Genomic DNA, 72089 nt, shown 5'->3' on the forward strand with positions numbered 1-72089 from the left:
GAATGTTGAAAAAGAAAAGCAAAGCTGGTGGCATCACAATTCCGGACTTCAAGCTCTATTACAAAGCTGTCATCATCAGGACAGAATGGTACTGGGACAAAAACAGACACATAGATCAATGGAACAGAATAGAGAGCCCAGAAATGGAACCTCAAGTCTATGGTCAACTAATCTTCGACAAAGCAGGAAAGAATGTCCAATGGAAAAAAGACAGTCTCTTCAACAAATGGTGTTGGGAAAATTGGACAGCCACATGCAGAAGAAGGAAACTGGACCATTTCCTTACACCATACACAAAAATAGACTCCAAATGGTTGAAAGACCTAAACGTGAGACAGGAGTCCATCAAAATCCTAAAGGAGAACACAGGCAGCAACCTCTTCGACTTCAGCCACAGTAACTTCTTCCTAGAAACATCACCAAAGGCAAGGGAAGCAAGGGCAAAAATGAACTATTGGGATTTCATCAAAATAAAAAGCTTTTGCATAGCAAAAGAAAGAGTCCACAAAACCAAAAGACAACCGACAGAATGGGAGAAAATATTTGCAAATTACATATCAGATAAAGGGCTAGTTATCCAAAATCTATAAAGAACTTATCAAACTCAACACCCAAAGAACAAATAATCCAATCAAGAAATGGGCAGATGACACGAACAGACATTTTTCCAAAGAAGACATCCAAATGGCCAACAGACACATGAAAATTGTTCAACATTGCTTGGCATCAGGGAAATCCAAATCAAAACCTCAATGAGATACCACCTCACACCAGTCAGAATGGCTAAAATTAACAAGTCAGAAACCGACAGATGTTGGCAGGGATGTGGAGAAAGGGGAACCCTCCTACACTGTTGGTGGGAATGCAAGCTGGTGCAGCCACTCTGGAAAACAGTATGGAGGTTCCTCGAACAGTTGAAAATAGAGCTAGCAATTGCACTACTGGGTATTTACCACAAAGATACAAATGTAGGGATCCGAAGGGGTACGTGCACCCCAATGTTTATAGCAGCAATGTCCACAATAGCCAAACTGTGGAAAAAGCCAAGAAGTCCACCGACAGATGAATGGATAAAGAAGAAGTGGTATATATACACAATGGAATATTATGCAGCCATCAAAAGGAATGAGATCTTGCCATTTGCAATGACATCGATACAACTGGAGGGTGTCATGCTGAGTGAAATAAGTCAATCAGAGAAAGACATGTATCATATGACCTCATTGATATGAGGAATTCTTAATCTCAGGAAACAAACTGAGGGTTGCTGGAGTGGTGGGGGTGTGGGAGGGATGGGGTGGCTGGGTGATAGACATTGGGGAGGGTATGTGCTATGGTGAGCGCTGTGAATTGTGCAAGACTGTTGAATCACAGACCTGTACCTCTGAAACAAATAATGCAATATATGTTAAGAAAAAAAAAAAGAAGAAGAAGATAGCAGGAGGGGAAGAATGAAGGGGAGTAAATCGGAGGGGGAGACGAACCATGAGAGATGATGGACTCTGAAAAACAAACTGAGGGTTCTAGAGGGGAGGGGGATGGGGGATGGGTTAGCCTGGTGATGGGTATTAAAGAGGGCACGTTTTGCGTGGAGCACTGGGTTTTATGCACAAACAATGAATCATGGAACACTACATTAAAAACTAATGATGTAATGTATGGTGATTAACATAAAAATAAAAAATAAAAAAAAAAAACAGAAAAAGAAATGATACATTCCCCATCTCTCTGCTTTCTCTTAAATCATTCCCTCCTTAACCTTTCCCCCCGAACCTGGCTTCTGCCCCTACACCTCACTCACATTGCTCTTGTTGGGTCATCCATTACATCCATGTTGCCAGATCCAGTGGTTATGTTGTTATATCACTTTTACTGTTTTCCTCAGCAATATTTGAAAACTGATCTCTCCCTCCGCCTAATACAATGACATCTCTCATTTCCATTCCACCAGACAGTTTCTTGCTTTTTTCTTACCTTCCTATGAGTTCCTGCTTGTTTTCTTGTTATGGAACTTCTCTGTAATTTACCCTCTAAAGATTTGACTATCTCAGGGTTCTGATCCACTGTTACTTCTCTAGAACTTTTTAGGTAATCCCATTTATAAGTTGAGGACTTCTAAATGTATATCTGTTATTTGGATCTTTAGTGAAAGATTCAAATACTCAGTTACCTATTTAACATTTCTACTTGGTTATTTCATAAATGTCCTCAACCTAATATGTTAAAAAAAGAATTTTTGAATTTGTTCTCCCATCCGTCCTCAACATTTGCCATTCATTCGTAAAAAGCAGTGTAGTCTCCATGCCTACAATAAAAGGGATCTAAAAGGTTTTTGAATCTCTTCTTCTTCAATTCCTTCTCTTTATCTAATTGAGTAATAAGACCTATCAGCTTTACCTATACAATATATAGAATTCATCCATTTAAAGATGTCCTAACTGTATTAGCACCATCCAATTCTGAGCCACTATGATTTCATGTAGAGACCACTTACTACCCTATAACTTATTAGCTGGTCTCCTTCATTGTACTCCTCCCCATTCCAAAAATACTTTATCCATCCATCTTGTAACCAAAGTAAACTTAAATCGATGTATAAATCAATCAGAAAACTCTTTCCCTTAAGAAGTTAGCGGTGATCTTATGCTTTATCTCTATATTCTCTCTCCAAGAGTGGAATGCAAAACTCTGTCTTTTTAACACTTTATAAGTGTTTATAAGAGTTGACTTTAGAAATTCCTCTTTCTATTAGTTTCTGAGAAACCTCTGAATTTCCATTTCCTTTTTGAATCTCATGTGGCTAGCATCACAATATTAAATGGGGTCTGAGTCTTTCCACAGTATTTTTCTTTAAGATTTATTTATTTATTTTAGACAGAGACAGAGACAGAGAGCACATTAGCAAGCGGGAGCTGCAGAGGGAGAGGGAGAGAATCTGAAGCTGACTCCCAGCTGAGCCCAGAGCCCTACAAGGTGGCTTGATCCCATGACCCTGAGACCACTACCTGAGCTGAAATCAAGAGTCAGACACTTAACCATTCATACCCCTCAGATGCTCCCACAGTACTTTTTAAAACAGGACTCCTTTATTTGTAATAAGGAAGTCTAAACAACCTTAGGCTTCATTCAAGTCTTCTGTGTTGAAAGATGTATCCCCAGCAGGAACCCCAAACCTTTGAACTCTATATTACTCTGTTTGTCAATGTTACTTCCTACAAGTGAAATTCCTTAGGCCCATGATTCCTGTCCCCTAGAGGAGGCTTCTTTCTTGTCCCCAAGGTTACTTCTGCTAGAGAATTATTCTTACCTTATGCTTTTAATTACCTTTTTTATTGTTGTTTGGGGAATAATTTGTATACAGTATAGTGCATAGATCTTATAATTCTATAGCTTGATAAAATTTTACATATGAATAGACATGTATAACTACCTCCCCAATCAAGCTAAAGAACTCATCAGTTGATTCTTGAATTAAGCTCTTGATATTTTGGGAGCAAAGTCAGTGCCCTCAGGTCTAGGTGAGAAAGAGTAGATCCCTTTCTATAAGCCTCTCCTTTCCCCAGACAAGTTTTCTAGCTTCTGACCTTTTCAGGCCCTGAGTAAATTGTACTACATCAGAAGCAGCAGAAAGATTTCTGTTCCAACTCCCATCCTGAAGAAGTGGACTAGGTGTCTAGTGTTCTGTTTTCTTTTTCTTTTTTTTCAGATATTCCTCTATATTTTTTCCCCTGAGCATATATAACTTAATAATTTTAATTGCATTTCCATTATGGTTAATGAAGATGAGTAGCCTTTCTTATGTTATGGGCCATGTGGGTTTATTTTTTTGTGAAGTGTCTGTTCAAATCCTTTACCTATTATTATATGGGGTCTTTCACTTTTCTTACTGAGTTGAAGGAGTTTTCTCTAACTTCTGGATACAAGCCCTTCTCAAAGACTTGCATAGCCAATATCTTTATTTTTTGTGTTATGATTAGCACTTGTGGCCCTGTCAATTGATGTTTTCTGATTTATAGGTACCATTTCACAATTTTTTTCTGTATACAGTATCCAAAAGTCTGCCTACAATTCCCAAAGGGCTGTGATGGTCACTTAGCCGTTTTAAATGAGAGACAGAGCACAGTTAATCAGGCTTTGTATTCAAGGAAGCACTCAGATAGGGCAAAAGACCCCCAAGTTCTTTAGTGACACCTATTGCATATTGTCCTAAATCGATATGGCACATAGAAAGAAAGCAATCTTGGGCGTTAAGACCCAAGTTTTACTGCTCCTTTTTCTTCTATAGTGAGTTATATGAATGTGGAAGAATCATTAAAACACTCTGGACTTCACTTTCTTCATATTAAAAATAAAAATTCTAGAAAAATTATTCTCTGATATTAATTTTAACTTCATTTTATGACAAAATTTAGATTGATAAAGTTGATATAAAGATTTATGTTCTAAAGGAGACAACAAAAGAACTACATCTTATTAAGGATAACTGGTTTTATTATGTTATAGGTACATGTATTGATATACATGAGAATCAGTATTGTTTTATGAACACAACACAAGTGGTAGAAATCAGTTTAGAAAACACACCTTTGATTATCCATGGATGAAGCACGGTGTTCTTTCTCAAATTTGCACACCAGATGGTACCCTTGGAGGAGATGCATTTCAGGAGATGAAACTTTGAGGATTCACATTTGAAATGGAAGATTCCCATCCTCACAGATGTTCCCATTCCTACCACCCCCCCCCGCTACCCCCACCGCTCCCCCCCCCCGCCCCGCTCTGGAAAGGTTTCCTTGTACTTAAGGGCTCTTCTAAATTGGTTTTGGATGAACGGGGTGTTAAGCCAGGCTGCTCATTTCCCCCTCCTTCTATTCCTACTAGTTCTACAAATTCCCTTTAAATGCTTGGTTGTTAACTAACAGCCCTTATAATTTTCTAAAATAAAATTCCAATAATCTTTTTATTCAAATTCTGTCAGATTCAGGGCAAAGAACCACAGCCCAGTTATTGAGTCTTTTCTTTCAGAAACATGGGGTGGAGAGCGCCTGGCTGGCTCAGTCCTAAGAGCATGTGACTCTTGATCCTGGGTGGTGAGTTTGAGACTCACATTGGCTCTATTACCTAAATAAATAAATAAATAAATAAATAAATAAATAAATAAATAAATAAACTTTAAAAAAAAGAGTGAGGTGGATACTTTGAAATATCTCTTAAAGCTGTGGAGATTTAGATAGGAAGAGAAGGAAGGTTTGGGTTTGGTTTTGTTTTTTTTTTTTAAGTTATATTTATTTGGGTTAGACAGAGAGAAAGAGCATGAGTAGAAGAGGGTCAGAGGGAGAAGCTGACTCCCTGTTGAGCAGGGATCCCAATACCAGACTCCATCCAGGGACTCCAGGATCATGACTGAGCCAAAGACAATCGCTGAACCAACTGAGCCACCCAGGTGCCGTGGAGGAGAAGGAAGATGGTTGTTTTTTTTTTTTTCAGGAGGAGAAGGAAGTTTAACAAAGCACAAGTATCTTGGATTTTTCTTTTCTTTTTTACTGTAGTGATTATCATATATGTTTGGATAACTCTGAGCTTCAGTTTCCTAACCCATTAATGGGGAATATTTCACCAACCTTTGTGATTTTTACAAGTCTTAAATGAGATAGCAGGGCTCACACATAGTAGTTACTTAAGAAATGCTAGTTTTATTTCCTTTACTATTTTCCAGCTTTTGTTACATTCATTGTTAAGTAATTCACGTACTCAGTACAACCAGATTAAGAGCTAAGATGCTTAAGGTTTTGAAATTAATGCCTGAGTCCTATAAATCCTTAGCTGTGCGACCTTTGACAAGTCTTAGTGTTCTTATTTGCAAAATGAGAACAATAATAGTACATACTTATGATATTTTGGTAAGGATTGAACAAGACAAGCTTATACCGTCCTTTGCACAGTGCATGCCCCATGTAAATGCTTAATAAATGTGGCCATTTGAAACAGCAAAGAAAATGGAAAGGTTGAAATAGATACTTGTATTAAGCTTTAGAAAATCCATAGGAGGGGCGCCTGGGTGGCTCAGTCCTTAGGCATCTACCTTTGGCTCAGGTCATGATCCCAGGGTCCTGGGATCGAGTCCCACATCGGGCTCCCTGCTTGGCGGGAGGCCTGCTTCTCCCTCTCCCACTCCCCCTGCTTGTGTTCCTGCTCTCACAGTCTCTCTCTCTCTGTCAAATAAATAAATAAAATCTTAAAAAAAAAAAAAGAAAATCCATAGGCATTCACGTAAAGGGCCATATCAATATAAGAATGCAGAATTTAACAAAAGACAGTAATGAAACCGCAATGGGGAATTGGTCCATGTTTACAATCACTGTTGTTCAGTTACCTGCTGGGCCTCCTTTTGTGAGAGTTTAAAGATACCATAATGTTCATATGGTCACTGATCTCCAAAGCTCCTCGGGTCACCCCAGCAGTTGCCCCTGTGTCCTACCACCAGCTTCCCACCTCACCCCAATACTATACTGTTCTCAACACACTTCTTGACATGGACTATCCTGTTTAATAATTTCTGCCCTTACCTTATATAAAAGTTAGAAATAGAAGGACAGTTGGCTGTGTAGGGACCAAGGGCAGGCCACCCCAAGATGAAAATCATTGGTATGAAGATTATTTTTGAGTTAAAAAGCAACCAAAACTCAGCTGATTCAGGGAAATCTCATTACCTCCCCTTCAACAGTGTAAGAAAAAATTAGCTAGAGGACTTACTCCATGAAGAGAGTCATCACCAAAGATACCTACATAACTAAGTATGGAAGACACAGAAAAACCTAACAAGGCCTGTTTGATCAAAGTCCTCCATGTCCCATTGTTTGTTTGTTTGTTTGTTTGTTTGTTTTGACAGAGAGAGAGAGAGCACAAGCAGGTTTCCTGCGGAGCAGGGAGCCCAATGCGGGGCTCGATCCCAGGACCCTGGGATCATGACCTGAGCGGAAGGCAGATGCTTAAAGACTGAGCCACCCAGGCGCTCCCCCCATTGTTTCTGAAAGGCTCAAACATTTGTTGACCAAACAGTTACTCTTTTTCATCTTCTGTAAATTGAATTCTGTCCCTTTGAAGTTTCAGATGCCTACTCCCTTCTTCCTAGTTCAGAATGGAATCTATATCTCATTTTGCCTGTGTTTGTAATTCTCATGTCTGTGTAAATTCCCCATGTGTAGAAAATAAAACTTTATTTTCTCCTGTTAATCTGTCTCATACTGATAGAGGACTTTACCACGATTTTGGCCTTAATTTGTACTTTCTAACTGATTAAATTTTTCTTTACAATTTATCTTTTAATTCAGGCAAAGGACCCTTTAGGCAAAGCATCCTGTGATGTGAACAGAAACTACCCCCTCAAATGATAAGGACTTCCCTGATGCCAGCAAGACCCTGTATGACTGACCCCAAGACAATGAATGGCCTCACCTTTCCTGCCCACATGCAGGTCCACCGACCTTTGTCCCACATTTGCCTCATAAACCAAGAAGCAGTTTTAGCACTTTGGAGATAGTTTTTGAGATTTTAGTATGTATCTTCCTAGTGTTGGCCTCACTGAAATAATTCCTTTCTTGTTTTGTCCCCACTCATTTCTTTGTGTTTGGGTTTTATCAGTGGCGAGCATCCGGAAATGATCTGTTCAGGACCCCTGTAGGCAGGTGCTCTTCACCCTTGGGTCCTGGTGACAATCTCAATTTGATTCTTAGTTCAGCTAGAAGGACGTTGAAGGGCAGAAGAAATCTTCCTCCCCAACAGCTGCCGTGTTCCCTCCTTGAGGAGGTAGCTCTGATTCTCCTTGGCCAATACCCCCAACCTCAACACATTGTCTTTATTGCCTTGACTCACATCTTTGTTTCAACTTTCTCCTTGACTCTCTGACCACCTCAACTCCCCACGCACCCATCCCCACCCCACACATACCTTATATACTCGTAGAGGCTCAGTATATGGGAAGTCATCCTCTTTCATCCAGCTGTTAACACCCAAAGAAAGAATTCATAGGTTCTAAGAAATAGCATGTCAGTATCATCATTCCTCATCACTAATGTTTATTGAACATTTCTGGAAGACCAGGATAAGCACTTTATATGGATTATCTTCCTCAAGTCTCACAAAAACGTTATAAGCTAATTACTCCTATTTTTCTTTTATAGACAAAAAGAATGAGGCTTATAGAGATTAACTATTTTGCCCAGATTACACTCTAATAAGTGATGAAGACAGATTTTGAAACCACATCTGACCAGGACACAAATTTAGCCCCTATATTTTGCTCCTTAGAACCAAAGGAGTTTCCTTTTTTAGGTGTATTCATCCAATCAAGCATTTCCATAGTTCATACAAAATAGGTTGGGTTTAGGATTTGTGGTGGGTTTTTTTTTTTGTAATTTTCCATAGACAATTGATAAAATAGCAATTTCTATCCTTAGAACCTCTGTTAACACTCTCAGCACGTGATACATCGCCAGAGAGCATTTTGTTTAGCTCTTTAGGTTCTCTGGGTTTTTTGTTTTTGTTTTTGTTTTTGTTTTTTTTACTAGCCCTTCTAAAGACCTACCAGTCCCTTTCAATGTCTTTCCCTGGAGGATGCCTCCTTGATCCTCCTTTGAGCTCTGCCTATGCATTCTCTGCCTGGGCTCCCCCATTAAACAGCACGTTTTCAGCTAACGGATCTCTATAAAAAGACTCCAAAACAGTCATTCCCAGGCTCAAATTCTTGCCTGAATTCTGGTCTAGCATTCATTCATTCATTCATTCATTCATTCATTCATAAGACATTTATGGACCCCCTATGCTATGCCAAGCCCTGCCCTAGGCATCGGGCAAATAATAAGACAGATACAGTCGACTCTCACCGAACCTCCATCCCAGCTGTACTAGTGTTTTGGTGTTTTTTTAATAATTTTTTATTGTTATGTTAATCACCATACATTACATCATTAGTTTTTGATGTAGTGTTCCATGATTCATTGTTTGTGCATAACACCCAGTGCTCCACGCAGAATGTGCCCTCTTTAATACCCATCACCTCTCTGGTTTTTTTTTTTTAAAGATTTTCAGAATATTTTTAACTGGGATTGTTATGTTGACATTTGTTTCTCATTCCACCTCATCAACTGTTTAGGTTTTAATGCTCAATTTCAAAGAGAGAATAAATGGAGGAGTCAAGTCCTAAGTTCACGGAAATCACTGGAGTTGACATTTCATGTTTGTGCAAGAAAGCCAACTTTTATTTATTTATTTTTTACCTCCCTAATCCTCTTCCATGGAGGTTAGTTTGTCTTAAATTCCCTTCCAAGGTGCTGGGGAAAGTGCCATGCCCCATCAAATGATTCACTGGACCCTCTTTACAATGTCCAACTTCCCCTTTCCAACATTTTTGCTAAGGGAATCTGATGTCATACATTACCTTTACTTATTAATTCTAGTGCCTTTGGGTGCCTGGGTGGCCCAGTTGGTTAAGCGACTGCCTTTGGCTCAGGTCATGATCCTGGAGTCCCGGGATCGAGTCCCACATCGGGCTTCCCGCTCAGCGGGGAGTCTGCTTCTCCCCCTGACCCTCTTCCCTCTCGTGCTTTCTATCTGTCATTCTCTCTCTCTCAAATAAATAAATAAAATCTTTAAAAAAATAAAAAAAGGTAAGTGCCTTTAATTTAATTTAATAATTTAATGGTAAGTGCCTCTTCCTCCTCCTTCCCATCCTCCCCTTCTTCCTCCTCCTCCCGCTTTTTCTTCTTCTTCTTCTTCTTTACCTTCTTAAGCTATCCTGCTGGCTCTCAGCAAAGCCCAGCAAAAGGCATAAGGTCAAGATTGGTAAGTCTGATATAACAGGTATGGTAAAGTTCTGATAAGCAGACATTTTAGCAAGTAGACTGTCTCTCAGTCATTCTGTTTTATTTTAAGATTTTATTCATTTCTTTGAGAGAGAGAGAGAGAGACTGAGAGCAGGGTCAGGGGAAGAGGGACAAGCAGAAGCAGACTCCCTGCGGAGCATGGATCCTGACATGAGGCTCAATCCCAGGACCCGGAGATCATGACCCAAGCCAAAAGCAGACACTTAACTGACTGAGCCACCCAGGTGCCCCTCTCAGTCATTATTTTTGCTTTCCTTTTTCCTAGAGCAAACAGGAACAAGAAGTGTCGGAATTAGATTAATAGCTCAGCCCCAACTCCAAAACAGCTACTGACAAGGAATAATTTACTCAGCAGATAATCTGTTTAACCATGATTTCACTTCATCTTTGTTCTTTAAGTCTCTTGATGCTTCTATCAATTTTATAGAATGTCAATTATTCTAATCACTAGGAAAGACTGAGTTCTGAACTTACTCTCATTGCCTCTCAAGAGTTGTGTTCTGGGCGCCTGGGTGGTTCAGTTGGTTAAGCGACTGCCTTCAGCTCAGGTCATGATCCTGGAGTCCCCGGATCGAGTCCCGCATCGGGCTCCCTGCTCAGCAAGGAGTCTGCTTCTCCCTCTGACCCTCCCCCCTCTCATGCTCTCTCTCTCTCTCTCTCTCTCTCTCATTCTCTCTCTCAAATAAATAAATAAAATCTTTTTAAAAAAGAGTTATATCCTATTACTTTAGTTATATGCTATTGAGATTTTAAGGAGCAATTTGTTTTATTTTGAATAGTATTTCTAATAAGTCATTGAAGTCATCAATCAAAGACAAGAGTTCTTATTGCTATACTTGTGACATTGGTCAAAAAAATAAATTTTTGCAATTTTAATAATTAATTTGATGAAAGAGTTTTTTTTAAATATAATTTTAGAAATCCAGCCATCTTCAATCTTTAGCTTCATTTTTTTTTAAGATTTTATTTATTTATTTGACACAGACAGAGAGGGAGTGATCAGGCAGAGCTGCAGGCAGAGGGAAGGGGAGAAGCAGGCTCCCTGCTGAGCAGAGAGCCTGACATGGGACTTGATCCCAGGACCCTGGAATTATGACCTGAGCCAAAGGTGATGTTTGACTGACTGAGCCACCCAGGCACCCCAATCTAGTAGCTTTAAATTGAAGATGTGTTTATACAGAGGATACAAAAGAAATATGCGATGGAGCTTATTGCCCTCAAGGAAGAGACAATCTTCATTGGCGAGTAAGGCTTGATTATATACTTAGTAAAGTAGTGTATAATGAAGTACTAAATTCAACATTGTACCGCATGACTATCTGATATAAATAAGTGACACACATCCTATGGACCTGGAGTATTGAGGCAATGATTGGGTTGCTAGAATTAAATAAAAAGAGATTTAAAAAGGGCAAGAAGAGATGAGCAAAAATGGAGTATACATGATTGAATGACTCTCCCACAGCTAGGTTTGCAGTTACTCTAATATGTGTGCTATCAGAAGGAATATGTAAAAAGAAGAATTGGATCCGATGGATAATAGCTCTTACAGTATCGTATTTGAACTTCTTAATCCTTGCGAATTCCATTATTTTCAAAACTGGTACTTCGTTTTTTTTTAAGATTTTATTTATTTATTTGACAGAGAGATAGAGAGAGAGCACAAGTAGGCAGAGTGGCAGGCAGAGGGAGAGGGAGAAGCAGGGAACCAGACGTGAGACCCAATCCCAAGACCCCAGGATCATGACCTGAGCCGAAGGCAACCGCTCAACCAACTGAGCCACCCAGGCGCCCCAAAACTGGTACTTCTTTTTAACAGAGAAAGAATATAACACATAATTTAAAAGATAATTTACTTACAAGTTGCCCTCAGGGTGTGTTACAAAGAATTCAACTGAATTTTCAAATTTTATGTTTAGGTTTAGGTCTTGTAACCCATTTTTTTTATTTTTTTTTTTCATGTTCAAAATCGCTTTTATTTTGCTTTCATGCCCTGATAGAGGTTGAACACCTGGTCTTGGGATACCATGTAACTATGATACCCCAGCAGCTGGTTGATTGATTTTTTTTAATTTAATTTAATTTTATTTTATTTTTTAGTTTTATTTTATTTTGTTATGTATCTCTTATTTCAATCCTTAGTAAAAGATTCATATACTCAGTTATTTAGTTGTCATTTTCACTTGGTTATTTCATAGTTCTTCTTGCCTAATATGTTAAAAAATAGAATTTTTGATTTTTGTTCTCCCGTCCTTCATCAACATTTGCCACTCAATATTAGGTAGTAGTGTAGCCTCAATTGTTAAAGTATAAATGATCTAAAAGCTTTTGAATCTTCTTTTTCTTCAATTCCTTCCCTTTATCTAGTTGAGTAATAAGACCTATCAGCTTTATCTATACAACATATAGAATTCATCTTTTTAAAAATATCAGAACTCTAGAGCTGCCTGAGTGATTCAGTCGGTTAAGCGTCTGGTTCTTGGTTTTGGCTCAGGTCATGATTTTGTGAGGTGGAGCCCTGCTACATGCTCTATGTTCAGCAGAAGTCCGCTTGGATATTCTCTCCTTCTGCCCCCTCCCCCCAATAAATAAATAAATCTTTAAAAAAAAAGTCCTAACTTAATTACCACCATCCAAGTTGAGCCGCTATGATTTCTCATAGGGACCACTTACTATACTATAACTTATTAGCTGGTCCCCTTAATTGTACTCTTGCCCATTTCAACACAACTACATAGTACATCCATTGTTCTTATAACCAAAGTAAACCTAAATCTTCATATAAATCAAATTATGTTACATGTGGTTTCAATTCCTTTGATGTCTTCCCATTGCACTTAAACCTAAATTCTCTCTTGTGACTTATAAGGCTTTTTCATGATCTTGCCAGTCACCCCTTGCTCAACATGCTTTGGTCACTCAAATCTCATTGCTCTTCTTCAAACACTTGCTCCTCAGGGTAGGGGCACTTGCAGTGCCATCTTTTGGGGAGATTATTTGTCCTGGATGGCACATGGCTGGATTATATCTGTGATTCAAGTGTCAGTTTGAAATCTCAGTTTCTCAAGTAGGTCTATTCTGACTACCCTCTATAAAGCTCTTCTTCTTCTCCAGTTATTCTCAGTTGTATCAATCATGATTTGTAACTCTGAGTTTGTTTACTTGATGAATATCTGTCTTCCATAATGTTTTCCATGACTGTGCATTACACGAGAGCACAGACTTTGTCACATTTTATCTGTATTTACAGCATATAGGATCATGTATAATGCTCAGATATTCAGTGTATGAGTGGATATGTACTTATTAAACAAGGAATAAAAACAAGAAGGAATTTGCTTGCATTTTCTGTAAACTGTTTGCTTCATTCTCTTAGAGTAAGCTTGAAAAACTCTACTCCCAACACTGGGAATAAAAGAAATAGTACAGGTCTTCCTTCAACCCTGAGTTTTTATCACTGTTGCCTTATTTCTCAGAATTAATATAATCTCAGAAGATAAAACACTTGCTTTGGTTACATCACTTTCATCCTAGATATGCCACTAAGTAGAATTATGTGCAGTAAGAGATTTCTAATATGGCTTCTGTTTCCACCTTAGTATTCTTTGCCTGGCTACTCTTCACAGAGAAATTGAATGTTGAGGTGTTAATGTTTCTAATGTAAGTAGATGATCAAATTTCTCAGGTCCACAACATAAAGACATCAAACATGGAGTTTCCAAGATCTCCCTTAGCTCTCAGGGGTTTTTTTTGTTCCCATGCCTAATAAATTCAAATATATTGGTCTCCCCATAGGTGGGAGGTGGGAGAAGGTATTCTTTAAGACCATATCAAAAAGAATGTAAGCTTCAGTGTATGCATCTAATTTTCTGTTGTTTCTTTAACTTACAAGGCACTCAATATAAATCTTTTTAAATTTATCAATTTAATCAATGTGTATCTTGCACTGTCAGATTTGAGAAGAAAAGTAACATATGAAACTAATGTAGAATTAATTTTTATTTTTGCCAAACTTATTGATGAGAATATTTGCAAACATTTTCTTTTCTACACACAAAATTTATAGCTATTCTGAGCTGGTTAGAAACAGAGTCAATCACTCCAAAATATCCTTTCTGCAACATAAATGATTTGCTTTTGTTGGAATTTCCCAAAGAGATATTTCATAGATAACATATATATAATCCAAATAGTATTCTCCTGGCATGTAGTGATGATCTGTATTGAATCATTATCTCCTTTGATAGTTTTGACACTTTAACATCTCAATACATAAGGTTTTGATTGAAGGTCTCATCTTATAAGGATATCTTGACATTCAATTATGCAGCCATCAAAAAAAATGAAATCTTGCCATTTGCAACAACATGGATGGAACTAGAGGGTATTATGCTAAGGGAAATAAGTCAATCAGAGAAAGATAAGTATCATATGATCTCACTGATATGAGGATTTTGAGAAACAAGACAGAGAATCATACGGGAAGGGAGGGAAAAATGAAACAAGACAAAACAGGAGAGGGAGACAAACCATAAAAGACTCTTAATCTCAGGAAGAAAACTGAGGGTTGCTGGAGTGCAGGGGGGTGGGAGGAATGGGGTGGCTGGTGATGGACATTGAGGAGGGTATGTGCTATGGAGAGCCCTGTGAATTGTGTAAGACTGATGAATCACAGACCTGTACCCCTGAAACAAATAATACATTATATGTTAATTAAAAAAATAAATAAACAAACAAATAAATAAAAGGATATCTTGACATTCGGTGCCTGTTTCCTAGTCCACTAAAAGCAAACGTACACGTGTCTTTTGTGGAGAAATGTACTTCAGTAAGCAATCAATTATTCTTTTTTTTTCAGTTCTATTCTTTTTTCTATTCTTCTATTTCGTTCTATTCTTTTTATTCGTTTTATAGAAACATTCTATATAAACTCTCCTTCTCTCACACTTACAGAGTATCTTTCTTTCATTGATCTATAGTCCTAAAATAATTTTTGAACCTGTTGTGACAATATTTACTTTAATCACAATATATATCTTAACTGTGATTATAATCAGCATTAATTTCTGCCACATTCACAGAATTGCATAACATTTGATTAAGAACTGTCACCATATTGAGCTTTTTCCAAAGACGGAGTCTAGTTGGATGATCTGAGAAAAAAATCTAGGATTGTGGAGATGAGTGAGCTGCTTTTCATAGGGATGCAAATAATAGCTAGATACTATTACAGTTGTTCTGAACTAGTCGTACAATTTTGCATCTAGAGAAATGATTTAGAACTATGAAATACTCTCTCTTCTGACAGTTAATATTAAGATATTAACTTTTATATGTTCCAAAACATGTTAAAAAAAAAACACTCTGAAGGGAAGGAGAGAGAGAGAAGAGAGAGACAGAGAGAAAGAGGCAAAATCAGCTCTACATGAGATTTCCTAGATTACATTATAGATATACTAAATACATTTAAGAGTAATTAACCATATGAAACCAACATTAATGCAAGAACTGAAGACAACTAAGAAACATCATGTCTTGCTTTGTCCTAGTAAATGATAGTTAGCCTTCAGATCTGTTTATGGTGTTAGAAATTTCTCCTGTTTAGGATATACTTTACTTTCCATAGCACCCTTAGGGATGCCTGTCTTAATTTATTGCTCCCCAGAATTAAGATAAATGAATGGCTTGAGGGATAGATTAAAGCTATCAACTCACCGATGATCACAGCTAATTCAGTCTCTGGCATAAAGTAGCTAGAGGTGGCTACGAGAAAGGCCAAACAGTAGGCAATGAAAAGGAGGAGAAAGGAGATGACAGCTTTCATGGCTCCCACGTGGGCTTCTATGCTGAAGTCTCTGCACCCTGTGGCACTGAGTTTCATCTGCCTCGTATGTCTCCAGAGGGAGAGGATCAAGAGGAGAAATGAGATCAGAGACACAGAAAAGGGGAATAGCGTTAACAGGTTGAGGCAAATCTTGATAGAAGCATATTGAGCTTTATTTACTCTGCATCTCACAGTTAAGTTTGTTTTCTTCTTTGTCTTAACACAATACCTGAAATCATCATTCAAATTCTCAGTGACAAAAAAGCTAATAAACACAGAGAGGACCAAGCACCCCAGCAGGATCCTAGGAATCACACTGTCAATTCTCTTCTTCATCCAGAGGAAAAGCGGATGGAAGAAATTCGCAATCTTGAGGAAATAGAAAATGCTGAGACAGGTGGCAAACCAGACACTTAAATGGTTGGTTAGTGTCCAGAAAAAGTCAATGATTCTCATTTGTTTACCGGTAGCATACACGTCTGGATACAGCACCAATATAAAACAATCTAATAGTATTATACATAATAGACAAATTCTGGATATGGCCAGACTTGTGAGGATTAAATCAATGGAGGCGATCTTCCTATTCTTGATCCAACCCATGCAGTTCACCAATCCAATGAATGCATTTCCTAAAATCCCCATTGAAAACTCTCCAGCTGCCATGAGCATTAAGGCAGTCTCCACTTTATCCGGCATGTTAAAATACAGAAATACCCAATTCGTTTCTAGTTGAACTGATATAGTTTGATAGGTACATCTACTTCTTAGATTTTGCTATAATTTTCTTTGCCTCTCTTATTGTAGTCTGTCTTAGGGTAGAGACTGGAGTGAGAAACGAAGACTATAACTATCATCATTAAATCCTAATTAGTCTTGAGAAGCAAATGTGGTTGGCAATCCCTGGCCTGGCCACTGCATGTATCACCTGTATGTAAAACCCGTATCAGCAGGCTTTATTTTTCCACATATGGTTAATTTAGGCTAAGCTGCATTTTAGTATGCAAATTAGACCTGTTCCCTTTCACGGTCCTGCACTGTCTATGTTTTGCAAGGCTTTGTTTTGCAAGTTTTGGATTCATTAATCTGCAACATATACTAGTAACCTCAATAAGGCTGCTAGATTTAACAAATAAAAATACAGGACACCCAGTTAAACTTGAATTTCAAATAAACAATGAATGATTTTTTATTTTTTTAGTGTATGTCCCAAATTGCATGAGATTAGCACTCCCATGAAGTACTAAAATTCAAATTTAATTGAGTGTCCTGTATTTTATCTCACAAATTTAAATTCCAGGGATTTTCTAGCAATTAGAAAACAGGCCAAAATTGAAATTTGTAGAGCAATCTTCATTTTGCTAAATGATAATATTGATTATTGCTAAAAATCCAGAGTTTGGGTTAACGTTGAGAACTATACATTTTCAAGGATTTAAAAAGTTAACACTAAATATAGCTTATTTGGGTCTAAAAAAATATTTTAGCTCATTTGTCTTGTTGTTCAGATGAAGAGTTACATGCACAAGGTCTCTTAAAATAATGCATTGTTTTCTTAGTCCAGTCAACTTAATGGCCATTTAGTTTGTGATGCTATATATGATAAGATGAAGGAGCCCTAATGGAGTATTGATTACCTTTATATTTTCCCTTTACATTTAAAATGTTCTCGAGTGCAGTTGTACATACGAGAGAAGAGATTAAAATCCTGTGTTTTGATCTACTCTCCACCTTCCACCATGCCAAACTGCATCTGAGAATCTAGATCCTTAGCCTTTCTAGACTATCAGGCAAGAGACTGACGATTAAGTTTACCTCACTCTTACAGGCTACTCTTATTTTGAAGTAGCTTCTCTAATTTAGAGTTACTGAGAAACACTTTGCTACATAGTATTTCCATGGAATAATTCTGCTTGCTGATACTTTCTTTGGGAACACATATCTTCCCAACCTTCCGTAAAGGACAAGCCTCCTAAAATGCAACCCTGATTTTTGGACACACTATCTCATTTTGCAGCCATGTTCAGAGACGACTGCTTTCTTCTGATCCTAGAAATGATCCCTGACCCAAGCACATCATTTTCTTCTCCACAGTGCCCTGGTAAATAAAGGGCCTCAGTAACTATTAAATACCTCTACCCAAATAAATTTTTATACATCTTTGTTTTTTGGGTTTTTTGCAGGTAAGTATAGATTTTCTGCATACTTGTATAGCGTGTAAGTTATAGTGCAGCTACTATGGAAACAGGATGAAAGTTCCTCAAAAGATTAAAAATACAGCTACCACATGATCCAGGATCCCCAAACCTGGGTATTTCTCTAAAAGAATTGAAATCAGGATCTCAAAGTGATATTAGCACTCATGTTTATTGCAGATATTAGCACAACAGCTAAATGTAGAAACACTATAATTGCCCATTGACATGTGAATGAATAAAGAGAATGTGTTACATACAGACAATGGAACATCATTCAGTCTTAAAGAGAAGAAAATTTTGCAATATACAAAAACCTGGGTGGACTTGGAGGACATTATGCTAAGTTAAATGAACTAGTTACAAAGGACAAATATTGCCCGATTCCACTTATATAGGTATCTAGAATAGTCAGGTAATAAAAGCAAAGAGTAAAATAGTAGTTGCCAGACCCTGAGGGGAGATAAGAATGCAGAGTTGCTATTCAATGAGTATCAAGTTTCAGTTACTCAAGATGAATAAATTCTAGAGAGATATGCTCTACGATATTGTGCCTATCATTAACAACACTATATTGTACACTTAAAAATTTGTCAAAAGCATAGATCTCATATTGAATGCCCTACTACAATAAAAAAATATAGAAAAGAAAACAGAAATAAAAATTGCAAGAGAGCATTTTGTCACCAGCTTACTACTTTGAACCCTTCCTACTTTGAACCATTTTGAACTTTGGTGGTCAGTGGAGGTACTTCAAACACTGAAGATACAGAAAACTAAACATGGAAGGAAGGACTTCACACTAATGGAGGGAAACTTTCCCAGAAGTACTAAGCTTACAAAACATTTATTTCATCTAAACTTGCAGAAGAATGTAAAGTTCATTCCAGCATAGGATTAACAGGTATTTTGTAGAATATACTAATATAATCCATCAAAAGAATATCAATTCTCCTGTCTTATACAACAAATGGCAACTTAAATGCTAGGATATTAGAAATATAGTTGATGAAGTTTATGTAAGACTATAACTACTGGGACTTCCCAGAGTGAATTTTACATCATCATATGCAGAAAAGTGGATAATCTTCAGGTAATTAATATTTTAGTTATAACAAAACAAAATGAGTAGATTGAAATAGACCAGAATTTGACATAGCCCATCGTAGGACCTGATATGCACAGCCATATCAGAACAGACGAATTTAGACGTTCCAGATCAAGTGTTTCAACACTACTCTAGTGAAGAAGGATTTGATGTTCACAGTAGAACAACAATTTAGTAGTGACTCTTATTTTTTATTATTTTTTGTATTTTACTCTATATGTGTTATGGCATACATTGCTTTTTTAGTGATAGCATGTAGTTATTCCATAATGTATGTTAATTTCTTCCCAATCAATTGCTTTTCTAAAGTCCTGAGTAAAAAGAACCCCTGCAGGTCTTATTAAGAAAGGAGCCTGAGTAGAGCAGTCTGACTGAAATTAATTGCCCCATCCTTTTATCCAGACTGTGAAAAGCACTTAGGAATGTCCGTAGAGAGAGATACTTGAATGGGATCTATTTCCATCCTATTGCTGCCTGAACAGCAAGTTGTTTGTAAGGAAATTTAATTTCAGGGAAATGAATAGGAGGTGCCAGAATAAAGTCAACCAGGAAATATTATCGAGAGCACCTAAAGCATCACTCATCTGGGAGGAGACAGATACATAACTGGGACACTGAACCAGAGATGGGACAAGGGAGATCTGAGTTCCTAGTTAATAAGCCAAATGAGAGTGACCCAACAGAGCCATGAAGGGAGCAAAATATAGGGTCGGCTATGAAAAAATGTCTGATAGGAAAGAAATGAAAAAACAGCGCAGTTCAGTGCTCTTTATCATGGGCCTAACTAAAACCTTAAAGGAACTTAACTAGGCAGTACATGCCTAACATCTGCAGTAAGAAGGCAAAAAGGGAAGTGTGAGCTCTCAAACTCTTGGAGGAAAGGGTACGTGAAGATGAGAATCTGGAGTGTACACAGACAAAAGGGATATATACATTCACGTGCTAATAGGTCTTAAGAACGCTTAAAGATGTTACCCGAAATAAGCAGGGTAACTGGAAAAAATGAGAATGTATTTTTTTTATTAGCAAAGTCCATTTATAAAGCTAAGATTTTACATCATACAGACTGTTGTCTCGTAACTCAGCATCCTGATATATGTCTGCCTCAGCTTGTAATTTCTAATAATTAAAATAAGTGAATGACCAGAAGGATAGAGAATTGCTATAATTTCTCCTAACATCACAGCTAACTTGCTTTCTTTCATAAGATAGTTAAAAGTCGCCAAAAGAGCAGCCCCATAGTATACAAAAAGGAGGAAGAGAAATGAAGTCATAGTTTTCATGGCTCTCACATGGGCCTCTGTGCTGGGGTCTCCACAGCCTGCAACACTGAGTTTCACTTGCTTGATATGTCTCCATAGGGACATAATTAAAAGGAAAAATGAGATCAATGGTACAGTACATGGGACAATTGCCAACAGGTTAAAGAGAGTCAAAGGGTTGAAGTATTGACTTTTACTCACATGGAACATTTCAGTGCAGTTTCTTTTATGATTTATAATTTTATGAAACTCATAATCATAATTTGGTGTTGTTGCTAGTATAAGGCTGATCAAAGAGGAAATGGCCAAACAACCCAGCAGAATCCAGTGAATCACTCTGTCAATTCTCTTTAGCCAGAGAAAAAGCAGATGGGAGAAATTGGCTATCTTGAGCAAATAGAAGACATTGAGGCAGGTGGCAAACCATGTACTTAAGTAGTTGGTGAGTGTCCAGAAGATATTAATGACTGCCTGTAGTTTATCATTTTCATAAAAATCTGGGTAGCATACCATTATGATGCCATTTAGTATCAGTACACAGAGCAAACAAATTCTGGAGATGGCTAGACTGGTGAGGATATAGTCAATTGAGGAGATCTTTTTCTTCTTAATCCAGTCAATCCAGTTTACTAGTCCAATGTATACATTCCCCAACATTCCTATTATGAATTCTCTAGTTATAATGATCACAAAGATGTTGTCTTCCGTACTGAGCATGTTCGTAGGGAGAACACCCTGATCTCTAACATCACTGCAGATGAGCTAATTTACAGACTCTCAGTTGGAGCATGGTAAATAAGTTCTTCAAATCATGGAATAATATTTTCATCTCATCCACTATTTTGACTTTAATATAATTCCAGAAGTACCGAGCTCTCTTTTGAAATAGAATTGCTTCTCCATTCACGAGGACTAAACCAACTGCTTGCTCCAAACAGTTTGACTAGCTTTGAGCCAGGGCAAATTATAATCATCACCCTTTAGTGAGTGATAAGGGAAATGTTTGGTTGAAACTGCTCTCATACAAATTAAAAGAGATTATATTTCATGAATTTGCAACAGGCTTCTTGCTGTTAAGTTCTGTGTCTTTTGACCTGTCAAATTGAATTTCAAATACAGAGCCACAGAAAGCAAACAAAAACATGTATTCCATAAAAATCACAATGTGTAAATGAAAGTCCATTTTCTTCACCATAAATTATAAATTAATCAAAAGTATCCTAGTGGAAATGAATTTTAATTTTGGAAATGATCAGTACAATAAGTTGTAGAAAATTAACTTTCAGTCAGAGGATAATAATTTTGTTTTCATATAAATGGTTAATTAGAGAAAGGTATGACACAAATCTAATTATAAATGACATAGAATTATTAGGCAGGCACATGGCAATATTTACTAAAATTTCTTTCTCTATGGAATTTTTTTTTTAATAGAAGTGAAAGATGCTAGATAAAGATTTGCTATGTTTGGTTTTATTTAATATGGGAAATGCTGTCCATGACAATTCACTTCCTGAAATGTTGTCTCTTGGATAATGAGTCTTTTCATATAAAATTAAGAAAACATACTTTATACTATTTACAATCAATGCCTTTTATAAGATTTATAATCTCGCATTCGACATTGTAGTCATTTCTCTAGATGGGGCAATTTAAGAAATATTTAAGAAAATATTTACTGAATTATATTTCCAGGGAATAGGACTAAGTCTACTGTTAAATTGATTTATTCTTTCTTGGGAGACCTAGCCCACAAATCTAGGTAATACAAATCACATAAACTCGAGTTCTTCTAATTTTATTTAAGAAACATATCTAGTTTTTTCCTATTTCTTATGTGTGCATAGTATGTAATAGGAATGCATGAAGTTAATAATTTAAGGGAAACTAGTTATCTGTAAAATGTTATCAGAAACAGAATAGAAAAGAGAGTGATGCTAAAAAACAAACAAACAAACAAACAAACAAAAAAATACATGTCAAAGATTCTTGAATCTAGAAGGGTAAGAAAACCTTCCAAAGAATCTTTGAGAACTGACTCCTAAAACTGGCATCACCAGCTAGGGTGGTTTTGATATGCATATTTCTAACCGTACACCCCTTATCCCCTTTCCTAGTTAAACCTTTTCTTGAGATCACCCCTCTTTTCTTGCATTATATTTCACCCTAGGGAGGATCTCATCAGTGTTTTTCTCCATCCTTATGAGGACGAGCCATTCTAGAAATGGAGAGGACAGGGCAGAAAATGTAAGTACTGACTTCCAAATCAAAGTAGATAGTTTTTTACATGACTGAATTTATAGGAAGGACAAATATGTTTTAAAATCTCTTCCCCAAAGTCTGTTTGCTTAAGATTCTTCTACTTTTTGAGTTCAAGGCCTTTCCAGATATGACAGAAATAAGTAGAATTTCTTTGCATTTAGGCAATGATATGAAATGTTAGCATGGGATTTGGATTCATTTTCTCCTGCAAAGACAAAGAAATATATGTGGTTCAATAACATTTCATTTAAAGTTAAACAGAACAGAAACGTTAAAGAACACAAAGGAAAATTTAGGATAATGGTAGATATTAATGATTTCTAATAGCATGTATAAAAAAATGAATGTAATCAATTGGGAGAAGAGCAAAGGTCTTTTGTTGATTTCTTTCTCCTTGTATTCAGGATTCTCTGTGGAACGAAAGGTTTCCTTCTTTTGTGGAAACACTTCACAATCCTTAGCACTTTAAGAAAAGCCTCCCTCAGTTTGCTGTTCCCCATTATCAGGATGAACAAATGGCTTGATGGGAAAATGACAGCTATCATACCACCAAACATCACCACTAATTTTCCCTGAGGAATCAGTAAGCTAGAGGTTACTACAAGAAAGGCTGCATAGTACATAATGAAGAGAAGCAGAAAGATGATCACTGCCTTTATGGCCCTCATGTGGGCCTCTGTGCTGGGGTCTCTGGACCCTGTGGCATAAAGTTTCATCTGCTTGGTGTGTTTAAATAGGGAGAAAAGTAACAAGAGAAATGAGGTTAGGCAAAGAACAAAGGGAATGATAGCCCCCAGGTTCAGGATAACCAGTTTGAAAGCACTTGGGATTTTACTCACTTTGAATTCCCAAGTTATGTTTTCCTTATGATTGCCTTTGAAGGGATCCCAGAAGTCCTCATTCAATGAAACACTAATAATTATACAGGTAAGGAAGGACATCAGAAAAATCCCCAGGACGACTTTGTTAATCTTTAGTTTCAACCAGAGGAAAAACGGGTGGGATATATTGGCTATCTTCAGTAAATAGAAGATGCTGAGGCAAGAAGTAAACCAGACACTTGAATGATTGCTAAGTGTCCAGAAAACATCCACAATGCTCATCAGCTTGCTACCGGCATATCTATCCCGGGAGATACATATAATAAAGCCATCTAAAGATATCACACAACAAACAGATTCTGGAGATGGCTAAGCTCACCAAGATAATGTCAGTCATGGAGGTATCTCTCCTTTTGAGCCAGCCAGTGCAATTAACCAGTACAATAAATCCATTTTCCCAAATTCCTATAGTCAATTCACCAGCGATCAGGATGGTATATATTACCTCCGTTGTACTTACTTAGCCTGTCAGCAGAGTTCTGATTTGGGATATCACTGACAATGAATTGGCTTTCAGCTGACCAGTGAAGAATGGTGTATAGGTCTGTCATTTAGGTCATGCCGCAGTTGTCTTTTTCTGTCCTCTTTGTCAGCTTTGATCCAGGTCACTGAGATAGCCAGTCTGCTCCGGCTGAGAACTACCTAAAGACTTCACTGATTGGCCAGTAATGTCTTTCATGTGCAGTGATGATTGAAAGCCTCCAAGATGAAAATAGGAATGGATCTGATTTCTTGGATTTGCACAATCTTTCTCATTTTGAGCTCTGTATATTTTGGAGTCATTGAATTTAAGCTTTTGACAAGGAACTTCAAGAAAAAAATTAATTACTTGGAAAATATGGGTCCAATGTAATTTGCAGATGTGGTGCATTACCATCTCTGATGACTTGCAAAGTACTCCCAGATTATGGTCCATTTGGTGCAAATGCACGTTTTGGAGCTTAAAAATAATTGTGGATTTAGAGTGTTGACAGTTAACATGACTAATTTCAGTCTTAAAGCAATGTATTCACTTCATTAATTAGGATAACTCAGGTAGGTCAGCAGTGATTTTCAATTTTCTCATAAAGATGATTACTTGACTTTTCAGCTCTTCCGTCCTGTAATGGGGAAGACTGAACACTGAAGATATTGCAGTTGTGCCTGTTATTACTCAGAATTTGACCTCAGAATCTGTATGTTAAAATCAGAGTGCAATCTTCTTTATAATGCTTTTATAATAATGGATACAAATTTCAAAGACAAAACATATTGGATCATATGTTTACTATTTGTATACTTTTTTGGTTGTTTCATGATTTAAAACACATAGCATCTAAATCCAGAAAACAATAAACCACACTATATTAATGTTCTCCCGCAATGACTTTAATAGTTCACCAACTTACTATGTAAGCTGGAGGTTTCTAGGCTTTGCTGTAACTGGAGAAGCTTCTCTGTCAGAGGGAAAGGACTTGGGGTGATGATCTCAAGCAAATGCCCAACATCATTGGCATATGTGTTTTAAGAATACTGGTGACAACAGACAATGAGTATAGGGACTGAAGAGGAAGAATCCCACCCATTAGGTGGGTTAGGAGTCAAATATCGTTTCATATATTTAAAAACCATTTGAATTTTTTTGTGGACTGTTTATATTTTTGCTCATTTTTCTACCTTTTTATGAATTTCTATGGTGTTTATATAGTAGAGAAATTAGCATGTTTGTATCGACAGTACTTCCCCACTTTGTCATTTGTCTTTAGCTTTTTCTTGTATTTTTTTAAATATAAGCAGAATCACAATTTTTGTCTCTAGGCCCATAACCAAAGTCATACGCAGCATGTTCCAGGCAATGGGGGGGGGGGGGGGAGGAAAAGAGGGAAGGCAGTTACCAAGTCTGACCAAAAGGGAAAACATCAGTACTCCAAAAGAATTGCAAGATTTCACTCATTTATATTGGCAGACACTCCAAGAATACATGTGAGAATGGACTCTAAGGATTTTAGACCAAGAGGATAGATTATAACACTGGATCTGGGTCAATGTATTGATATAGCTGCCCCTTCATAGATTCTGCATTCAATGTGTTAGTGTGGGTCATTTCTCTCATCTTTTGTTATCAGAAGTGATCAAACACAAACCTATGTAGGCAGATGTTTAAATTTATTGTCTTTTCCTTGTTGAAATACTGTTATACCATTCTTTAGAATCTTATATTTTCTGGTGACATTTTGTCTTTAGTTATGCTACTGATTATTTATGGTCAAGTCAGGCAAATGACTATACTTTCCACATGTATCAAGAACAGAATGCTGGGGTGCCTGGGTGGCTCAGATGGTTAAGCATCTGCCTTCAGCTCAGGTCATGATCTCCAGGTCCTGGGATTGAGCCCCATGTCGGGCTCCCTGCTCAGTGGGGAGTCTGCTTCTCCCTCTCCCTCTGCCTCTCCCTCTGGTTGTGTTCTCTCTCTGTCTCTCAAATGAATAAATAAAATCTTAAAAAAAAAAAGAACAGAATACTGTCATACTGGTCTTATTTTCAGACAACTCATAATCTGAATTACTTGCTGACTTCATCTCCCTTCTCACTCCAAATCCTTCAACATGTCCACTGCATTTCATAGTAAATCATCAGCAAAAACCTCATGTTCTCATCTATTTTTCTGACAGTTGCTGTACCTTCCTTGTTTGAACTCAGGGGGTCTTAAACTTTTTTGTACCATGGACTAATTTGGCAGACTGGTGAAGACTATGATGTCCTCAGAAGAATTTTTTTTTTTTTATTTTATGTCACCATATATTACATCATTAGTTTTTAATGTAGTGTTCCATGATTCATTGTTTGCATATAACACCCAGTCCTCCATGCAATACGTGCCCTCCTTAATACCCATCACCAGGCTAACCCATCCCCCCACCCCCCTCCCCTCTAGAACCCTCAGTTTGTTTCTCAGAGTCCATAGTCTCTCATGGTTCATCTCCCCCTCCGATTTCCCCCCTTCATTTTTCCCTTCCTACATCTTCTTTTTTTTTTTTTTAACATATAATGTATTGTTTGTTTCAGAGGTACAGGTCTGTGATTCAACAGTCTTAGACAATTCACAGCGCTCACCATAGCACATACCCTCCCCAATGTCTATCACCCAGCCACCCCATCCTTCCCACCCCCTTCCACTCCAGCAACTCTCAGTTTGTTTCCTGAGATTAAGCGTCTCTCATGGTTTGTCTTTCTCTCTGGTTTCATCTTGTTTCATTTTTTCCTCCCTTCCCCTATGGTCCTCTGTCTTGTTTCTCAAATTCCTTGTATCAGTGAGATCATATGATACTCTCTTTCTCTGATTGACTTATTTCGCTTACCATAATACCCTCTAGAAGGATTTTTTTAAGTGAATAAAATGAAAATACGTGGAATTTTAAAGGAATCCAGATAGATTGAAGTATATATATTTAAGGCTTATTTATTTAAGTAATGTCTAAAAAGAGATTTCAAGAAAGTCGTGGGGCTTGAACCCACGACTCAGAGATCAAAAGTCACATGCTCTTCCAACTGAACCACCCAGGAGCCCCAATTAAAGCCTATTTTTAAGTGATTTGGTAATCCCTGTGCTTCTCTTGTCACACAATACTAATATCTGACAGAAAGAGCAGTGAGAAAGGTAAAGATAATTTGAGGTATCTGTAATAATAGTGATTTATGATTTCTAGAGATGGAAAATTACAGGTACTGCTGATGTTTCTGTGATTGTTACCTACCTTCATACCTAGAAGGAATGCTAGGGTTCAGGTAAAGGTTAATCGGAAGAGAGATATAATTTGGTGGCCATACAAGTTCATAGAGCCCTCAATTCTATCCATTGACCCCTTATATTACAAACTCACAACGAAATCCTGACTTTTCTCTATGGACATTGCTTTCCCTGCAGCCTTTCAAGAGGCAACAGTTTTCTCTCTCACACTCCATCATCCACTGAAGTGAAGCTAGGGGAAGAGTTTGTAACTTTCAGCTCATTCTCCCTACTTCCTCACAAGACATCCAGGTGGTGGAATCTCCTGTCTTCTGTCTATATATTATTGCAATGTAATGTTGCAAACATTCACCACTCCTCCTTTTATTTAGGCTTCTATCTATAGTTAAATATTTTAAATGTCACCACCATTCTTTTTCCCAAAGTTCCCCAAAATATCTCTTAATTAGATGTCAGTCTCTAACTTATTTTTCATGAATGGCTGGTAGATACAGTATTTCCCGAGTTCTTATGTTAAAAACATTCTCCCTTCCCCCAACAACCTTGGTACTTGAAAGACAGTGTGCCTAGATAAAAAATTATTGGCTCACACTTTTTTCCTTAAGCTTAGTGTTAATTTTGCTCTCTTTTTCATGTTGTTGATGAATGTTGTTGAGAAGTCTGATATCAGGTTTTTTTCTTTTCTTTTCAAGTGACTTCTCCTATTTGCCTGTTAACTCAGAGAAATTTATCTTCACATTTAAAGTCTGACGTTATTTAGTAGCATATGTCTCTGAGTTGAACTTTCTGGATCAGTTTTCCCATGTATGTTGTCATCCCAACATATGACTTCAAGTAATTTACTTTATCTTATTTTTTTCAAGTAATTTTTTTTAAGATTTATTTATTTGTCAGCGAGAAAGCCCAAACAGGGGGAATGGCAGGCAGAAGAAGCAGGCTCCCCACTAAGCAAGGAGCCTGATGTGAGACTCAATCCCAGGACCCTGGGATCATGACCTGAGCTGAAGGCAGATGTTTAATTGACTGAGCCACCCTGCGTCCCTCAAGTAATTTATTTTCAAAAAGCTTTCTTGAATTCTCTTTTTAAGTATTAATTCATTTCCTTACTTTGTTTTTTTCTCTTCAGAGATCCAAGTATTTGTTTATCATGGCCTGCTTTTTAAAAAGATTTTTACTTAAGATCAATTTAATAACATATACTCTATTATTAGTTTAAGAGGTAGAATCCAGTGATTCATCAGTTGCATACAGCACCCAGTGCTTATTACATCAAGTGCCCTCCATAATGCCCATCACCCAGTTACCCTATCCCCCTCCTCTCCAGCAACCCTCAATTTATTTCCTATAGTTAAGAGTCTCTTATGCTTTGCCTCCCTCTCTATTTTCATCTTATTTTATTTTTCCCTCCCTTCCCTATGTTCATCTGTTTTGTTTCTTAAATTCCACATATGAGTGAAATCATATGGTATTTGTCTCTCTCTGATTTATTTCGCTTAGCATAATACCCTCTAGTTCCATCCATGTTGTTGCTAATGGCAAGATTTCATTTTTTGGTGGCTGCATAATATTCCATTGTGTATGGACTATTCTTCTTCTTTATCCATTCATCTGTTGATGTACATCTGGGCTCTTTCCATAGTTTGGCTATTGTGGACATTGCTGCTATAAACATTGGGGTGCACGTACCCCTTTGGATCACTACATTTGTATCTTACTGGTAAATACACAGCAGTGCAATTGCTGGGTCATAGGGTAGCTCTATTTTCAACTTTTTGAGGAACCTCCATACTATTTTCCAGAGTGGCTGCACCAGGTTGCATTCCCACCCACAGTGTAGGAGGGTTCCCCTTTCTCCACATCCTCACCAACATCTGTTGTTTCCTGACTTGTTAATTTTAGCCATTCTGACTGGTGTGAGGTAGTATCTCATTGAGGTTTTGATTTGTACTTCCCTGATATTGAGTGATGTTGAACATTTTTTCATGTGTCTGTTTATCATGGTCTGCTTGTTATATTTGTCTTTTGCTTTTTAATATTATTGTCTTTTATGATTTCTGTGTTACTTTCTTCTTTCTCATTTCTTTTATCTCCTTTATCAGTACCTTTGACTGATCTATGTGCTCTTATACACATTAAAATTTCTCTTCATTTCTAAGGTGATTTTTATCTCTTTAAATTTTTTTCTTGATTTCTATCAGCTTTTGTATCCTGTCTTTCTGTTGTATGAACATGTCTTGTTTGAGTGTTTCATTTATGTTTCATGGTGTTTTTCACTTGTTTAATTCTCTTTTAGTCATCTTAGCATGTTGTATCAATCTTCCTCTATTTCATGGCTGTTACTTTTCTAGGGTATATTCACATACTGAAAATGCTGAAAAGGTTGGTTTTCCCTCTGTGTGTTTGTGTGTGAGTGTAGCCATATATGAATGCAGATATTTTATTTTTGCTGTTGTGTTTTTGTGGTGGTGGTTCTTTAAATCTTATGGATATTCCTTCACCAACTACTAGCAAGATGATTTTTTTTGACAGTTGAGAAGCTAAAGTTGAAGTTGGGTGGTTTTATTTATTTCTCAGCTCTGGGATCTTCTTGAGTTACTACAGTTTGGACATTTTCATTATTATATATCATTATTCTGTGTACAGACTTCCTGGTTATTTTCCAGTTTTATCTTGTTTCTGTCTTGCTTGGTCTTGGCTTGTGTCTCAAGAAGATACTGCTTCAGATTTCTGTGGTGTCTTCCTTTCTCTCCCTGAGAGGCACTGCCTTCCTGACTATAACCTCTTGCCCCATGTATTTTGCATTGCTACTTCATAGACCCTCTTCTGTAGCTAAATGCAGTTCAGACCCAGTGTAACTCGTCTTTTTCTTAGGGTGTGGACCTTATGGATGACATCTGGGTTCTGCCATTTCTAGGGTCCTTCTAAATCCTCTGCTTCTCTGATTTTATTTTATTTTTCCAGAATTTGTTGCTAAATTTTCAGAATTCCAGATCAGCTGGAATTCTGACATCACTGTGAGATCTGTTGCTCACTCTATTCACCTCAGGTGTTCTCCACCCATTTACACTGAAATTGTAATGAGTAGGTCTTGTTTTGTTTTGTTTTTAAAGATTTTATTTATTTATTTGACAGAGAGAGACACAGCGAGAGAGGGAACACAAGCAGGGGGAGTGGGAGAGGGAGAAGCAGGCTTCTTGCCGAGCAGGGAGCCCAGATGCGGGGCTCGATCCCAGGACCCTGGGATCATGACCTGAGCCGAAGGCAGATGCTTAACTGACTGAGCCACCCAGGTGCCCCTAAAAAGAGATTTTTATTTTTTTCATTTTTTATTTTTTTTATTATGTTATGTTAGTCACCATACAGTACATCATTAGTTTTTGATGAAGTGTTCCATGATTCATTGTTTGAGTATAACACCCAGTGCTCCATGCAGAACGTGCCCTCCTTAATACCATCATTGGGCTAATCCATCCCCCCACTCTCCTCCCCTCTGAAACCCTCAGTTTGTTTCCATAGTCCATAGTCTCTCATGGTTCGCCTCTCCCTCTGATTCCCCCCCTTCATTTTTCCCTTCCTTCTCCTAATGTCCTCCATGCTATTCCTTATGTTCCACATATAAGTGAAACCATATAATAATTGTGTTTCTCTGCTTGATTTATTTCACTTTGCATAATCCGCTCCAGTTCCATCCATGTCGATGCAAATGGTGGCTATTCATCCTTTCTGATGGCTGAGTAATATTCCATTGTACATATGGACCACATCTTCTTTATCCATTCATCTGTTGAAGAGCATCTCAGCTCCTTCCACAGTTTGGCTATTATGGACATTGCTACTATGAACTTTGGGGTGCATATGGCCCTTCTTTTCACTACATCTGTATCTTTGGGATAAATATCCAGTAGTGCAATTGCTGGGTCATAGGGTAGCTCTATTTTTAACTTTTTGAGGAACCTCCATACTGTTTTCCAGAGTGGCTGTACCAACTTGCATTCCAGCCAACAGTGTAAGAGTGTTTCCCTTTCTCCACATCCTCTCCAACATTTGTTGTTTCCTGCCTAAAGATACATCCATACGGAAAGTGAGGAGATGGAGAACCATTTTTCATGCAAATGGACCTCAAAAGAAAGCTGGGGTAGCAATTCTCATATCAGACAAATTAGATTTTAAGGCAAAGACTATAGTAAGAGATACAGAAGGACACTATATCATTCTTAAAGGGTCTATCCAACAGGAGGATCTAACAATTGAAAATATCTATGCCCCCAAACATGGGAGCAGCCAACTACATAAGCCAACTGCTCACCAAAATAAAGAAACAGATTGATAATAGTACGTTAATAGTAGAAGACCTCAACACTCCATTCCCAGCAATAGACAGATCATCTAAGCAGAAAATCAACAAAGAAACAAGAGCTTTGAATGACACACTGGGCCAAATGGACTTCATAGATATATACAGAACATTCCATCCTAAAACAACAGAATACTCATTCTTCTCGAATGCACATGGAACTTTCTCCAGAATAGACCACATACTGGGTCACAAATCAGGTCTCAACCAACACCAAAAGACTGAGATTATTCTCTGCATATTCTCAGACCACAGTGTTTTGAAAATGGAACTCAATCACAAGAAAAAATTTGGAAGAAATTCAAACACTTGGAAGCTATAGACCATCCTGCTTAAGAATGTTTGGGTCAACCAGGAAATCAAAGAAGAACTTAAACAATTCATGGCCAGACTTATCCAAAAGAAAAGAGAAAGGATCCAAATTAATAAAAATGAGAATGAAAACACATCAGTCCAAAACCTATGGGATACTGCAAAAGTGGTCCTAAGGGGGAAATACATAGCCATCCAAGCCTCCCTCAAAAAAACAGAAAAATCCCACATGCACAAACTAACTCTACACCTTAAAGAACTGGAGATAGAACAACAAATAAAGCCTAAACCAAGCAGAAGAGAAATAATTAAGATTAAAGCAGAGATCAATGAATTAGAAACCAGAAATACAGTAGAGTAGATCAATGAAACTAGAAGCTGGTTCTTTGAAAGAACTAATAAGATCAATAAACCACTGGCTAGACTTATCCAAAAGAAGAGAAAGGACCTAAATTAATAAAATTATGAATGAAAGGGAAGAAATCACAACTAACACCAAGGAAATAGAAACAATTATATATTAAATAATAGAAATTATTATCAACAACTATATGCCAATAAATTAAGCAACCTGGAAGAAATGGATGCCTTCCCAGAAACTTATAAACTACCAAGACTGAAACAGGAAGAAATTGGCAATCTGAATAGACCAATAACCAGTAACAAAATTGAAGCAGTGATCAAAAACTTCCCACAAAACAAGAGTCCAGGGTCTGATGGATTCCCAGGGGAATTCCACCAAACATTCAAAGAAGAAATAATACCTATTCTCCTGAAGCTGTTTCAAAAAATAGAAACAGAAGGAAAACTTCCAAACTCATTCTATGAGGCCAGCATTACCTTGATCCCAAAACCAGGCAAAGACCCCATCAAAAAAGAGAATTACAGACCAATATCCCTGATGAATATGGATACCAAAATTCTCAAAAAAAGTTATCAAATACAGGTGAAGGAGTGAAAGTCTTTCAGAAATACTTAAGGACATATAAGCTATTATAAAAACATTGTAAATTTAGGGTGTTGGGTGGCTCAGTCGGTTAAGCGTCTGCCTTCAGCTTGGGTCATGATCCTGTAATCCCAGGATCAAGTCCCGCATCGGGATCCCTGCTCAGCAGAGAGTCTGCTTCTCCCTCTGATCCATCATTTCTCGTGCTTTCTCTCTCTCATGCTCTCTCTCTCAAATAAATGAATAAAAAATCTTTTAAAAAATTGTAAATTTATATACTATGGCTGAAAAGAGAGTAGATTTAACCAAAGATTTTACACCAAGAATTTGGGAGAAACTAAAATTAAATACTATAGATTTGTATTCATTGAGAAACTCTTCTACAGAGAAGTTGAATGTATGTTCTAAGAACAGAACATAAACAGAACAGAATGGAAAAAAGATCAAAAAAGGCTCATTTGTTTCATCTTTACTTAAAACAGTTGGATCAGAATACCATCTATTGCTGTTTCATATTGAAACATTGCTGAAAGAAATTAAATAAGACACAAATAAATAGAAAGATAGCCCATGTTTGTGGATAAGAAGACTTAATATTGTTAAGATGTCAGTATGACCCAAAGTGATCTATAGATTCAATGAAATACCTATCAGAAATTCCCAGAGGCTTTTTTTTCAGAAACAGAAAAACTGATCCTCAAGTTCATATGGAATTACAAGGGACACTGAATATCTAAACAATCTTTAAAAAAAGAAGAACAAAGTTGGAAGACTCACACTTACTGATTTTAAGACTTATTACAAAGCTACAGTAGTCAAGACACATGGACCAATAGAATAGAATTCAAGGTCCTGAAATAAACCCATACACATATGGTGAATTGATTTTCACCAAAGATGCTAAAACAATTCACTAGGAGAAAAGTCTTTTTAAGACTGCACAGCATTGTGAATGTAATTAATGCCACAGAATTGTACACTTAAAATGGTTAAAATGGTATATTTTTTGTTTTATGTATTTTACCATAATAAAAAGACATTTTAAATGAAAACATAAATTTTAAAACTGGAAACTGCAGACCATAAAAACATGCAGCATAGGAAAGACTAGAAATAGATAAGCTAAACTTCTGTTTTACTTGGGATGGGGAATGCTCTTTTCATCATTTCATAAGGAAAGTTAACCAAACAGATTTTATTCGTGTACCTTGTTTTTTATTTAATTTTATTTTCCTGATTACATTAATTATTGAATAAATTATAGAAAATTTAGAAATTTACAGAAGACTAAAAGAAGAAAACAAAAATCATCTACAGTCTCATTACTTATGGATAAAGGACCTATCCCTCTAGTTTACATATAAATATAATCAAAACAGATTTTTAAGCCACATACCTATGAATCTATACCTACTTTGAAATTTAACTTTAAATCTATGTAGAAACATGTTAACACTAATTAGTTGAGCATCACAAATATGCACAATCTCAATTTCTCCTTCATGCCTTTCTGTGTTTTTAATTTTAGGTGCAATGAAACTGTTTTATTTCATAATCAGACAAAAAATGGATCTATGATCAAAGGCATATGTATCAATAAAACCAAACCAAATTTTTGTAAAAATAGCAAAATAGCAGTAAAAGATAAATCTTAAAGGGAAACAAATGGATTTAAGTTCATATAAATTACAAACTTATTTCCCCAAACACCACAAACTAAGTTATTTACTAAACAGAAAATTAAGAAAAAAAGATCATAACACATATATGGCATAATGTTAACATATAAAGTATCAAAATTGGTAAGAAACATCATAAGGCATGAAAAATAGAAAGAAAACAAATGAATAATTCCCAAAAATTATATTCCATTGGTTAATAATTCTGTACAAATGCTTAACTCATTAGTAATCAAATATATGCAAATTAAAAGATGTTTTGTGATCAAAGTAACAACCGTAAACATAATAATCCTAAATGACTTTGAGATTGAAATTAGGATGGGTTATTTTCTTCACTATCAAAATATTAGTTTACTCTTTCTGCTGGGCAACTTATCAATTCTACAAGGAATTTATCAAGTTCTTCCATATTGAAATTTTTCTTAAATAATTTCAAATACTGCACTCTCTATACACCAGTCAGATTGGACCTTCAGTTCCTGCAATGCCCTCTACTCCTTCTTGCTTCAACACCTATGCACAGGTGCATTCCCTACCCTAAATCTCTCCTGCTCTGCCCACCTTACTCTTAGGCATTATTCAGATCTCAAAAACAAAAACAAAAACATTTCAACCTCAGCAGCACCTTCTCTTTTCCCAGGGCCAAGTCAGATCATTTGTTTAGCACCCTTTAGTTTTTCTTTCCCAACTCCATAAATATAATTGTTTAAGTTATTATTTGCTATCTATTTGCTTTTTTAGTAAAATATCTTATTCATTACGCTGGCCTCTTGTTTAGTACTATATCCTCAGCACCTAGCAGAGTTAGTGTTCAGAAAGTATTTGAATGAATTAAGCCTTTATATTTAGAAATCTTCTAGGCCTCAGGCCATAGTATAAGGTCAATGTACTTTTGCAAGATGCCAGAAGAGGTTACTCGGTTCACATTCTGGGTTGGACATAAATATTCCTTTCAAAAATCAGCATTTGAAATATGTCTGTGAGTGTGAGTTTGTGTGTATTAACGTAAGTAAGTGTAAGAGCCTAGAGTAGAACACCTACTTCGTACTGATTCTATCCTGGGTTCAGTCTTGTGTCCCTTGGCATAACTCCGGGACCATGTTGAGTCCTTTGGATCTGTACTTCTAGCAGAAGCTTTGCAAAACTCTAGTTGGTTCATGATTCTGCTTCATTTCCAATCAGTGGGTTTGAAGAATATAAAGACTCCTTCATCAGTGTTCTGATCCCCTGGCCCCCATGTAGACTCTGCTTCCTAGCTATTTCCTACAGAACATCTACTGCTATCACTATGGCTACTACATCAAACACATGTCAATTACAAACAAATTAAGATTTAAACACTGAAAGTAAAAGTGATCTTTTTTAAAGAATTAAAATTGCACACTCAAAAGACCCACCTCCGTCTCTGACTCTTACATCCATGTTCTAAATATCAAGACTGATTACAATTCCCTTTGTCTTGCTTTCTGTTTCTACGTGTCTTCTTGGTGAAAGGCTGTCAGTGGTTCAGGGAAGTCGGGTAAAACACAGGGCAAACTCCTGTTTGGGGTGCTTATTCTCACCATCATAACATTTACAGTGAAAATAGTCCCCAAGCTGGTTTTCCTCTGGGAGGTGTGTGGGAAGAAGAAATCACAGGGTGGGGAAGCTGCCCCAGCCACTGAACTGTCATATTGAAGAGTTTAATTTCCTATAATGTAGTCAAGATAATTATGGAAGATTTTAGTGATGTTCAATAACACAGTTACAACCAATGTATGTGTGTGTGGTGCAACTAAAACAGATCTTCAAGGACTTCTTCACTAGATTATTCTCCTAGAACTTCCATTTCTCCCCACGCAGGTCTATGCAGCTGTGAGCAGTCTCCCCGCCTCAGAGCACTTGAATTGCCACAGGGCCCTCAAAGAGGCTTGCTTTAGCTTGCTGTTTCCTAGAATTAGGATAAATGAGTGGCCCCAGGGATAGATGGCTGTGGTCATTATACCAAAAATAAACAGCAATTTGTTTTCTGGCAGAGTGAAACATGATATTTCTATGGCAATGCCTATAAAATACAAGATAAAGAGGATGATAAAATATATCAAAACTTTCATTGCTTTCACATGCGCTTCTGTACTGGGGTCTCGGGGTCCAGTGACATTCAACTGCATGCGCCTGTTGTGTCTCCAAAGGGAAATGATTAACAAGAAACATGTAGTCAGGCATAGTGTAAAGAGAAGAATGACTCCTAGATTGAGCAAAATCTGCTTAGTAAAGAATTTACTTTTCTGCATGTTGAGGTTCCAGGTTGTATTTCCACTCTTCATTCTACTATCATTAATCATCTCCACAATTTGTGGAAAAGTAAATAACCTTGAAATAAACAAGGTTCCCATCAGAAGGTGAAGAACCCTATTGATTCTACCCTTCAACCAGAGAAAATATGGTGGGAAAAATTTGCTATCTTCAGAAAATAGAAGATGCTGAGACTGGTGGCAAACCAAATACTTGATTGGTTGATAATTACCCATAAGTAACTAATATAATCAATTAGGTTACCAGAGTAATACATATCTGGAGAGAATATCTTTATAAAACCATCTGTAATTATTATCAATATCAGACAAATTCTGGAAGTAGCTAAACCAGTGAGAATAAAGGCAATCATAGAAAACTTTTTGTTCCTCACACAGTCAATACAGTTGACAAGGCCAATAAATCCATTCCCTAAAACTCCCAGTATTGATTCACTAACTGCTATAAAAATGAGGAGGCCTTCCAGTATGCTTAGCATATCTGCCAATTCCTAATATTGCTTCTGTTACATTTATTTTAGATTACCTTCTGCAGAATGAGACAAATGTTGGCTGTTTGATGGAAGAATTACTTTCTTCTCTTTCATTACATAAAGACTTAAAAGTGCCCCAATAACGCCTTGTGATGGAATCTGAAATGTCTTCACAGAGACGACCTCAGTTTCATCTATAACTTAGCTAGTCTGGAGAACGTGTGTCCAGACTGAATGCCTATATACAATTTGTTAAGATGCAAATGAAAGTTTCTGTTTCATGGATTTCACTTGTCTTCCTGAGACTATTTTGCATTTGTTAATCTGACTTGTGGAGTAGGAGTGTCAAATGTATACTCACAGGAAACAAAACATAACAGAAACAAAAATTGGACTTACTCTTTTAAAAATATCAACTATAACATCATCATTTATGTTGTATTTATGCCAGCTTAAATATATAAAGGAAAAATAGTTTATAGAGGTGACAAATGAATTTAGCCATTGTAGACACTTACTCTGAATAATTAAAGATATAAACACATTTTCGTCATTTTCCTGATAATTCAGGCAAAGCACATTTCAAGTTTCAATATAAAGAGAACAAGAGATTATGACTCAATTATATAGAAACACTGAACAATTGCCACTTTGTGCTGGAAATGGACTGATCTGGCAGGCATAAAATCAGTAAGGACATAGCTGGAACTCAACAACACCATCAATCAACAGGATATAATTGACATATATAGAGTACTTCATCCAACAACAGCAGATTATACATTTTTCTCAAGCTCACCTGGAACATTCATGAAGATAGACCACCTCCTGGGCCACAAAGTTCACCTTAACAAATTTAAAGAGTAGAAATCATACAATATCTGCTTTCAGACTGGAATGGAATTAATAATCAATAACAGAAAGAAACTGGAAAATCTCCAAATAAAGGAGCTTAAACAACACATCTCTAAAAAACATGTGGGTCAAAGAAATAATCCCAAGAGAAATTTAAAATACTTTGAACTAAAAAAAATGAAAACACAACTTATCAAAATTTGGGGGATGCAGGGAAAGCAGTGCCTAGAGGGAAATGTGTAGCATTGAATTCATATACTAGAAAAGAAGAAAGATCTAAAATCAATCATCTAAGCCTCCACCTTTGGAAACTAGAAAATGAAGAGTAAATTCAATCCAATAAGCAGAGGAAAGGAAATAATAATTTGAGCAGAAAGCAATGAAATTGAAAACAGGAAATCAACAGACAAAATAAAACAAAATGCCACTTCCTTGAGAGGTCAGTAAAATTGATAAGCTTCTTAGGTTAACAAAAAAAAAAGAGAGAGAGGACACAAATTACTAATATCAGAAATGAAAGGGGACATCACTACCAATGTCATAAAGATTTTTTATAAAGATCAAAATGAAATCTGAAGAGTAGAGAATTTGCTTTTAGTTAGCATTGCAAAAGTTATTATTTGATGTTTAAATGAATCAGAGTACCTACAGTTAGGACACATTGACTCAAACTTGTTATACACACATAGATATACACAGATTTTTTTAAATTAAATTTGAGCTACCAGGAAAACTTCCAAGGCAGTTCATCTTCATTTGACGCATTTGATATGAGAACAACTATTCTATCAACAAACATTTATAACTGCTCTGACATTATCAGATGCTATACGGGGATGCTCTTAGTACAAGGGTGATTTTATTTCAATGTGTGGAGGAGGTTTGTTTCCCATACCTCCAACAAAAACTCTCCAGACATCAAGAGTTCTACAATTCAACTCAATTCTCACACTATTTACTAGGAGATGTTGTCAGATTCCACCAGGGTCAGGGCTCAGCCCTATATGACTACCTCCCTCCACCCCCACTTCAGACACACAGGCTGTTACCTGTGCCTCTGAACTAACTACAAATCCGAGAGATTCCCACAAGTTCCTCCTTGGATTTGATTAGTTTACTAGAGCAGCTCCCAGAACTCGGAGAAACATTTTACTTACTATATTACCAATTTATTCAAAAGGATATGACTCAGAAACAGCTAGATGGAAGAGATGCATAGGACCAGGTTTGTGGAAAGGGTACAGAGCTCCTGGGACCTCCCCAAGCAGGCCACTGTCCCCACACCTTCAGGTGCTTACCAAACACGGAATCCTGTCTTTTTCAGATAGAGAATAATGATTAACAATTGGGAGTGCTTCTTACATTATTTGGTAAGATAACATTTATTAAGTAATAAGTTAAACAATGTTTTTTTTTCAACTGGTAATTAAGAACATTAATAGATTCAAGTGACCTTGATGATGAAACACTTCTTGGATGGTAAATAAAAATTCCACTCAAATGTTATTTTCAATTACATTATTAATATAAGTGCTCTGAAATTTTATTAATATTAATAATAACTAGAATTCTATGGCCAGAATCCAGAAATACCTGCTTTGGTTAGGTACTCAAAGTCTTTGATAAAATATGAAACGTAGCATATTACTATGCCTGTCTTTTTTCTATTAAGCGTATGGGAGAAGAGGAGCATATAAGATAATTACTTCATTCAGTTCCTTACAAAAATGTTGGAAAGTAAAAATATATTTGCTTGAGTCTGTATAAAGAAACACTAGATACACAAAACAACTAAAAGTAATTATTTCTGGAGTTGGGCTTCATTATTTGAATTTACACTGAAGATGCACTTCCAAAAACATAAAAATACCTTAATATTGTAATTTAAAATAAATATGTATTTTTGTCTTCCATCCATGGTTCCTGATTCACAGTTCCCAAAACACTCAGAATTTCCTAAGTGAGAAAATCAGTGGAAGCATCTCACATTATAATATCTAGTCTCTTGTCTCAGTTCCTGAAATTGCTTCCAGAGCCATAAAGGTGAAATGAATGTCCTGTTATCCATAACAAGCCCCTTTCAACCACAACTGAGTTAACGTTAAGGAGGTGACTTTTGGAAAGCCCATGAGGATAGGGGCTAGTTGCTGGGGCATCAACAAGAATTAGAGGGTTGAAACTTTCAGTCCCATCCCCTGATTTCTGGGGTGGGGGGATTGGAGATAGAGGTGGAGTCAATCACCAATGACCAATCATTTAATCAATCATGCCTATGTAGTGAAGCCTCCATAAAACACCAGAAGGATGGGGTTTGGAGAGCTTCCATGCTGGTGAACCAGAACGCTTCCCTGAGTCACTGCCGGGTCCCAAGTTACACCAGGACGGAAGTTCCTTGTTCAGGACCTCATTTTGCATATCTCCCCATCTGAGTTTTTATTTGTATCCTTTGATATCCTTTGTAATAAACTGGTAATCTGCTGCGTAAACCAGTTTCCTGAATTCTGGTGAGCCATTCTAGCAAATTAATAGGCCCGTAGAAGGGGCTTGTGGAAACCCCGGATTTATAACCAGTCGGGTCAAAGCACAAATAACAACCTGAGGCTGGGATTGGTACCTGACTGGCTGTCTGGTGGTACTGAGCCCTTAGTCCATGGGACTTGATGCTATCTCTGGGTAAAGAGTGTCAGAACCGAATGAATTACTTGATGCTATAGGAAACCTCTCCCCCCCCCCGACACACACACACTGGAATTGGGTGTCAGAAGCATTAAACACATATGCACAAGATTTTTCATAGCAGCATTGTTTGTAATTGCAAGATATTGGAAACAAACAAATATAAACATAAGAACTTTGTTGAATCCATTCTGGCACTAGGAAGCTATGAAAAAGAATAAGAAATAATTTTATAAATGGATGAAGCAATTTCTTACATATTATGAAATAAAAAAAAGAAAGTGCAAACTATCATTTGTATAAGAAATAGGGGAAAAAGGAATATGCACATATTTTTTTCTTTTCTTTTTTTAATTTTTTATCTTAAGTAAACTCCATGCCACACACGGGGCTTGAGCTCACAACCCGGAGATCAAGAGTCACATGCTCTACAGCCTGAGCCAGCCAGGGGCCCCATATTTGTTTACTTTTTCAAAAATACAAATAGGAGGGGCAGTCCCCACAGCCCAGCTGCGAGCTGAGGAGGCGGCGCCGCGAGGTGGTAAGGCGGCCCCCTCCCCGCTGCCAGAAAGCAGTCTGCCAGCACCCCAGCCCAGACTGCGCCCCCCCATCCTGCTCACCCAGGACGGTGACCCCTGCCGCCCCCCCACCATCGCCGGACAGAGACACACACATCTCAGATCCCTGCCCTCCATCCCTGGGACCCCTTCCATCGGGCAGAGAGCCCACACACCCGTGTCCCCCGCTCCTGGCGGAGGCGCCCAGGAGATCCCCCGGGGGCGCGCCTGGGGCCTGACGGCTTGGGGTCAGCTCCCTTCGCGTCGATCTTGGGGGCACACTGAAGATCTGTCCACCCCCTTAAAGTCCGGTTTCCTGCCCCTTCTCTCCACTGCTGAAATCACCCCCAGGCGCAGTGATTGTGGACCACCTTGGAAAAATCAGGAATTCTCCAAAGTTAGTGCAACATTTAAATCAATTTATGTCTCACCAAGGTCACACCTGCCATTCATCGGTGAACCACTGAACTGAGTGAGGGTGAAGGAGCGGAAGCTTATTCCTTGATTTTCACACAGCTCGTGGGGCTCTTTGCTTTTCCAAAACATTTGAAGCAGCATAATTAAAAAGCGAGTAAAACAAACACAATACAAATAGGAAGAAGAAACCAGAAATAAGTGAAATTGATTACCTACAGGGAGTGATTTAAAATGAGAAAGAAGTTATGGAAAGCGGATAACACTATTATCAGTATGCTTTTTTGTGTAGTTTTGAGTCTTGATGCTAATGTTTGAGAAAATAAAATAAAATAAGGGCTGGAGAAAAAAAACCTAAATTGCAAAATGCAATTAAAATACAGCCCTTACTTTTTCAAATTAATAAAATATCCAATGCTGAAGGGAAAAAAAGAGAACCAACCAAAATAACTTTTTTTTCCAAAATAACTTTTCAACAGATTTTTGACTATATGTCCGCACATAGGCATACATGAACTGTAAAGAAGTATCGAAGTGTAGTTACTACTCTTTCTTTTTCTTTCTTTCTCTTTTTTTCTTCCTACAGGTGGTATGTGTTAGCAAATCTGAAACTACTTTCAGTGTGTTTTAGGATTGAACAAACGAGTATATATACTGAAAAAAAATGAGCTCCATGTTTTTCATTGTGAAAGATAGGATTTACAACATGGAAAGAATAATCTGTATTTTTTAACTGGATTAGAGATACCAGTATAGATTCGTCATAAACATACATACATATATATATATATATATAAAAACAGACACACGGAGAGAATAATAGGTGTGTATGTGTGTATGCAAACAAATCTTGGTTTTTAAATACACTTCCGCACTAAAAGAAATCAGGACTCCTTGGAGAAATAGTAAATCCAGGAAAGGATTAGAAAAAATACAAAATGAGCCTAAAATATTTTGTTGTGCAAGAATGTAAGGAAACACTGAAAGCACTATGAGGACATGTCGAAAGGACGCAAGAGTCAACTTGAGGTGGTTTTTACTTGACAAATCTAGACCAGTGTAGGCATTAAAGTAAATCATGGTAGTAATAAGTAATAATCCATTGAATAAAATATGAATCATGCATCTATTTTATATATAAATGTATATTTATTCATATAAACAAATGAATAAATAAATGGTTGATTTCAAGGAAGTATTCTTTATCAGGCAAAAGAAGTGTTCTACTTGTTTAAGAGTGTATGACAGGGTACCTGGCTCTCAGTCAGTAGAGCATGTGAACCTTGATCTCAGGATCATGAGTTCAAGCGCCACACTGGGCATGGAGCTTACTTAAAAAAATAAAATATAAGTTGAAATTTTTTTTAAAAGGGGTATATGTCAAAAGACCGTTAAATATAATGTCTCCCTTATACACATTAACAGTGTATTTAGAAGACTACCTGTTAACAACTTGATCCTGGTATATTTTAATAAATAGAGTCTCTTCTTCTCCTCCCTCTCTCCTTCTCATTCTCAAAATCTGTATTAAAGACTCAGCTTTATACAGCCAGCCCTTTGTTAACTTTTGTGTGGGAAACTGCTCTTAGTTCTCGAGAGACACGCAGGCGCTTCCCGGAGAATAAAATCTTCAACATAAAATGAAGATTTCTACCAAGTGCTGTCTTCTTGACTCTGAGACTCATATCACCATCTGAAATTAATCAGAAATCTTACCATTTGGGGGCGCCTGGGTGGCTCAGTTGGTTAAGCATCTGCCTTCGGCTCAAATCATGATCCCAGGGTCCTGGGATTGAGCCCTACATCGGGCTCCCTGGGCTCCCTGCTCAGCGGGGAGTCTGGTTCTCCCTCTCCTTGCCATTCCCACTGCTTGTGCTGTCCCTCTCTCTCTGTCAAATAAACAAATAAAATCTTTTTTTAAAAAAAAAGAAATTTTACCATTTTTCTATAATGCCCTTCTCTTGGGAGGATGACATGAGAAAATGACAAAGTCTGCATTTTTGTGTACAATATAGTGGTCTTCTCTATATTAGCAACATTGTTCTGATTTTTACTGGAGGACTCCTCCTTAAGGGTCAACTACCAGGTAGGATTGTGCATGGTGAATATATAGATGTGGTAAAAACAATCAAAACACTTTTTCATACTTTTACCTTTCCAGGCATAACTTGTAAAAAAATATTTCCAAGAAATTAATTGCTTTATTGGCCCCTTATCATATTTTCCCTCCTTCATATCTACATTTTATGCCAGCAAAAGACTAAGATCTAAACAAAGAGCATTTCTCTTCATTTTCTATTTAACTTTTTATTATGAAAAATTTCTTTCTTTTTTTTTTAAGATTTTATTTATTTGACAGAGAGAGACACAGCGAGAGAGGGAACACAAGCAGGGGGAGTGGGAGAGGGAGAAGCAGGCTTCCTGAGGAGCAGGGAGCCCGATGCGGGGCTCGATCCCAGGACCCTGGGATCATGATCTGAGCCGAAGGCAGACGCTTAACGATTGAGCCACCCAGGCGCCCTATTATGAAAAATTTCAAGCATAAACAAAGGCAGAGAGGACGATACAATAAGTCCCCTGTACCCATCACCTACGTTCAGCAGTTACCAATGTACGGCCACTATACCCTTACTCATCCCACTCCCTGTGGGTTATTTTGATATGCATTCCAGATATGATAGCTCCACATCCATCAGGTTGTACGCCACGCTATTATAATAAAATTTCCACCAGCAATAGCTGGCTGATATGAAAGGATTTTAACAGCTTCAGTGAATTCTAGACTATTTGATTTCTGCAGTTACATCAGTAGCAAAAATACTCTCAAATACAGTTTATTGCAAAAGATTATCAAAACATGAATTAAATGGCTAAATCTGTATTACTCCAGAAACCAGGTGGTTATCTAGAGGACTTAAATAGTTTTAGGTAAAAGCACATTAGTATGATATTAATATCCCTGAATGACAGTTTATATCACAGATCCATACTGGCCTCCTGTTATTTGTGAATGACTCAGTGTTAATGATAGTGATTTTCAGTTGGTCTTGGAATATTTTTTTCTATTTAGCTTTTTCTCTCTGCCATATCTTATTATACCCACCTGTTCAGTTTTGATTTCTTGTGTTTAATTTTTAACAACATCTCTCTTCTCTAGGTCTCTGTGAGTGGAATGTGACTTATACACACATACACAGAAGTTCTAACATCTGAGAGGTAATAGTTCCTCTTTATATATATATATTTTCTTGGGGGGGGGCGGTCTGGATATTAGATTAGAGGTCTGTCCAGGTCTAGGAAGAATTTAAATGATACTCAGTGAGACAGTATGTATACTAAAGGAAGAATCCAATGAAACAAGGAAGATTACACAGATTTCTTGTTGACTTCTCTCATAGGCCTATTGATGTAGCTGAAAGTACCTTTCCTTTCAGACCATGCTTCAAGTGCCAAAGAATCCCCAAGATTTTCCTCATTTGGCTGTTTCCAAAAATCACAACATATGCGTGACCTGAAGGATGGGGATTTCTTATACAACCAAACATCCAAACCAAGCCAGCTTGTTCTGTAGCAACAATGCCCCCAAAATGTCATGAAAAAGGCAAATTGATACAGGACAAAGAACACAAGAAAGAAAAAGGTTAGTTTTTGCCACTCTGAAATGGGCCTTCATACTGAGGTCTCTAGAATCCCTGACGACCTCAACGTGCTTCACGTGTTTCCACAAAAAAAAAAAAAAAGGAGCAACAGAAAAAAGAAAATCAAGGAAAGAGAGACAGGAGGGAGGAACCTGAACAGGCCACAGCCAGGCCACCCCTCAATGTGCCACTTTGGCATCCTGATTATTTCAAATAAATGTTACTTAAGAAACAACCAGCGCAAAAACACTCAGACCCTCCTCTGTTCCCCTGAAAGCAGAAAAGAATCTCCCAAATAAAGAATATCCTCTCTGAGCTAAAGTAAAAAGACATCCTTATCACCAGAGATAGGGACTTTAAAACTGAGAAACCTGTAGAAACAAGCATTTTCACTTTTTTTTACTCATTTACTACTTCAGCCCAAATTTTGCTTAGAATTACTTACCAATTAAAACTCCCAAACACTTGTTTTCCTGTTAGTCTGTCTCACATAAATCTAATTCTTAGTCCAGCTGGGAGACCTTGAGGATAAAGGAAGAATTCTCCCTCCCAACAGACCCAATAGTAAAGATAATCATATAATTTAAATTTTTTATTTTTATTCACATTGAACATCCCAGTTACATTTCTCTCCCTCCCTCCCTCTTTCTCTCTCTTTGTTGTTGTTTTTGGAGATGATATCAGAAGACATCAAAACTATATGGCAAAGAAAAGCTTATGAACAGGGAGGTCACAGATACCAGGAGAAGGATGAAAACTACCTTGTTAATTCCCCATGTTAGCCAAAGGGAAAGTGAATAGGAGAAATTGGCAGTCTTCAGGGAAAAAAAGACAGTGAGACAAGTAGTTAACCACGTGCTCAAGTGGTTAGCCAGTATCCAGACACTAGTTAGGGTATGGTTTCTGTCCATAGTAACAAGGATTTTCTGACATAATAGCACTGAAAACAAATTGATGATTGTTAGCCACAATTGACTAATTCTGTCAAAGACCAAACTAATAACAATAAAGCCAATCAAGCATAACTTTTGATTTCTAATCCAAGCAATGCAATTTGTGGAGTCCAATGAATTCATTCCTTAAAATATCTATTATAAATTTCCCACGTGTTACAACCATGAGAACTTTCTCCAAGGTATTGGACGTGGCTGCAAAGAAAAAACTCTGATCTGCAGTTTGTTGGCTAATCTGATGACTTACTTGAGTAGGGTATAGGTTTTGTTTAATTATGCAATAACATTCTACTTTTCTTTTTTATTGTGGCTCTTCTTCTTAGCTATGAAGCCCACTAATCTGCAATACAACTATGGAATCACTCTAAACACCCACTGAACATTTCCAGCCAGCTCTGCTAAGGATTTCCAGTCTTGGTCCAGATGTCAGCTAGAAACTGTAACATCCTATGTAAAGAGATTTACATTTACATTTAAAATTTGTACCAAATGGAATGAAAGACCAGATTCTCATTTGCTAATATGTAAATAAAGGCACAGATTAATTTTCACTGTTTTGAATAAAAATTCCTCTCTTCTCTCAAAGAACTGCTTCATTTGATATACAAATCTAAATTGTGAAATAGGTACCTCTCTTAAATAACAGAAAGTCAACTGAGTAAATTTTAAGATCTCATTGGCTTTATTAATCAATTCATGAATCAAGCAATATCCTATCTAGCAAGTAGAGGGGAGCTCCAAAGGGCTACAGAAAAGGAAAAGTTTTTAAAGGTAGAGAAGGAGTGGAAGAAAGGGAATTATGAACAAAGAATCCGTTGTTTTAGGCAAGGTCACCCTCCTAAGGGGAATGGAAGGGGCCTATCAGTAAATTTCCTAGTGCTGACCAGGAAATTCCCATGTTGATTGGTTCAAGGTTACATTTCTGGGGGGATTGAAACGTCAATTAGGTTGGGTATTAAGTCTTGGTTTATTGACTTGGGACCTTAACCTAAATGACACCATTTTGGACTTGTGATTTTCTTTTCCATATCTCAAACACTGATTTTCACCACATTAAAATATTTCCACCTGTAGGTAAAACTAGCAACCTCTGCATTACTGATTACTAGACACTCAAAGTGCGGGTCACTGTGTTACAGAGTAAGGTACAGGGTTTGAAATTTTCAGAAAACTTGGCAATCTAACCTCATTATTATAATTCCCAAAGAAATGTGTTTTTTGTTTTTCTGTAAAGACGTGGGCCTTTCAGGTCATCTGTCAGTAGCATTTTAAATACTTTTTTTAAATGCTAAGTCTTTGCATGAAACATGAGTACCCCAAACTATACATGCCAAAACTGAACTTCTCTTGTTTCTTCAAAGGCTTTCTGGGGAGTATAGAAGAGTCTTCAAGACTCTTCAAGAACTTTTTTTATTCTTGAGAAAGTAGGGGGGACAAGGAAGAAAGAGAAACGTTAACTAAAGCGTGGAAATTTTTCCACAGAGTATTAAGATTACTGTATGTTGGCAAACATGCTTGTAACTAGGGGTGCCTGGGTGGCACAGTCGGTTGAGGGTCCATTTCTTGGTTTTGGCTCAGGTCTTGATCTCAGGGTTGTGACATCGGGCCCCTCGTTGGCTCCACACTCAGTGTGGAGTCTGCTTAAAACTCTTTCTGCCTTTTGCTCTGCCCCTCCCCACTGTGCTCTCTCTCTCTCCCTCTCACATAAATAAATAAAATCTTTAAAAAAATGTGTAACTGTATTTAGAATTATCTATTGGGCATATTTCGGCTTAAATTACAAGATGCCTGAGGGATATCTGTTCTGATCATTTGAACTTAACTAGGAAAATATTTTAATGTATTGTCTTTAATGCACTTGAATCAATAGTAATTAGATGTCATTCCCACCCCTACTTTCTGACTTGGTCTTTCAAGAAAATTAATAGTAAAAAGATTCAAATAATGACATAACTAACCCAAAGGAGGAGATCCTGTGAGATCCTGTTCTGGGGGCGGGAACATGAAAAGGCAGTCCTGCAAAGAAGCAGCTAGTTAGTTCGCTAGTTTGCTAGTTAGATGATGCTTTGGGACTAACTGAACCTTGGTGCTTCAACCTCTGAGAACAAACAAATCTACCATAAAGAAGAGCCCACCAACAATCTAGACACAATCCAAGGAGAGTTTTATCATCATGCTTGTTGCTAGAAAAATACATTCAGAGGAGAGATGCACAGACCTTAATCATTTCATACCCTAAGGACTAGAGGCAAAATAAGAGAATAGGAGATGTATGACACCCTTTTATTCCCTCCACTTTCCAGTGTATGCAAAATAAATCTTTTCCTTTCATATTGTCCAGTGTTGAATTAGTCATTCCATAGATGAGGGAGAATTCACAAAGGCTAGCTCTTGATCTCTCAAACAAATCCAGTAGCAATTCTGCAATTATAGCCCTAGATCCTTTGTAGGTCATCTATTCACAGAAGCCAGAAATCTGTGCCAGGCTGATTTTACTTTTACTCACTACCAAATCCAGTCAACTTTATGATCTTACTAGCTCTCAAATCTATCCCCCCCCCTTTTTTAAAGATTTTATTTATTTATTTGAGAGAGAGAGAATGAGAGATAGAGAGCACGAGAGGGAAGAGGGTCAGAGGGAGAAGCAGACTCCCCGCTGAGCAGGGAACCCGATGCGGGACTCGATCCCGGACTCCAGGATCATGACCTGAGCCGAAGGCAGTCGCTTAACCAACTGAGCCACCCAGGTGCCCAATCTATCCCCTTTTTACCAAGTCTATGGCTACTATCTTAGTTCAGAGCCTCATCATTTTTGCCACAGACTGCAAGAATAGTCTCCTTATTGTTCACTCTACTTACAGTCTTATCCTTTTGTAGCAATTCTTTCCATTAAGTATGTAGAGGTTCTTTAGTGAAAATCCAGTCCTTATTTTCAGGATAAAGTCCAAATGCATCAATATTTTCATGCTTTATTCCCGGCACTCATCCCTTTTCTGACTCTTGCAGACATTGTTTTAGATACAATTCCTTCTGGAAAAATGTCCCTCATCATCTAAACTTGAATTTGGTGTCTTTTTTAAATTATCCTGTGTCTCTTTAATTATAGCATTTTTTGCCTTATTACGACTGTTTTCTGGGCTGAACTTTTTTATTTTTATTTTTTTTAAAGATTTTATTTATTTATTTGACAGAGAGAGATCACAAGCAGGGGGAATGGCAGAGGGACAGGGAGAAGCAGGCTCCCCGCTGAGCAGGGAGCCTGATGTGGGGCTCAATCCCAGGACCCTGGGATCATGACCCGAGGTGAAGGCAGACGCTTAACTGATTGAGCCACCTAGGCACCCCATGGGCTGAAATTTTTTAGAAGGAGGAAAAATTTTACTGTTTCACTGTCAAAATCCTCTTAGTAAAAGCAAAACCTGACAATTAGTAAACACTTAATAAATATTTGCTGGATTGGAAAAAGCACAATCACAGAAAGTTTTAGAAGTATATAAAAATAGATAAAAATTTAAATACCAATAATGTGTTAATATTTATACTGATTTTCTTCCAGTATTTTAATATTTAACTACTCATTATTTATCATTGCACATAGTTATAATCATGCTATTTTTGTAATGCTGAGGTCTAATTTTCAATTCCTAGCTTTAGAAACTAAGGTCTTTTGTAAATTTTGTAAACTCTCCACAACAATGATTTTAAGAACTTCATAACATTATATCAAGGGCATATAATATTTCTACTTCAAGTAATCCCTTATTACGGGGGTACTTTTATCTCTTTCTTTTTCTACTTTATTTTTTCTACTATACACAATACGGCAATGGTTATCTAAGTATATGTAAATATTTCTCCACTTAGATAAACTTCAGTACAGGGGATTACGAGTTTAAATGTATAAGCATTTTTAGGTTTTCTGGTACGTATTTTGCATTCCAAATTGTTATCAGCCTATACAAAGTATTATGATTAATTAATACAAAACTTTTTATTTGAAAAGTAGAACATGATATTTTCCATTGTGAAGTATCTGTTCATATTCGTAAATTGCTTATTTGAGGAGCCTTACTGGTTTTCTTACATATTTTCCCCAATTCTTATCATTTTGAAATTATAAGCACATTTCCTGTTTTCTGAATCAATCAATCAGTCAATCTCAGTTGTTATCTGCTTTTTAACTTTAGAAGTTAAAATAGAGGAGGGATGGGGTCACTGGGCGATGGGCATTAAGGAGGGCATGTGATGTAATGAGCACTGGGTGTTATACGTGACTGATGAGTCACTAAATTCTACCTCCGAAACCAATAATACACTATATGTTAATTAAATTGATTTTAAATTTAAAGAAAGAAGTTAAAATAGAAGTCATTAATTTATATTTTAAAATTTGTACCAAATGGAATATTGATCAACAACTATACTCTTCTCCTTCCAGACAAAAAATCTTTAATATCTCTTTACTTGCAAACTTTTTACCCCATGATTTCCACTGTTGCAATAAGTTGGAATTCAGTTCCAGGTTATGACTATTGTAACTTTCTGTACATGTTCGTCAAACTGCACAGGTTTTTTAACAACACCTCTCTAAACAAAAGTTTTGTTTTTCTCATCTTACATGTAAGACAAAAAAAAAACAAAACCATGTTTAAAATTATCCAGGAAACTAAAACAGACTTAGGAATAGAGTCAGTAGAAAAAAGCATAATACCTAAAAGGAAAGAATACCTATGAAATGTTATTGAATAACCTTAGAGATGGCTTAGGTAAACTAATTTGTATGTTATATTCTTAGAAAGAAATACATTATGTTTTAGAGAAATCTGTAAATTCACTGCAAGTCCAGTCAAAATCCCAACAGTGTATTTTCTGGGATTCGAGAAGTTGATTCTGAAAATCCCCTAGATTAGTAAATGTTGCACAGTAGCTAAGAAATTGAAAAAGAAGACTAGAGGCCACAAACTGGCAGACTGATCTGACAGTGACTGTTTAAAACATAAATTTGAACGTAATTATGAGGAACACACACACAAGTTCATCACGATTAGCTCTACTACCAATGTCTTCACACATTTATAGACATTCCTGGTCCCTGTGGACACTGGAGTTTGCTACCACTACATAAAGGTATTTTACTTAAAACAGCTTATTGGCCATCCATTCAAATTAGTCAGATTCCCTACCTCCCAAAATATACAAAATTAAATATGAGTTTGATTAAAGACACAATTGTACTAAAACATACATATAAGCCCCCCCCAAAAAGTAACAAAAAACAAAACCAAAAAAATGGGGAAATGTTTCTTAAAAATTGAATATGAAAGTTTTCCTAAGAGTTCAATTCAAAATTCCAGAAATGGGGAGATGAGTAGGGGATGGGTGAAATAGATAAAGGGAATTAAGAATACACTTATTTTGATGAACACTGAGTAATGTACAGAAATACTGAATCATTATATTGTACACCTGAAACTAATATAACATTTTATATTAATTATACTTCAATGAAAAAAGAGAGAAAAAAAAGAACAAAATCCCAGAACTATAAAAGAGGTGATAAATTTTGCACATATAATAGTAAAATAATTCTATGAAAAATGATATCATATGTAAAACTTTTAAAAATAAGTAATTTATTGGAGAATATCTGCAACATTTGAAACACACAAAGAGATAATATTCATTATTCATAAAGGGATCTGATGAGTTAATAAGAAAAAGTCAAATAGTCCTGTAAAAAACGGCATAAAGTTCATGACAAGACAAATAACTAAATTAAATAAAAATAGTGCAGTACCTCAAGGTGTAAAGATGCCATGTTTCCAAAAACAAGTAGTCCAGTTACCATCAGGAAATTTGCAGTCATTTCTCCATGCCTCTGTCTAACGTAATTACCAGATCCAGGGGTTCGTAACCATGATGCTCTAGTTTTTAGGCAACTGGTGATTTTTGCTTGGACTGACAAAATTGACTTTAATTCCATCTACCTATTAAGGCATATCCTTGACTAAGGTCATAAAATCAAATATCTACAAGTGCTGGATTTCATGAAAGTATATTGTTGCTGAGTGGTAGACCACTGAAGGTTGTAAGTGTGGAAAATCAGAGACACAATAATTAAAATTATAAAACAGTATGTTGGTCAAGACGAAAAACAAAAGCAAAAAAAAAAGATAAGAAACAACAACAATAAAAACCACGTACATGGGCTAACTCTTGCCCGCTGATTTCATCTGCACATATAGATATTAAAAATTAATATTGAGGAAAATCAAAACAATGAAAAAGAAATACTAGATTGAACAAAAGAATTAACCTTCAAGAAAATGCAGGAAACACAGAGGACATAGAATATTAAATCAATATTAAATAAAGCACAATTGGTGGATCCAGAGTAATTTGATAGGTTTTCATAAGTATACACCAATAATATTATCCTCTAATAAAATGGCAAACAGAATACTTGGGAATTAAAATCACATCCGTTTCTTTATCAGTATAGTTGTACTAAATAAGGAGTAGACTCCCAAAAATCAAGTTAGTGAACTGGAATTTCCAGCCTAATAATTTATGCAAAATATTTCAGAAGAAATAAGAAATAAAAATTCTGACAGAATAATGAAGAGACGTGTAGATAACAATACGTGCCTACAATATGTGCCTACATATTGTTATTTTAAAATTTAAAAAACAAATAAGCAAACTCCACACATACATCTTGGGGAAATTTATAAATTGCAACAATAAAGATCGATGCTTCAAACTTTCAGAAAGAAGGACGTCAGCCCACTAAAATGCTGCTTAATCTATATAACCAGAAAAAATTTCAATTCTTGTGATCAAAATCCTAACTTAGGTTGCTACAAAAGAGAGCCACAGTCTCTCACCAGTTTGTAACTACTGTTTCAGAGATCATATCTGTATTGGAGTAAATTAACACAGCACAAGCAATTGGTGATCTATCAATGCTTTTTTCTTTTTTCTCTAGCACTGTAATAAAGGATAACTGTGACTATAACAGCTTTTCTGAATTCTTGAGTATTTCTCTGAGTCATCAAACATGAGGGTGGCCTTGGGGACCCCTGACATAGATGCCTACAGAAGAATGAGTCTGCATTAAAATATCTGGTGAGATTGCCAGCTTTCCTTAACCAAGAGAGAGCTATAGGAGACACTAGCTATCACCCAACTCTTTTGCAATCATTAAGAAACCAAAATAGCATGAATACTGAGGAGAAGAGCAAGAATCAGCAACGAAACAACCTTTCCTATGTCAGATTTTCGAGCTTGAATAGGATCTGAAAAAGGTGAGGGAGAGAAGTTTGATATTAAAGGACAGATTTAAGCTTTGGTTTTAGTCTGGATTGGACTTAATATATGAGTGACTATAGCAGCTGTGGGCTCCACCTAAGGTTCTATCCTGGAAAAAGACAACAAAAAGGGTTGTAGGAGCTATAATGAGAAAGAATAAATTTGCTTTCTGCTTTCATGCTTCTAAGTCCAACTTTTTAAAAATAAGCTGCATTTATATCTCACCTACACAAACCTTTTGTATATTCTAACCCTCTTAAAATGTCGGTATCCCGTATCTAAATTAAACTCCCCAAGGAAGGAACCAAAAGCAAGTGATCACTCATTATGCTAAGTGAGATAAGTCAGACAGAGAAAAACAAATACTGTATATCACTTATTTGAGGAATCTAAAACAGCTGAGAGTAAAATGGTGGTTACCAGAGGCTGGGGTTGAGGATACTGGGAAATTGTTGTTTAACCGGCAACTAGTAGATAAATAAGTTCTTGAGGTCTAATGCACAACATAGTGATTATAGTCAACAACATAACATAAACTTCAAAGCTGCTTAGAGACCAGATCTTAATTGTTCTCAACACACACACACACACACACACACACACACACACACACACACACACACAGTTATAATTATGCAATATGGTAGAAGTATTAGCTAATGAATCACGGTTGTAATCATATTGCAATATATAACTGTATCCACCCAACACATTGTATACCTCAAACTTATGCAATGTTATATGTCAGTTACATCTCAACAAAAAAAAATTAGTTCCACCCTATTTATTTTTCTATGATATATTCTGTAGACCTTTAAAACAACATATTTCTGAAAAATAAATACATTTTTTCTCATATACCAATGGAAAGTCAAACAGGAAACCCAAATCCTCTTGCTTAAAAACTAAAACATCTATGAGAGCAAAAGGTGAAATAAATAAAATAAAGTTTTATTTACTGGGGGGAAAAAAAAGCAAGTGATCTCTGCCAATACATGGGATTCCTGATAACCCAGTATTAATGAGTAATACTTACTACCCAAACTGGCACCATACCTGAGGAATGAGAAAAATGTAAAACTGTTCTGCATTGTATTTTCTGTATTTTTTACCCACAAAATAACCTCTACTGTACCTTATACTTTGAGCCTTGTATTTTGCAGGGGGAAGGGTACCAAATTACTTTATTTGAAGGAATGGTACAAACGAAAGAGGTTAAAAATATATGGAATGCTTCACGAATTTGCGTGTCATCCTTGCACAGGGCCTAGCTAATCTCTGTATCATCCCAATGTTTAGTATATGTGCTGCTGCAGTGAGCATACCTTGTATTTTCTAATTCATAAGTTTTTCTCTCTTATTCATTCATTTACTTATTTGAGACAAACTTTGGCATATGTTTAAGAAATAGTAGGGTTCTCATCGGCTCTGCAACTGGACTTCTAGGCACATATTCTGGATAGTAGCCAAAAATTTGTCATACCAGTTCATTCCATGTTCATTCTTTCCCAAATACAATTTTAAGTCATGGTTAGCCATCAGCCACAGGTAATAAATTGTTAGAATTTTTAAATATTCATTTCATGAATTCTGGAGTTTTTCTGTGTCTGAGACTTGCTACACTTAATTTTTTAGTTGTAATCTAGACACAAGTAAATTTCTATCTTCCTAAGTCTATTTTTGTATTTCATCAAATTCCCATTGTCTTGGTGATATATTCTAATATTACTATTATTTATACCATCATTATTCTGATGGAAACATAGCAAAATATTTTTCTTTTAACTTATTCTAGACAGATATTTCCAGTAAGGTTCAGTGACCTACCACAGAACAGAATAAAAGAAGTTGAGAGAAATGAAAGAAATGTACATGGAGTTTTATTCATGATCTTCATTCTTGAGAAAAATCACAGTCATTTCAGGTATGTTTTATGGGTATGTGGGTTTCCTTAGATTTCTGCACCACCTCACCTTCCTCAGGGCACAGAGAGAAGCCCCCCTCACTTTGCTGTTCCATAAAATCAGAAGAAATGGATGGCCACATGGACAGGAAAATACTAACATATTAGCAAACTTTTTTGCCACGAAACTGTCTAGACTGATATCGGCCAAATATATTATAATATTGCTCAAGTAGTACATAAAGAAGAATAGGAATGAAATCACAGACTTCAGGGCTTGCACATGGGCCTCTGTGATAAGATCTCCAGAACCTGTGCCCTTCCTCCGCCTGGCGTGGTTCCATAAAGAATCGATCAAAAGGACAAAGGAAGCCAGAGACACTCCAAAGGGGATGATGAACATTATGTTCAGGACTATATTTGAAGTTAATAAATCATATTTTCTCACTGTGAAATTCAATGTCCGATTGCTTTCAGTGTTTACCCTGGTTTTGATCAGGTTCTTAAATACTGTATCCTTAAAAAGCAGGGACAGCAGAAAGAGAAGAGCACCCCCAGGACAATAATTTAAGCAGTCTGTGAATTCTCTGTTTTATCCAGAAGAAAATGGGATTGGAAAAGTTGGCTATCTTGAGAAAGTAGAAGACCCTGAGGCAGGTGGTACAGGTTGTGCAGAAATAATTGGATCCTGTCCGGAGGATTTTTTTTTTAAGATTTTATTTAATTATTTGACAGAGAGATAGCAAAAGTAGGCAGAGAGGCAGGCGGAGGGAGAGGGAGAAGCAGGCTCCCCACCAAGCAGGGAGCCCGATGCAGGACTCGATCCCAGGACCCTGGGATCATGACCTGAGCCGAAGGCAGCTGCCTAACCGACTGAGCCACCCAGGCGCCCTGTCCAGAGGATTTCAAAAAAGTCATCAGTTGATTATCATTGTACCATATTTCCTCACAAATTATATCTACACCTACGCCTAGCATTATTACACACAGCAGAAATATTCTGGAAAGAGCTAAGCAGGTAAGAATAAAGTCAATCAGGAGGAACTTCCAGCTCCTGATCCAATCAATATAGTTAATCAATATAATGAATCCATTTCCCAAAAGTATGAATTCTTCAGCAAAAATCATCGTAAGTATATTCTTAAATGTGCTTGCCATGACTGCTGATAGGAAATCTCTGTCTTCAGTACTCCACTGATTTGTAAATTAAGTCATATGTAAATTACAGAATTGTGGATCCAAAACCTTAATGTTCAATACGTTTCTTTATCCACTGGCAAAGAGAAGAATGCCTCCAGTACACTCCCAAAGTCTTAGTTATCCTTGAGGAAACCTCTCTCAAGATCCAGGCTAGTGATTTTCAAGGTAGATAGCATATTACCTGAGGCCATGACATTGCTTATAATTTGTATGTAAAGCTATTCATTAGGACTTGAATCCTGGTTCGTTAAAACACAAACTAGAGATAGATTTTTACAAAATTTTTACCATGTCTTTTTTTTCTTTAAGATTTAGACATTTTTTGATTGATTCACCTTCGTCATAAGCTAGAAACAGTAAATGCCAATCCAGAAAGTAGAGTGACTCAGTCTGGCTGCTCTGAGAAGCAAGCAAATGAGCAGGGGAAATGCCTGAATGGAAAAATCAAGAAGGGAGCACAAAAATCAAGTTGCGGGAGATGTTATACACAACATGTAAGTCTGAGCCCTGTGGAGGCAGAAGGCAGGCAAGAAGGTAGGTCTTGGTTAGCAGTGCAGTCCTAAGAGAGTTTCAAGAAGTCCAGTGGAAGTTTGCAAGCCCATGGCGCCCATCAGAGGTGTCCTGAGCCTCGTGGGAATGATCCTGCCATTGACACTCTGCCCAGCTTGGTCATTGGCTGGGAGCCGCTCATGGAAGGGCTGCAGAGCCTAGGAACATCGGCAGGCCGGCTGTTCAAAGCAAAATCTCCTGCCAACCCAGAAAACCTCTCCACAAAGGTAATAGAAAAAGAAAACTGCTTTATTATCAAATAAGCATTAAACCAGAATCAGATGCACTGCTTTATTATCGAATAAGCAATAAACCAGAATCAGATGCACCTCACTGCAACTTACAAAAGCAGAAAGAACTCTCACCCTTTTATATAGTGCAACAGATACAATCCATATGTTCTCAAGGTAAACAATAACTAGTCCTCAAGAAGAAGACTTGGCAACACTGTTTAATATAGGCAGTCTATCCTCAATTTACCTGGTAACTGGGTTGACCATCTATGTTAGTTAATTGGCTTTCTACAAAGGAAAAATAAATTTATATATTTATGACAGGAGGTGGTTTTGCCACTTGGAGTCAGGCACTCGCTGAAGTGAGGCTCCTGTCCTCCCATAGAAACTGGGAGATATTGTAAGCCCTCAGGGGTAACTGTGGAAGCAGCTGAAACGTCAGCAGTGTTCCTGTTCTCGGGCTATTGAACGCAATGGCGAGGTAGGAGCAGGATCCCACGATCCCCAGGGGCAGGGCATGAGTTAGGAGCTATGAAAGAATGTGACCTTCAGCCCCCCCTTTCTGCACCTGGTGATTGCCAGCCCAAGCATACTACTCCTCCCTTATCCCATGACTGACTTCCTGCATGCCTACACGTAGAGAAGAAGGCAAGCCTGCTTCAAGATATTTGCCATCCCTTTGTACTCCTTTCCCATGCTTGGAGGCATCTGTCCTTGGTTTTCTGATAAAAAGCAAAATAAAAGCTATGTGCAGGATTCAGCAGCTGCTGCCCTCCCTTGCAGAGGCAGCCCTGCACGGCTGCTCAGATTGGTGTCTGAGAACTTTATTTCAGTGCATGATGACAGAATTAAACCTCTCATTCTAATTGGTATTTGCCCTTACATACTGATCAGGCTCCCTTAAGTCAGAGATTTTAGAGGCACATTTTCCTAATCACCACACCTTGTAGTCAGAGTTTAATTTTACTATTCACCTTACCAGCACATATTATGTATAAAATACTCAAAGTTTATGTAAATACAGAAAATCTGCTGTCTAAAGTTGCACGAGGATCTCTCGGGGTCTAGGGCAGTTTTGAAACACGGCTGCAAACTCTTTAACCCTCTTCTTATTGAGATCTGGGGTCTGCAACCCTTCCTCTGGAAGCTGATTGGACTTGTGACTGCTTCAGCTAATATATTATAGTGGAAAGGACATTATAGGACTTCTAAGGCTGTCCTAAAAAGCCATGCAATTTTTGCCTTAGTCACTAGAACATTTTCTCTTAGAGTCCTGAGTGCTCTATAAGAAGTGTGACAAATTTGAAATCAGTATGCTGTGAGGAAATCCAAGCCACATGAAGAGACCACATGTAGGCAATCTGGTCAGCCATTTGAACTGAGCCCAGACTTTTAATCACCCCACTCCAGTGACAGATCTGTGAGTAAAGAATCTGTTTGCTGATTCCAGGCCCTTCCATCTGAGTCATATTCAGCCGTCTAAGTATTCTGAGGTTGAAGTTCCAGACATTTTGGAGCAGAGACAAGCTGTCCTGCTGTGCCTTGTCTGAATTCCTGATTCACAGAATCTGGGAGCTTAAAAAATAATCGTTGTTTTGTGCCACTGAATTTTTGGATATTTTAAAGAGCAATGGGTATCAGAACAGAATTATTCAGCATATAGATAGAAAAAGTTTTTTATGATTCCAATTGTCCATCTATCTCTCTTTTTTTTTTAAAGATTTTATTTATTTGTCAGAGAGAGAGAGAGAGAGCACAAGCAGGGGGAGCAGCAGAGGGAGAGGGAGAAGCAGGCTCCCCTCTGAGCAGAGAGTCCGATGTGGGGTTTGATCCCAGGACCCTGGCATCATGACCTGAGCCTAAGGCAGCCACTTAACTGACTAAGCCATCAGTCAGTCCATCACTCTCTTTCCCCCAATACAAATAGCATAATTTTTATATTATGCAAAATTATGTACAATTTTTAAAAAATAGGCAAAGGATCTGAATAGACATTTCTATAAGGAAGATATACAAATGACCAATAAGCACATGAATAGATACTCAATATTACTTGTCATCAGGGAAATGCAAATTCAAACCATAATGAGCTACCACTTCACATCTACTAGGATAACTAGGATTCAAAAGTCAAATAATAACAAGCATTGGAAAAATGTGGAGAAATGAGAACCTCATATATGACTTTTGAGAATACAAAGTGGTACTGCTGCTTTGGAAAACAGTGAAGCAGTTCCTTAAGAGATGAAACATAGAGTCACCATGACCCAGCAATTGCATACCTAGGTTTAAACCCAAGAGAAATGAAATACATGTTCACACAGAAACTGGTATGTGAATTTTTATAGCAGCATTATCTGTAACAGCCAAATGATGGAAACAGCTCAAAATGTTCATCAAAGGATGAATGCATAAACACAGTGTGTTATATCCATACAACAGAATATTGTTTGCCGTAAAACGTAATGAAGTAGTGCGAGGTGCTACAACATAGATGAACCTCGAAAACACAATGCTACGTGAAGGAAGCTGGTCATAACAGACCACATGTTATATGATTCTAACATGAACATTTAGAACAGGGAAATCTATAGATGAAGGGAATAATTAGTGATTGCTTAGAGCCAGGGTGGGGTGGGTGTGGGATGATGAGGAAATAGGAAGGTGATAGCTAAATGGTACAGGTTTCTTTGTGAGGTGATAAAATGTTCTAAAATTGATGGGTGGGGGTTGCACATATCTGTGGGCGTACTAAAAACCATCAAATGTACACTTAAGGGGTCCCTGGGTGGCTCAGTCAGTTAATCGTCTGACTTCAGCTCAAATCATTATCTCAGGGTCCTGGGATCTAGCCCCACATCGGGTTCCCCATTCAGCGAGGAGTCTACTTCTCCCTCTCCCACTGCCCCTCTCCCTATTCATGCTCTTGCTCTCTCAAAAAATAAATAAAATCTTTAAAACAAAAATGTACACTTAAATGGGTGAGTTGTATGGCATGTAAATTATATTTCAATAAAATTGTTTAAGAAAAAAAGCAGATAAGCCAAGATGTCCATCGACAGATGAATGGATAAAGAAGAGATGGTATATATACACAATGGAATATTATGCAGCCATCAAAAGGAATGAGATCTTGCCGTTTGCAATGACGTGGATGGAACTGGAGGGTGTTATGCTGAGTGAAATAAGTCAATCAGAGAAAGACATGTATCATATGACCTCACTGATAGGAGGAATTCTTAATCTCAGGAAACAAACTGAGGGTTGCTGGAGTGGTGGGGGGTGGGAAGGATGGGGTGGCTGGGTGATAGACATTGGAGAGGGTATGTGCTATGATGAGTGCTGTGAATTGTGCTGTGAATCTGTTGAATCACAGATCTGTACCTCTAAAACAAATAATGCAATATATGTTAAGAAAAAAAAAAAGAAGAAGAAGATAGCAGGAGGGGAAGAATGAAGGGGAGTACGTCGGAGGGGGAGACGAACCATGAGAGACGATGGACTCTGAAAAACAAACTGAGGGTTCTAGAGGGGAGGGAGGTGGGGGGATGGGTTAGCCTGGTGATGGGTATTAAAGAGGGCACGTTCTGCGTGGAGCACTGGGTGTTACGCACAAACAATGAATCATGGAACACTACATCAAAAACTAATGATGTAATGTATGGTGATTAACATAACAATAAAAAATTTTTTTAAAGAAAAAAAGCAGATATATAAAATGCTTTCCTCACAAACCATGAGTACAACATCTGTGTATATTTTTCATAACTTTCTTTATACATTGGAGTTATTCTATTTGCTTAGTTATCTTTAATTCTGACATATAAATAAAAATTCTTTATTTCTGAGTTATAAATAAAAATATCAACAACCATATTCATTTCACTTTTGTTAACTATTATTAATTATGAGGGAGGTTTTTACCGCTCCTATGCAACATGATAGGATAGGCTATGCTGTAGCATCCAAAATGTCAGTTTCCTACAAGTTTCATTCCTGGGTGCACTTATATAACCAATATAGTTTAAAATTGCAGGGTGGAATAGGATCGTTCTTCTCCGTGTAATCTCTCAGAAATGCAAGCTAATGGGATATGTAACACCCAAAATGTGGTCTTTGAAGTTCTTCACTGAGAAAGAAAGGGACATGGAAGCTTCTGCTCAACCTCTTAAATAAATCAGTCCCAAAGTGGCACATTGTTTTGCTTCAAGCCCATTGGCCTGAACAAATCAAAAACCCCATTCTAATTGCAAGAGCCTGGGAAATCTGAAATAACACAAAAATGTTCAGCAAGGAGCACATCTCTCTTCCAGAGTCCACACTTGTAGCCATAAAATATAATCTTATTCCCTCTTCATTGGTATAGGACCCATTTGACTCATCTCCCCAAGAAAGATAACCCAAAGACCAAAGCTCAAATATGTACAGCTCAAATTCTAGGATCTCTGGTCTGGACTTGGCATCTCTTGATATAGAGATTTATAAAGTAAAATGAGAGATTTCCTGTTCTCATCCACTCTCCCCCACACCCATCCAGTGTGCAATGGTGAAGTTGAGACAGACCAACTGCAAATAAACAGGCATCTTTGTTCGTAGTGCCTTCCTAGGTCTCAGATATGTTCATTTCTTTGTTTTGTTTTCCTTATACATTCCTCTAATAGAGACTATCTTAATGGTGCTATGGGAAGCTGACCTTTGCAATGAATCATTTTCACCCAATTTAGAGATTTCACGGGAAGACACACGTTTAGTTTTATTTTTTACCCTGAAGCACCCTACTCAATGAAGAAATTTAAACAGTAAGTATAGAGCCCAAATACTTCAACTGATTTCGAGATTTTTACTTGGTATCAGAACAATTAGTTTTATCTTTGTCCTGAACTACTTTAAATAAACTGAGAGATTGAACAATATAAAGTCTACATGCTTTATTTGAGATTCTCTTAATGAGATATTTTAAAAAGCTTTATTGAATTATGATTAACATGCAATAAGTTGCATACTTTAAAATCACAATTTGCTGAGTTTTGACATGTGTATACACCTGTGAAAACATCACCAAAATCAAGGTAATAAACATATCCATCATTTCCCAAAGTTTTCTCCTGCCGCTCCGTGGCCTTGTGACTCTAGCTGTTTCCACCAACCCCAGGCAAAAACTGATATGCTCTCTGTCACTGTAGTTTAGTTTGCATTTCCTAGATTTACTCTTTTTTGTCTGGCTTCTTTCACTATTGATGCAAGAAAGAACCTGGATGGATATCAAAGCATAATTATTTTGATGTTCATCCAGGTTCTTTCTTACATCAATAGTTCATTCTTTTTTATTGCTGAGTAGTATCCATTGCATATAAACCAGAGTTGAGCTATTCACCTGTTAATTGACATTTGGGTTTTTTCCACTGTTTAGTTAATTACAAATAAAGCTTCCATGAGCACTCATTTCTAAGTCTGCATATGGATAAATACCTGGAAGTAAAATGACCAGGTTGTATGGGAGATGTATGCTGAACGTTTTAAAGTCTGCCAAACCACCTTTTAAAAGTGGTTGTTCCATTTTATATCCCCCCCTAGAATTGCATGAAAGTGCTATTTGCATCATATCCATGCCAATGCTTGGTATGGTCAGTATTTCTGAACATCATTTCACCTGCTTATTTACCATTCCGTTTTGATAGAGTGTCTATACAAATCTTTTGCCTATTTTTAACCGGGATTTTAGTTTTAAGAATTTTTTATATTTTAGATACCAGTGAGTTGTGAATACAGATTCCTATTTTTGGCTTGCCTTTTTATTCTCTTAACAATGTCATTTTTTTATTTTTTAATTTTTATATTTCAGCTTTATTGAGGTGTAATTGACAAATAATATTGTAAAACATTTTAGTTGTGCATCACGGTGATTTTATATACATATATATTGTGAGAGGATTTCTCCCATCTAATTAATTTAACATATCCATCATTTCACATATTTAACTTTTTTGTGTGTGGGTTTTTGTTGTTTTGTTTTGGTGAGAATATTTAAGTTCCAGGCGCTTAGCACATTTCAATTATACAATGCAGTGTTTTCAACTAGAGTCACCGTGTTTTACATTAGATCCTTAGAACTTATTAATCTTATAGCAGGAAGTTCATACTCTTTTACCAACCTCTTCCTATTTCTCCAACCCTCTGGCCCCTAGCAACCACTTTTCTTTTTTTTTTTCCTTTATTTATTTTTGGTGTGGAGGGATGGAGGGAGAAGGAGAGAGAGAATCTCAAGCAGACTCCCCACTGAATGCAAAGCCCAACATGGGTCTTGATCCCTCAGATCATGACCTGAGCCGAAATCAATTAACTGACTGAGCCACCCAGGTGCCCCACAACTACTTTTCCACTATTTCTATGATTTTGACATTTTTTTTCTTTCTTTCTTTCTTTCTTTTTGTTTTTGTTTTTTTTTAGATTCCACATATAAATGATACCATGCAATATCTTTCTCTGTCTGGCTTATTTCACTTAGCATAATGCCCTCAAGGTCCATCCAAACTGTTGCAAATGACAAGATTGCCTTCTTCCTCATGGCTAAATAATATTCCATTGTATGTATATACCATATCTATTTTATCCATTTGTCTGTTGGTAAACACTTAGGTTGTTTCCATATCTTGGCCCTCGCGAATAATGCAATAAACAAAGGGATACAGGTATATCTTTGACATCCTTAACAATGTCTTCTAAAGGTAAGAAAGTTAAATTATGGCTTATTTAATATATCTAGAGGCACCTGGGTGGCTCAGTCGGTTAAGCGTCTGCCTTCATCTCAGGGTCCTGGGATCTAGCCCCACGTCAGGCTCCCTACTCGGCAGGGAGTCTGCTTCTCCCTCTCCCTCTGCCTGTGCCCCCCCTTCCCGCCCCCTATTGCTCATACTCTCTAGCTCTTTCTCTCCCAAATAAATAAAATCTTTATTATATATATACATATATATTTTTTTTTTAGATTTCTAGATATAAGTATATCTAGAAAATCATTGCCTAATCCAAGGTCACAAAGATTTTCCTTTATAGTTTCTTGCAGAAGTTTTACAATTTTAGGTTTTATATGTGGTTCTATAATCCAATTACAGTACACTTTTGTATCTGGTGCAAGATATAAAGTTTCTTTCTCTTTTGCATGTGGGTATTTAATTATTCTGACATCATTCATTGAAAAGATGGTCTCTCTCCACTGAATTGCCTTTTCATGCTTGTTAAAAATGAATTGTTTGTCTATGTAACTCCTTCTTAATTCTCTATTCTGTTCTATGGTTCTGTCAATGTATTTTTACACCAATGCCACATTATCTCAATCCATGTAGCTTTATAAGTCTTGCTATCAGGTAGAGTAAGTCCTCTAGATTTGTTTTTCTTTTTCAAAGGTTTTGTTTGTGTTTGTTTGTTATTCTGTTTCTTTGCATTCCCATATTTTTTAGAATTAGCGTGTTAATTTCTGTAAGAAAAGTCTGCTGGAAATTGATTGAGATTGCACTGAATCGATTTGAAAAATGATGACTTAAAAAACACTGAGTTTTTCCAATGATAGTCAAACATAGTTTGTATAATGTCAATTATTTTAATTACTTTTTAAGGTTTGTTTTATGCCAGAATATGTCTATCATGGTGAAGTTTCCATATGCACTTGGAACACGCATTCTGCTATTTTTGGGTGAAATAGTCAATTAATGACCTTCTGTCAAGTTAATAGTGTTTTTCAGTCTTCTTATGTCCTTACTGATTTTCTGTCTACCTGCTCTATTGATTACTTAATGAAGACTTGTAGTTCCCAAGTGGGTTGTGGATTTGTTTTTGTCTCTTTTCAGTTCTATCAATTTATATTTCATGTATTGTGGAATTCTCTAGCTAGATGTGTACATGCTTCTTAGGAATTGATCTTTTTGTCATTTTTTAAATGCTCCATTCCTAGTAATTTTTCTTCTTCTGAAGTCTGCATTATGTGATATTAGTATCTCCAGTTTACCTTTATCAATGTTTTCGTGGTATAACTTTTTCCATGCTTTTATTTTCAACCTATTTATTATATTATTTTTTATTATTTTATTTATTTTTTGACCTATTTTATTATTTTATTTGTTATAGTAAAGTGAGGTTTTTTTAGACTGCATATAGTTGGGTCTTATTTTTTATCCAATCAACCTGAGAATCTCTGTTTTCTTCCTTGGTTTGTTTAGGCCATTTATGTTAAATGTGTTATTAATATATTGGGATTTAAATCTATCAATATATTATTTTTTTAGGTTCGTTCCCTCTGGGTTTTATTCCACTGTTCCTCATTTCTCATCCTTTAAAAATACTCAATTATTTTTAATATTCAATTTTCTTTATTAACTTTTTGGTTTTAGTCTTCATATAATTACTTCAGTAGTTGACCTAGAGATACAATATTCTTAGCCTGTCACAGTCTACTGAGAGTTAATATTTTATCACTTCAGGTAAAACTTAGAACTCTTACCACTACAAAGGACCCTGTGCTTTCCCCTTTTACATTATAGTTGCCATATTATTATATTTACATTCATTGAAAGCTCTCAGACAATTGAATTCTTTTATTGCTTTCTACAGCATACATATTTAAAGAATTTAATAGAACTAAAATAGTCTAATCTTTATGAATATTATTTACCAATCCTATTGCATTTTCTTTCATTGCTAAAGTTACAAGTTTCCCTCTGGTATCACTACTTTTCAGCCTTTAGATGTTCTTTTAGCATTTCTTTCAGAGCATTTCTACTGGCTGCTAATTATCTTAATATCCCACCATTTGAGAATATAGCTACATCACCTTCATTCCTGAAGAATATTTTGAAAGATAAGGAATCCTGGGTTGAGAGTTCTTTATTTTCAGAACTTTAAAGACATCACATTGTCTTTTGATGTCTATGGTTTCTGAAAAGAAAATTGTTATTTGAATCAGTGTCTTTTGTATATAATGTTTCATTTTCTCTGGATCCATTTGTTTTTTTCTTTAGAATTGGTTTTCAGCAGTATAATTATGATTTGTCCAGGCATAGCATTCCCTGAGTTTATTCCTTTTGGAATTTGCCCAGCCTCTTGGATCTGTAAACTTATGGCTATTACCACATTTTGGAAGTTTCAGGCTTTTTTTTTTTTTCCAGATATCTTTTCTACAGTACACCTTTCTCCTCTTTCTTTGAGACTTCTGTGATATCAGTGTTTGTCCATATCTAATCTGTGAGGTTCCAAGGCTAGTGCACAATATTTTTATCTCACTCTGGGCTTTCAGTCCCCTAAGGGAGAAACTTGAGTCTTAGTCTCGGGAGATTGCTCCCTAGGTGTGTGTATGTGTGTGTGTGTTGGTGGGAGGAGGGGGGTGGATCATTTGGAGTTTGGAATGAAAGAACCACCTTGCCCTGGGTCAAATACCTGGTTCCATGTACCAAGGTACTTCAGAGTTCATGTTTGTTGGGGATGGGAGTTAGAAAAGGACGGGACACATCTGCAGGATATCACTACCAGCTCAAGTCACTTGCTAGAAACCGGTCTTACTCTGGAGGAGGTAGATGCAAAGGTTTTTGGACTTCTTTAATGCTGTCAGGAAAGTTTCCATACTTTCTACCAAGTCTACTTTTTAGTGTTAATATACAAATCAATTTAATATAATTAAATTAATGCCACATATTTCCCAGAAGGAAGAATTGTTGAATTTTTCTTCTGTTCTAATCTGATCTAATATGTAATAGTTTGTTTTAATTTTAGTATTTCCTTTTTAGAAAACCATAAGTACATGAGATAAAGTCATTCATTTATTAATTTGTACATAATATAAATATATAATATTTATATATGATAAATAATAGCACCTCCTATGTGTTAGATTGTACTATGTGTGGGGTAAATTTGAAGGAGCAAGGTAGGAACAATTGTTGTCCTTAAGAATTTACACTTTTTAAGATGGTGAAGAAATTTGAAAGTAAAATAATAATTGCCTTTGATATTTAAAAAGGGAAGAGAGACCGAATTTTATATACATGATCCCCAAGAGTAAGACTGAAACAAACAGACTGAAATTACAGGAAGGCATATTTTACCTAGTGGACAGAATAATTGTTCAAAGATGAACTCTTCTCAAAGTAATGAGCTCCGCATCACTAAGATCACAGACCATTTGACAGCGTGCTATATAAGGAAAAATTACTCTTATATTTACAACAATATTTAAAACAAAAACAAAAAACCTCAAATGTATGACTGAGCTGTATAAAATTTAAAATATCTTCAAAGATTACATGATTCTATAACACTGGTTTACATATATAAAAAGCAAATTAAGTAAAAATATTATATTAACATAATGACAGAACTACAACTCCATATTAATTCTTTGTAAAACCTTACAATTGTAATGATAATTTTATTAGATTTCATCCTAACATCCCCATGAAGGGAAACCACATTGCTCCCATTTGGCAACCAACATAGTAGTAGTCGCCAGGCAGCTGTATGTACTTTAACTGCTTCTGATAGAAACTAGGCACGTAAATATGGTGCCGTGACTCTTAGATGAATATCTAAAAGAGTGTCCTAGAGGAAGTAGGTTACTCCCTCATATTCAACACCTTCCTAACCCTTAATCCAACCTTCTTCAGGGTGTGTAGATTCAACTTAACACATTTAGAAGTCTATTCTAACCTCTTCTGGGGTAGGAAATAATCTCATATTATGGCTCATGCAGATAAAACAATCCTTTCTTCTATGATTTATTGGATTATTGTCTCATTTGACTCCTATGTTTGCCGGTGTTATTTGGCTCCAAGTTTTTCATGGGCTTCTTGCTTCCCAAGCTCCTGACTGCTATGGTTGGGTTATACTTCATTGCACAGGAATTGTCAAGGAAATTTAATTTCCAAAAAAGAAAATGTTCTCTTGTGTGTGTCTGTGTGTGCGTGTTTGTGTGTGTGTTTTCTCCACCTTTAGGATGAAGCCTGTGCAGTGCCACACTTCACAGAACAAAACTGGCCATGAAGTGGTCAGGGCCATAACTGGGCTGAGAGATGAATAGTAGGGTGGTTGAGAGCATCGGCCCTAGCAACAGACTGCCTGCAGATTTGCTTCCTGATTCTGTTAACACTTACTGTGTGACCTTTTGTAAGTTCCCTAACCTCTCTGTGCCCTGGTTTCTTTATCTAGAAAAGGAGAATAATAAAATTACCTTAGGTTTGGTATTGGATAAAATACTATATGCCTGTGAGTGGCACACAGTTAAACACTTAGGAAGTGTGAGCTGTTATTATTACTATTACTGAGAGTTCTCTCCCAATGCTATTGTCATCCCTGTGGTTTCTGAGGAGCAGGACTCAACTGTGACCTTTTAAGTAAAGAAAACTGAGACCTACAGACCTCACGGGAGTTTGACCCCGGGATGGGAGTCGTGCATCTGCGATAAAGACCTCCTTTCCAGGTAAGGGTCGTGACTAGTAACTGAGCGCCCAGGCTGACTTCTGTGAGCCAGCCCCACCCTCCTGTCTGTTTTCAGTCTGCATCTCCTGGGAGGGGGTCCTCCAGTCAGGGCTGCCGCGGAGAGCGCATGGCAACTTACTACTGCCCCCTAGAGGCCTGGGAACGTCAGTAGCAGAAGCCAGTCCTCACTGCCAAGAAGTGCTTGATATTAATGACTTCCCCTCAGAAGGGTGAATTTTTCCCGTGCCTCTCTGAAAGGCAGACAAATGAGACTCATGGTAATGAGTCAATGAAACCTAATTTCGCAAAGGACCTTTGCAGTGTTTCTTTGCTTCTTCTCTCCCAGTTCCTTCTCCTGGCATTCTCTTCAGGGGCGTTCTCGTTGTGTGGTCCAGGCCTTTCTTTTTCTTCATCTTATTACCATTTGGGAATGCCACCTTCAGAGACCTGGGACTAAGGGATGTATAAAAGCCCAGGGGAGCTCTTGGTCCAGCACACCCAGGGCTTGTCACCTGCCTCTTCAACCCTGGAGATGCTCCTGTGCTCCCTGCCACCAGCACCATGCTCAGGAAGACCTTGGTCCTCTCTTCCTGGTCCCGCCTGGCTGTGACTTTCCCCATCATATGCCAGCGTAAGTGGATCATTTGGAAGTCTTTTGGAGAACAGGCCTAATATTCTTTCTTTCTTGGTATGTGCACGTGTATGATGAGTACAGAGAGAAAGACAGAGACAGAGAGACATCTGCAGTGAATCTTGTGAAGTGAAATGAGTGAAAGTATATGGACTTTGTGTTAAGATGGGGATGGTGGGTGGCTGAGCTCCGAAGCCTTGGACACGTCGAGTGGCTAGGCTAAGATGTGGAGTAGGTGCTTGAACTGACCTCATAAAGGTAATAAGGCTGGGCCAGATGGGCTTAGGATGGGTGACGGGAGAACTACTGAGGGTTTACCGGGGTCCTATTCACTCTTGGGCCCTAAAGAGGCTTTATTCTATTTAGTGCAGGTTGAAAAGTCCTAGGCTGAATCCTCATTTTACAATAGAGTACAGTTCAAAGTGCTTCAGTGGCTCATTCAGTCCGTGCAATGGAAATCAGTGGGCCTGGAAACCTGTGAATCACACTGAGAAAGGAAAGAGACTAGTGAAACATAGGTTGTCATTCCCAGCCCAGCAGAAGGCTTCCACTACACAAGAGAGCACTGAATAATCATAGAAACCCAGGGAAACATAGGTTGGTGTTCCCAGTACAGGAAAAACAGCAAGGCAGTGATCCTGGGCTGGGTGGAGGGAATTTGACACAGTTGGGGAAAGGAGCATTTTTTTAAACGTTTCTTACTTAGTAGGAGTTCAGTAAATATTCATTTGAATTCTGTTTTGAGAGTGTATTTTATTTCACAAGGGAACAGATTACTTAGTTGCCTTGGATTAGTACCAATAATATTTTATTTCCTTCAGGTAGAATTTTATACCCAGCCTCCAAATTTTGACAGGGCCACAGTAAAGCATCAAGCGAACCTGTGGGCAGTCTATTTCTATATTACTGCTATAGTTCATCAGTACAAATTTATTAGCTTAACACAAAATAAATGTGTTATCTTTCAGTTCCATAGTTCAGAAGTTGAAATTAGGTCTCACTGGGCTACAGTTGAGGAATCAGCAAGGCTATATTCCTTTCTAGGAGCCCTGAGGAAGAATCCATTTTGGAGGCTTGTCTTGTTCTGTTTCACCTTTTCCTCTATCTAGAGGTTGCCCAAACTTTTGGGCTTTGGTCCCCTTCCTGCCTCACAGCAATGGCTGTTGGGATTTTCTCACATCATTTCACTCTGACACTCACTCTTCCACATTTTGTCATGCCTCCCTTTTCCACATGTAAGGATCCTGGTGATTACATTGGTCCCTGGATAATCTCACTATTTTAAATTTAGTTGATCAACAACCTTACTTTTCCTTTGCCTTGCAATTTAACACGTTCAAGTCCCAGGATTAGGATGTGGACATCTTGGGGAAGCCATTTTCTCCCCAAAATAGACAAGATAAGAAATCTTACTCCTTTCAACTTTGCTTCACTGGGGGATAGAGATGGTTAGCCATGCTTCGGTAATGTTCAAACTAGATTTTTGTAAAAGGATATGGATGAGTTTAGGTAAAATTAGTTGGTATTTCGTGTATTTGTTCCATGGAGTATGTATATGCCGTAGTATAATTGGCAAACTAGAATGATAGAAATTTACTTTGAAGTTGCTGTGCATTTAAAACCTGGAATGATGAGTCCCTTGCAACTGTGTACAGACTTTGGAATGGGAAGATGTGAATTCTAGTTCTAACTCTACTACTTCCTCTGGGTTAATCACTTGCAAACCTCAGCTTCCTCTTATGAAATGAGACAGCTATACCAAATTTGTCAGATTCTTTTTGCTCCTTACTATATTTCAACAAATAATATGACAATGCTGGGAGTCATTAACTTACAGAATTAACTAATCAGCTTATCTCAGAGAGAAACAGCCCATGTTCATCAGTGCTTTTAACACAAGGAAAAACCTCTCACTCTTATAATGAACTTCTACCAAAGAACATCAGATTTTAAGATTCCTTCTCCTGGCTCTAACAGGTGACTGTCTCAGTGCTTTTCTCCTAAATAGAAAGGTACTTTAAAGGTCTCTACTTTAATTATTTTAGGACTAAAAAACTACTTCAGTTCCACCAATCACTATTTTTCCAATTTCTCTTCCCCATTTCCTCTTAATTTCTAACAGATTTTAGCATGGAATATTATGATAGAGCATTAGGATGATTAACAAAAGTTAGCCAGAAAAGAGTGTTAACAGACTCAAAATAAGCACTATTTATCCAGGATAGAAAAAAAAAATGTTTTTACTTGAAGTATAATTGACATGTAACACTATATTCATTTCAAATGTACAACAATTGACATTTAAATACATTGCAAAATGGTCATCATAATCAATCTAGTTACCATCTGTTACCATACAAAGCTATAAAAAATTTTTTTCTCATGATGAGAACTTTTAAGATTTACTTTCTTAGCAACTTTCAAATTTGCAGTACAATATTACTGACTATAGTTACCATGCTGTGCATTACATCCCTATGGCTTACTTATTTCATAACTGCAAGTTTGTAC

General features: G+C 37.1%; 4 protein-coding genes, 1 non-coding gene and 1 pseudogene across 5 annotated transcripts; all 6 read right to left on the minus strand.

Annotated features, from left to right (window-relative positions):
• Positions 1 to 15465: 15465 nt before the first annotated feature.
• On the minus strand, positions 15466 to 16404 carry TAS2R7 (taste 2 receptor member 7). Its single transcript, XM_028119688.2, has one exon. The coding sequence runs from the start codon at positions 16402 to 16404 to the stop codon at positions 15466 to 15468; it is 939 nt and encodes a 312-aa protein (XP_027975489.2).
• A 3656-nt stretch (positions 16405 to 20060) lies between these two features.
• Positions 20061 to 20987, minus strand: TAS2R8 (taste 2 receptor member 8). Its single transcript, XM_028119665.2, has one exon. It carries the CDS (start codon positions 20985 to 20987, stop codon positions 20061 to 20063), a length of 927 nt encoding a protein of 308 aa, XP_027975466.1.
• A 1895-nt stretch (positions 20988 to 22882) lies between these two features.
• TAS2R9 (taste 2 receptor member 9) lies at positions 22883 to 35593 on the minus strand. The gene is given in 3 exon segments (XM_028119744.2): positions 22883 to 23699; positions 23701 to 23872; positions 35476 to 35593. Coding segments are annotated over 3 exon segments (1107 nt in total).
• A 643-nt stretch (positions 35594 to 36236) lies between these two features.
• On the minus strand, positions 36237 to 37207 carry TAS2R10 (taste 2 receptor member 10). The gene is given in 2 exon segments (XM_028119856.2): positions 36237 to 36856; positions 36859 to 37207. Coding segments are annotated over 2 exon segments (969 nt in total).
• A 17617-nt stretch (positions 37208 to 54824) lies between these two features.
• Positions 54825 to 54928, minus strand: LOC114221754 (U6 spliceosomal RNA). Its single transcript, XR_003611805.1, has one exon. It is a non-coding gene; the product is annotated as a U6 spliceosomal RNA (small nuclear RNA).
• Positions 54929 to 55536: 608 nt separating this feature from the next.
• LOC114221661 (taste receptor type 2 member 8-like) lies at positions 55537 to 56666 on the minus strand (annotated as a pseudogene).
• Positions 56667 to 72089: the final 15423 nt, after the last annotated feature.

Source organism: Eumetopias jubatus, unplaced genomic scaffold (genome assembly GCF_037043125.1).
Source record: "Eumetopias jubatus isolate StellerSeaLion01/CBP00866 unplaced genomic scaffold, mEumJub1_p1.0 scaffold_8, whole genome shotgun sequence".
NCBI lineage: Eukaryota > Metazoa > Chordata > Mammalia > Carnivora > Otariidae > Eumetopias > Eumetopias jubatus.

Excerpts from the sequence above, each read along its gene's own strand:
- TAS2R7 (XM_028119688.2), bottom strand. The coding sequence starts at position 16,404 with ATGCCGGATAAAGTGGAGACTGCCTTAATGCTCATGGCAGCTGGAGAG.
- TAS2R8 (XM_028119665.2), bottom strand. The coding sequence starts at position 20,987 with ATGCTCAGTACGGAAGACAACATCTTTGTGATCATTATAACTAGAGAA.